We start from the raw sequence: 72,089 nt of genomic DNA on the forward strand, positions 1-72,089 counted from the left end.
GGAGTACGCCCAGCGTACTCGTGGAAGTGTCCCGGAGTTAGTCAAGCCTATTATATCATCCTAGATTCGTAAGCAAGACCCAGAGAGCCCAAAGATCCTGAGAAAAAGAGTTTTCGAGCCGAAACTCCGCCCGCGTGAAGCCCGGTTTTTGGTAAAACATCCCGGTTTTATCGGAAACGATCGTTTTAAGAAACGAAGTGCTGCCCGATTATCGTTAAATCAAGTGAGTGTGTAGTCACTTTCATCTTACACATAGATATGAAGTATTTTCTATAAAATACGTGCTATGTGTAATTATATTGTTTGTTTATTTGAGATGGGTGTTGAATAAATGTTTTTATACAAGTTTTAAACTGTATATGTATTTTTATCTACAAATATGTTGGGTAAAACATGAGTAGATGAAATAGTTGATATGTGTTAAAAAGATGAGAGGCCTCGATGTTGTTGTTGTTGTTGTTGTTGTTGTTGTTGTTGTTGTCATCTAGCTGAGTATTGATGACGACCACATACCTTTCTAGACAGTCAAGTGGAACGCTATCAGGTTCGCAACCTGTAGGTGTTGGTGAACTATATGTTCATTGGTGTACTCCATCCCCCTCATGGTTGCCTTATTTGACATAAATTACTGATGAATCCCTAAAACAGTGTTGTCACCCCGATGAAAATCCTTAGACTAGGTCCCTTATGATAGGTGTTTAGGGACGTAAAGTGAGGATAACGGGAATGGGTAATCAGGGTTATTGTTGGTTGATGAAATTAATAAATTTATTTTTGGTTGATGAGTTTAATAAATTTATTATTATTTGTGGGTTGAAAACCTTATATTCTCACCAGGCTTCCAAGCTTGACCCACTCAGCTTTTTATATTACATGTAGTGGACCCAGAGCATAGTTTGGATGATGAAGAGGGATTTTTGGATTATAGGTCAGTAGTTGTAAATAACTGTTGTAAGGCTTTTAATATACTGTTTATGCTTTTGGTCTGTATCGGAACATGACCTCCCGAGGTTTTGATATATAATGAAAATATATATTTCTTTAAGAAATGTTTTGATAAATTTTTATCATGTTTTATTTTGGGGACAAATTCCGCAACATCTTTTAAAAAGATTACTCTGATTTTATTTTAAAAGCATAAACTAAATCGGTCTTTTCTGACCGAGAAATTAGGGGATGTCACAGTTGGTATCAGAGCATTAGTTTAAGCGAACTAGGAATTTGTAGGATTTCTAGACTTAAACTTAGAATGATAAGTGATGATCGTGAGATGAGTGTCTACTATATTTTAGACACGAGCACTAGTATATTTTAGGAAAGATGCCTAAAATACTTTTATGTGCTAAATGCTATATGTTTGCCATATATGCCATTATTTGTTCGGATCTATGGTTTGTTGCTGACCGGATCTGGAAACCTTATGTGTTTAGGATTCTAAGTGTATTACTACGATATTAGAACTAGCATGTAACGTTTCGGAGTGATAATGAAGATTTAAACGCCTATCGTTAATAAAGATCTAAATTCGCCTAATTTGGTGTATAGATCAAAATGGCAAGAACTTGAAGTGGAGATGGAAATGCAAATAGAAATCAGTAAACTCAACCCCAAGTGATGGAACAAGTTCCAATAGTAGAAGCTGAACCAGAACCGATCACAATGGCTGGAGTACAAGCCATGATTCAGACAATGATGGCTGAACAAAGGGAGGAATGAGACAACTATTACACAACAATAGGAATGAACCTTCAATGCCTGTTGAACAACCTGAATTAAATGACAGTCAGTATGGGGAAGGAAATTACAGTAGATCTGTTGATCAAATTGAGCCGATTGTGGCTAGGAGGAATAACCACAAGGATGGAGTGGAGAGAAATGGATGCAAGTATAAAGACTTTATGACTTGCAAGCCGTCAACTTTCACTGGAAAAGAAGATCCCGTCGGAGTAATGGATCCACGATCTCGGAAATGGAATTGGCTTTCATGACATGTGGTTACCAAGGAAAGTTACAAACCATATTTGCAGTGCGTCAGTTCAGAAGTGGTGTTGTTCGTTGGTGGAACACTTTGGGGAAAACACTAAGCCCTAATGAGCCACTGCAACTGACTTGGGCAGAGTTCTTGGTGCAATTCAAGCGCAAGTACTGCTCGGCCCAAAATGTGCTTGAGCTAGAAAACCAATTTCTGACGTTGAAGAAGGGAAGTATGTCCATAGATGAATACACCAATAACTTCACAGACAAAATGGAGTTTGCTTTGCGTATTTTCCCAGATGAGCTGACAAAAATTGACAAGTACGCAAAGGGACTTCCATGGGAGTATGCGGTGCCAGTGCGTCAGACACTTACTTTGGAGGTAGCTATCTGGGCTGCCAAGTCTGTTGAAGATATGATTAAGGGGAGAGCCGCCAGCAAGGTTGAAGTTGGCGAAAATAGAAAGTTTGAAGGAACTTCAGGTTCCAACAAGAAGAACAAGTTCTCGAAGTTTGATTCGAGAGGAAGAAGAGGCGAAGCGAAGTGGTGTGAAAAGTGTAGAAGAAACATGTTGGAAAATATGGCGAGGAGGTCACTTGTTTTAAATTTGGAAAGCCAGGGCACTATGCCAATGAATGCACCTTCAATAAGAAAGTCTGTTATGGGTGCAATGAAGAGGGGCACATTTTGAGGGACTGCCTGAAAAAGAAAGAGGCAACAAAGCCCAATCTTCCACCAAAGCCAAAAGGCAGGGCTTTCCAAATGACATTGGAAGCCGTAAAGGATACATGGGATGTCGCTTCAGGTACGTTTATTGTAAATGGATTGTCTGCCAATTTATTGTTTGATTCTGGAGCGAATTACTCCTTTATATCACATAAATTTGGTGAAAGACTAGCATTGCCTATAGAAAAACTTGATGATGCCTTAATTGTAGAAGTTGCTAGTGGCAAATTCATACATGTTAGCGACTGTATTAGGAATATTTTCATTGACTTGAATGGGAATAAGTTCCACGAGGAGCTATTGCCTATTGAGTTAAACAGCTTCGACATAGTATTGGGAATGAAATGGCTTAGCGCCAATGATGCAGAGATATTGTGAAAGAAAAAGATAGTGAGGGTAAACCCGCCTGGAAAAGAGTCATTTATGGTATACGAAGACAAGCGCAGAGTGAATTCTGGAATCATTTCCTTAATGAAAGCCAAAAAAAATTTGTCTAAAGGATGCACCTCATACTTGGCATTCATGATCGATGCTAAGAAGGAGAAAAAGGATGTGCAAAGTATACCAGTGGTGTGTGAATATCCGGAAGTTTTTCCCGAAAATCTTCCTGGATTGCCTCCTGATAGACAAGTGGAGTTTAGAATAGACTTGTTACCAGGAACAAAACCGATAACAAAGGCATCATATCGATTAGCACCAACGGAGATGAAGGAGCTCATGACGCAACTTCAGGAGTTGTTGGACAACGGTTTCATTAGACCTATTTCATCACCCTGGGGAACTCCGGTGTTATTCGTGAAGAAGAAAGATGGGAGCATGAGAATGTGTATAGATTACAGAGAGCTGAACAAGGCAACAATAAAGAACAAGTACCTGTTGCCAAGGATTGATGACCTGTTCGATCAGCTGCAAGGTTCGAGCTATTTCTCAAAGATCGATCTTAGGTCAAATATCATCATCTAAAGGTAAGAGAGCATGATATTGAAAAGACTGCATTCAGAACTAGATATGGACACTACGAGTTCTTGGTTATGTCGTTTGGACTAACCAATGCTACAACAACATTCATGGATTTGATGAACAGGGTTTGTAAACCATTCCTCGATAAATCCGTGATAGTGTTCATAGATGATATTTTGATTTATTCAAAAATCAAGCAGGAGCATGACAAGCATCTACGTGAAGTGCTAGAAGTTCTGAAAAAGGAGAAGTTGTATGCAAAGTTCTCCAAATGTGAGTTTTGGATACAAGAAGTCCAATTTTTGGGTCATGTGGTTAACCAAGAAGGGATAATGGTTGACCCATCGAAGATTGAAGCTGTGATGAAGTGGGAACAGCCGAAAAGTCCTACAGAGATCCAAAGCTTTCTAGGATTAGCTGGATATTACCGAAGGTTTATCCAAGGCTTTTCTTCGATAGCTGCTCTATTGACAGCTTTGACCCACAAAGGAGCTACTTATACTTGGAGTGAGAAGCATAAAGAAGCATTCGAGAAGCTAAAGAAGAAATTATGTGAAGCACCGATTCTTTCTCTACCCGATGGAGTTGAAGACTTCGCAGTGTATAGCGATGCGTCGGGAGTTGGGTTGGGATGTGTTCTAACTCAAAGAGAAAAGGTGATAGCATATGCGTCTCGACAATTGAAAGAGCATGAAAAGAAATACCCCACTCATGATCTGGAGTTGGCAATGGTAGTATTTTCCCTAAAGATATGGAGACATTATCTTTATGGCACAAAGTGCAAACTTTTCACTGATCATAAGATTCTTCAATATCTCTTTAATCAGAAGGAATTGAACATGAGGCAACGACGCTGGCTAGAGTTACTCAAGGACTACGACTGTAAGATACTTTACCACCCTAGTAAAGCAAATGTTGTCGCTGATGCTCTCAGTCGGAAGGTAAACCTTGAAAAGAAAAGGCCAAGAGCGTTGAGAATTGAAGTTGTCTCGACAATTGTGGAAAGCATAAAGAAAGCTCAGGAGGAAGCTTTAGAGAAAAATGACCGAAAGAAGAACATTTGGGCAAAATGTTAGTGTTCGATATAAACGGTAAAGGACTGAAGGTATTCCAAGATAGAATTTGGGTACCTAAGACGGGAGGAATAAGAGATCTTTTGATGGAAGAAGCTCACCAGACCATGTACTCGATTCATCCCGGCAGCACAAAGATGTATAGGGATCTAAAACCCTACAACTGGTGGCCGACGATGAAGCTCGATGTTGCAAAGTATGTGGCCGAATGTGTGACATGTGCGAGGGTTAAGGCATAACATCAGAAACCGTATGGGAGTTTAGAACATTTACCTGTACCCATGGGTAAATGGGAAGACATCACTATGGATTTCGTGACTAAACTGCCCAGAACGAAGAGCGGTCACGACATGATTTGGGTGGTCGTTGATCGATTCACAAAAATTTCACATTTCATAGCAGCCACTGAGAAGTGGTCTATGGAAAAGCTTGCAAAGGTTTACGTGAAAGAGATAGTGAAAGCTCATGGTGTTCCCCTGACAATTGTGTCAGATCGTGATAGTCGTTTCACGTCGAGGTTTTGGAGAAGTATACAAGAGGAATTGGGTACGAAACTATGTCTAAGTACAACCTACCATCCGACTGATGGTCAGAGCGAACGATCGATTCAAACATTAGAGGATATGATATGAGCATGTACCCTGGAATTCCAAGGTAACCGGGATGAACATTTACCTTTGGTAGAATTTTCCTACAATAATAGTTTCCACTCGAGCATCAAGATGGCACCTTATCAAGTTTTGTATGGACAAAAGTGTCGAACACCGTCATGTTGGCTTGAAGCTGGAGAAAAGCAGTTTATGGGACCCGAGATAGTTCATCAAACTGCTGAAAAGTTGGAAGTGATTAGGGAAAGGATGATAACAGCTCAGGATCGTCAAAAGAGCTATGCTGACAAGAAAAGAAAACCGATAACATTCGAAGTTGGAGATTCGGTTTTACTTAAAGTCTCGCCGTGGAAGGGCCTTATAAGATTTGGTAAAAGAGGAAAGTTGAGTCCAAGGTTTATTGGACCGTTTAAAGTTCTTCAGAGGATTGGGAACCAAGCTTACAAGCTAGAACTACCAGAAGAACTAGATGGTATTCATAACACTTTCCATGTGTGTTATTTGAGGAAGTTCACGGGAGATGTTCCCGACATAATTCCAATTACTGAATTAAAGTTGGATGAAAGCAAGAGGTTAATTAAAGAACCAGAGGCAATCGTTGACTGTAAGACTAAGAAGTTGCGACGCAAGATGGTCGATTTAGTGCTTGTGCGATGGAAACATACGAATGGGTCAAATCTCACCTGGGAAACGGAGAGTGACATGATGAGTCGCTATTCACATTTGTTTGCTGATGTGTGATTCTGGGGACAGAATCATCCTAAGGGGGAGAGAATTGTAACGTCCATGTTTCTAGGCTAGGCATTAAAGATGATGTAATAGTCTAGGCCAACCTTTGTAATTTATTTTGAAATAATACGATGTATTATTTGAGTATTATATGTTTTGTGCTTAATTATTATAATTTAATGAATTAAAGATAAAAATAAGCGTCGAAAATAAATGTTAGATAAACCCGGTATCTAAGAAGAAAGTTGTAGTGATTGAAACAAGGATTCCTAAGATAGAAAGAATACTGAAATCCGAGTTATAACGAAGAAGTTATGACATGTCGAAGTTTCACGACAGAACCGACACGACGCTGTATGACGTAAAAAGTGAATTTACGATAAAGTGCTTTTTAGCAATAGTAATCTTAACGAAAGTCGTAGTGTTCGTTAAACCGAGAGCGTGCATAAAAAGAACGCCCAAATCTGACTTCGTATGAGGAAGTTATGATTTTTCTAAGTTTCAGCTTAGCAGTATGCAGTCCGAAACTCGAATTTTAGATCGAGTGATTTTTAGCCGAAACAACCTAAACGAGAATCGAAGATCTTGTTGATAGTAGTTTAACGGTAAAAAGACAGACGAAAACGGACGTCGGATGAAGAAGTTATGAATTTTTAACGGATTTTTCCTGTCTCGGCCTGTTAAAAATATAACTTTAAAAATAAAGTCAAAATTAGCCAACGGAGTCTAAACGAAAGTTGTAGAGCACAGTCTCACCTACGCGTGGATATAAAGAATGTCAAAAACGGAGCTAGTATGCAAAAGTTACGAATTTTTGAAGTTTGAAAATCCGGAGTACGCCCAGCGTACTCGTGGAAGTGTCCTGGAGTTAGTCAAGCCTATTATATCATCCTAGATTCGTAAGCAAGCCCCGGGGAGCGCAAAGATCCCGCGAAAAAGATTTTTCTAGCCGAAACTCTGCCCGCGTGAAGCTTGTTTTTTGGAAAAACATCCCGGTTTTATCGGAAACGATCGTTTTAAGAAACGAAGTGCTGCCCAATTATCGTTAAATCAAGTGAGTGTGTAGTCACTTTCATCTTACACATAGATATGAAGTATTTTCTATAAAATACGTGTTATGTGTAATTATATTGTTTGTTTATTTGAGATGGGTGTTGAATAAATGTTTTTATACAAGTTTTAAACTGTATATGTATTTTTATCTACAAATATGTTGGGTAAAACATGGGTAAATGAAATAGTTGATGTGTGTTAAAAAGATGAGAGGCCTCGATGTTGTTGTTGTTGTCATCTAGCGGAGTATAAATGACGACCACGGACCTTTCTAGACAGTCAAGTGGAACGCTATCAGGTTCGCACCCTGTAGGTGTTGGTGAACTATATGTTCATTGGTGTACTCCATTCCCCTCATGGTTGCCTTATTTGACATAAATTGCCGAGGAATCCCTAAAGCAGTGTTGTCACCCCAATGAAAATCCTTAGACTAGGTCCCTTATGATAGGTGTTTAGGGACGTAAAGTGAGGATAACGAGAATGGGTAATCAGGGTTATTGTTGGTTGATGAAATTAATAAATTTATTTTCAGTTGATGAATTTAATAATTTTGTTATTATTTGTGGGTTGAAAACCATATATGCTCACTAGGCTCCCAAGTCTGACCCACTCAGCTTTTTATATTACAGGTAGTGGACCCAGAGCATAGTTTGGATGATGAAGAGGGATTTTTGGATTATAGGCCAGTAGTTGTAAATAATTGTTGTAAGGCTTATAATATACTCTTTATGCTTTTGGTTTGTATCGGAACATGACATCCCGAGGTTTTGATATATAATGAAAATATATATTTCTTTAAGAAATGTTTTGATAAATTTTTATCATGTTTTATTTTGGGGACAAATTCTGCAACATCTTTTAAAAAGATTACTCTGATTTTATTTTAAAAGCATAAACTAAACCGGTCTTTTCTGACCGAGAAATTAGGTGATGTCACATGTCAAATTTGTCATTTCATACGGGAGTTAACTGAAAAAGTTAATATGTTAGCCAAAAGGACTTCCTGTGCTTTCAAAACGTGAAAAAGGACCCCTTATGTGTAAAATTCCTCAAAAGGTTTACATTGGTCTTTTGTGCAAACCATAGGGACCAAATATATAATCTTGTCTAAAATATATTTATATTTAAGACAAAATTTCACAATTGTCCCTGTGGTTTACAGAATATCGCGCTTTGAGGACTTCCTAGCAAAAAGTCGCGCAACTGGTCCCTGTGGTTTGTAAAATTACATGAAAGGTCCTCCTGCCGTTAAATCTAACTTTTCAGCTAAGATTTTAATGAAAAAGCCTATTTTGCCCTTGTACCAATATTGCAATACACTACAAACCTCAAGGACCATTCGTGTAATTTTATAAATTTGAAATTTTATGTATATATAAATTATAAATATAAATTCCGTATATATATAAATTATAAATATAAATTATATATATATGTATATATATATATATTTTCAACAACTTGATAATTTTTTTTTTATCTTTTTGACATTTTATTTTTTATTTTTATTTTATAATTTTAGTTATTTATGGTTTTTTTATGTTTTTATTTATTTTGATTCAAGTAAATAAACTTAAGTTCGATAAACCATATCGAAACCTTTTTTTTTTAATTATGAAATGAAACGTTAATGTTTTTTTTTAATTTTTTGTTGTTACGGTTTATTTTATTTATTTATTTATTTATTTTTACTTTGATGTTCTATAGTTAATATCGTTAGCAACTTTATGTTTGCATTTATCACTATCATTATTTCACCTTATATATATATATATATATATATATATATATATATATATATATATATATATATATATTGTTTCAAGTAATGAAAAATAGAAAAACAAAAAAACAAAAACTCAAACCCCAAAGTTGTAAAATACTCTAATATATTAATACATTTTACACTTTTCATATTTTTTGGTTTTTTTCGCATTTTTTTTATTAATTTTGGTTATTAATGGTTTTCGTAACTTTTTTTATTTTGATTTGTGTAAATAAAAAAGTTATGTTTATTTTCTTTATTTATATTTGTAAATATAACTATTTTATTTACGCGAATCAAAATAAAAAAAAGTTACATAAACCATAAATAACCAAAATTATAAAAAAACCAAAAAAAACTCAAACACCAAAATTGTAATATACTCTAATATATTCATACATTTTACACTTTTTCGAAAAGGTCAAAAAAAAAGTTATCACGTTGATGAAAAACAAAACGAAACAACGAAAAAAATAAAAATAGGAAATAATTAAAAAAATAAAAATAGGAAATAGTTAAAAAAAAACATTAACGCTTCAATTCACAAATAAGAAAAATTAAAGAAAGAATAATTTCGACATGGTTTATCGAATTTAAGTTTATTTACTTGATTCAAAATAAATAAAAATGTAACAAAAAATCATAAATAACTAAAACTATAAAATAAAAATAGAAAACAAAATGTCAAAAAGAAAAAAAAATTATCAGATTGTTGAAATTATATATATATATATATATATATATATATATAATTTATATTTATAATTTATATAAATCCAAAATGCGAAATTTAAAATTTATATATATATATATATATATATATATATATATATATATACATAAAATAATGATATTTAGACGTTGTTTCTTTCATTGTAGTATGGACTACATATCTCCAACAATACATAATTTACCAACCTTTACTATCACCTTCTCTATCAGTCTTCTCTATCAGCCTTCTCTATTGGCATTCTCTATCACAAATGCTACATCATCTTATTCGATATTTCTGATGAAGAACACTCTTTTCTTCGTGCCAAATGAATTATGTTACGAATTATTATTACAATGATCATGAAATATTTAGTAAATATAAACAAACAAAAAGTTCTCAATAATATATTTAAACACAATGTAAGCATACAAAATGTAATATATATATATATATATATATATATATATATATATATATATATATATATATATAACAATAATAAATAAATATATAAAATTACATAGATGGTCTTTATGGTAAAAATGTCAAATATGTCATTGCATACGGGAATTAACTGAAAAAGTTAATATTGTTGTGACTAAGAACATGGTTTGGCATGCGGAATTAAAGATTGCACAATAAACATGGTGATTTGGGTGTTCAAGAGATGTATTGATTATGTATTGTGTTACAAAAAAGGACATAGATCTAGTCTACATAAATAACACACACTTACACACTCAACTTTTACACCTCTCAAGCACACCTCTACAAATGGACTAAACCCACCTTATATAGAGGTGTTTACATGTCTCTCTCTCACTCTCTATCTCACATGTGTCATAAGGCTAATACACCACATGCAAGTGGGTTTTACGAAAGTCAAACATTACAAAGTCATTCATGGAAAACTTTGTACCCCAACATTCTCCCCCTCAAAGTTAGGAATGAATGACCTACTTCAAATCTTCCAAAACCGAGCAACTACGTGATCCGAGCCTCAAGGGTGACACATGTCGAAACGAACTTCAATCTTCAATTCTTCCATGATTCTTCAATTTGGGCTCTAGGATGTGAGACCGTACAAACCGAGCATCAACGAATGATCACAAGCTTCTCAAACTCTAAATTGATCACCAAAAGTTGAGCATAAAGCACACCCCAAAAATCTTCAATAAAACCAAACCCATTTCGAATACATCACTTCCGAACTTCCAATTGCATCATTTCGTAAGCTTCAAAAATTCAAGGTCACTTCGGTCGTCAAATCCGCGTAATATGAAAAATTCAAGTTCGAATTTCCATATAAATTTCTCCCCCTTTTTATAATCGAAATTTGAATATAAAACCTTCAAGGAAAGAGAACGTGCTCTATTCGGAATTTTTCGTGTCAAAACTCCCCCTTAATATGTGACATAAACTTTGTGCTTCAATCCAGAAAATCCAAAAAATATTCAATTTTTAGCTTCGTTCACGGACCGCCTTTGACACAATTTCTCAAAAATGAGTAGAAATTGTCAATTTCAAAATTCTACAGTGACCCGGTGCGTCCAAAACAGCAAAATATGCAAAACTCTCCTCATTTTCCAAAGCTGGGTAGAAAGCGTCAATTTGTACAAATGCAGGGGCTTGAAATGCATTTTATTCAATTTTCAGCAAAAACAGTCCTTTTTTGAATTTGGGTATGAACCGCCAAACATTCGAAGCCTCAGGGACTATTTTCAAAAATTCTGCCATTTGTGGTCCAAATAAGAGTTGTCTCAAACATACGAAGCTTCAGACAATTTTCAAAATTGGGTGAAAAGTGTCAAACATTCGAAACTTCAGTTAATTTTCAAATTGCCAAATATTCGAAGGTTCAGGGGCTGTATTCAAAATTTTGCTTTTCTTCTTGAATTCATACGAAGAATTGTGCCAATTCATACGAAGGATTGAAGTTTTATCAAACTATCGAAACTTCAGGGACCATAAATGAAACTTCATCTTCAAATCATACGAAAAAAAATTATTACCCTTTGTAAAAAATTATTACCCTTTGTATGAAATTTTGTTACCCCTTCGTTAATAAAAACCCAAACACACCCTTCGTACACTATCAGTTTCTTTCCCAAACACCCTTCGTATGAAATCCAACCGCCTATTTTCTCTCTCCTCTTCGTATGATTCTATTTTTCCCAATCAAACGAAAATTCATACCAAGCATACCAAACCTCACTTATAAACAGTAACCTCTTAACCATTCATCATTTTAATCGACTGTAGAACCAACATACCACTATCAACAATCGATCCATCGTATCTTCAAAATCCAAACACAGGCCCTTCGTACATTCAACCCCAAATTCTTTCCAAATCAAAATTATCGATCATACAATAACCCTTCGTACATCAACGATTTCTTCAAACAATTTCACACCCTTCGATTCTCCAAGCATCGATATCAACAGCAAAATTTCCAGTTCTTCTTCCCTTCATACACAAACAACTATACCCTTCGTATGATTCGTTGTTAACCCTTCGAACAAAATCCTCACTTCATCCTTCGTCTTTTTACATACACAGAACCATTCGAACAAATTCTTAAGTTGTTCATCCTCCATTTTTCAAATCAAACCAAATACGATAGTAGTATCCCAACTTTGATTTCGATTTCAATGACTTTAAAATCGACATCATCAAAAGTGAAATCGAACAAGAACATTATTTTAAAGTCGATTTTGATCCAAAACAAATACTTTCGTTTTCAATCGATCCAAAAACCACCGGTCAAAAATCGGAAATCAAACAGCGAACATGAAAACAAATTCAAGAACACATAAAGTCAAGAAATCGATCCGATGAATCATGAATGAGAAAATCGATTGGGTTTAACAGGTAATAAATTCGATTCATAAATTGACTTGTGATAAAGAATCAAACAATATAAGAACAACGATCGATGCTTAAGAACAAGAAATCGATGACGATTTTCAGTCAATTAACCAAAGAATTGGAAAATAGACGATTTTCAGTCAATTAACCAAAGAATTGGAAAATAGAATTAACACGAACCACAATTAAAGTGTCGATTTCAAGATTTTCAGTCAATTAACCAAAGAATTGGAAAATAGAATCAACACGAACCACAATTAAAGTGTCGATTTCAAGACTTTTATGGATGAAAAATAAATCTGATGCGAACCAAAAAGTATATCGTAACACGGATCAACTAAATTGGGCTTAAAATTGGTCAATGAATAGTAACATCAAGATTTAGATCTGGGCTTAGAAAGGATTAAACGAACAGTGTAGCATCGGAAATTTGGGCTTTTTTAAAAAAAAACTCAGTTATATGAACAGTAAACAAACACAAGATTTTGATTTGATTTTGGGTCAAATTTTGATTTAGAAGAATGATTGCAATTTGAAAATCAAATCGAACGAATGGATATTAGATTGGATGGAACCTTGATCAACCAAAAAAAATTATTGGCTCACAACAAATGAGTTTTTTTCAAAGAAAATTTAATCCAACGAGTCAAATGATCACAAATCGAAAACGGAACATACGAATTCAAAGAAATTAAGAGAGATCATAGAGAGAGACTCACCAAAAATTGCTTCAATTGTGACAAATGTTGCCAAATCGAGAATCGTTCTTCAAAAATCACGTTGATCTTGAAGACCCGCTCTGATACCAATTGTTGTGACTAAGAACATGGTTTGGCATGCGGAATTAAAGATTGCACAATGAACATGGTGATTTGGGTGTTCAAGAGATGTATTGATTATGTATTATGCTACAAAAAAGGACATAGATCTAGTCTACATAAATAACACACACTTACACACTCAACTTTTACACCTCTCAAGCACACATCTACAAGTGGACTAAACCCACTTTATATAGATGTGTTTACATGTCTCTCTCTCACTCTCTATCTCACATGTGTCATAAGGCTAATACACCAACAAATATGTTAGCCAAAAGGACTTCCTGTGTTTTCAAAACGTGAATTATGACCCCTTATGTGTAAAATTCCTCAAAAGGATTGTATTGGTCTTTTGTGCAAACCATGGGGACCAAATATATAATCTTGTCTAAAATAAATTTATATTTAATTATATAAGATAATTACCAAATGTATGAATATGATTTATTTATTTAAAATGGTATTTAAGTTAATTTGTTATAATCTAAAAGAGTTTTTTTTTATTAAATGCTAGTTGAAATAGTTTTTAGATTTGAAACTTTTTGTTCAACCTAAAAGTTAAAAGCTCAAGCTATCGACCAAAATTTATTTTTTTCGCGTTTTTTCTTGAAAGCTAGAAGCTAGAAATATAAAAAACTACGCACCAAACACGCCTATAGTAAGTTGGATTGATGATGTGAGTATCCCAAAATGAAGAGGGTTGTCTTGGAGTCAATTATTATGACTAAATGGAGGATTCTTTGGAATTGATGCAATGATATTTTGTTCGAAAATCACATTGTTCGAAGGAGTTCATTAGTCGATAGATTGATCGACTATTTTTCAATTTGGTTTGTGTATGGTAATAGAAAAAAAAAGTATTTGTTGCAATGTTCCTAACAATTTTAGTAAGAGTATCGACTATTTTTTCAATTTGGTTTGTTAGCTTTTTTCTGACTTCTTTCATATGTAAATTTCAATTGTAAAATAAAGACATTATTACTTTCTTTTCAATCTTTAACTATATTAGTTAATTATATATAGTAAAAATTAAAAAAATAATAATAATGAGATACTGTAAACTTTTTTAAGTTGGTGTTTTTAAATTCATTCTTTAATTAGTAAAAATGAAAAATGGAAATTAGTTTAGTAACAAAATAATATTTGTTTTATGGTTATAATAAAGTTGAATAATGTTTTTTTTAATCCAATTTATTTGTAGTATATATTTTTAAGATGCAATATTTTCAGATACCCAATTTAATATCTGAATTTGTATCCGAAAATTCATATATCGAAAACTTCAGATATCAATATTCACTATCTAAAATTTTGTGCTATCCAATTTTGAACAACCTAATTACTAGCCATTTTTTGTCGTCTTATCATGGCAGTCGTAGTGAAAGTAATCGTAGTGAAAGTAAGAAACAATTATTAGTTAGTCTTTAATTTCTTGGTTATTTCTAATTATTCTTTTGGCAAATACACTTAAACATACAAAATAGCACAACAAACAAAATTATTTATGTAAGTAGATAATTAATTTGGTTATCATGCTTTGCCAAAGTTTGCAAGTTCAGCCAATTTTTTTTAATTTGACCTAATGTCACCCTTAAGTTTCCATTTTGTTGCAATATCATCTCAGGCCCATATAAAATGACAAAGGGGTGTTTGGGATTGCTTTTGAGCATCAAAAGTTCTTTTTGTAGAAGAATGGAAGGACTTTTGCAAAAGATGCTATTTAAAAAGTGTTTGGATTAAGCAAAATGACTTTTGATTAACTTTTATATGTAAAGCCACAAAAAGTCATGTTTTTGTGACTTTTTGAAACTCCTTTTTTTTACTCTTTGCAAAAAGTCATTTCAAAAGAACTTTTCAATTATCCAAAAATCTTTTGGCTTTTTTTAACTTTTTGAAAAAGTTAAAAGTTAAAAAGTCAATCTAAAAGCAATGTCAAACACCCTCAAATGAAAAACAAACAGTGCACTAAGCCTTTTAGGCTTATGCATATACATTTTCCCTAAACATCTCAAGAACTTGCCCAATATGTATGTCTAATAGGAAAAAGAAAGTTAGATCTTGAAACGAACAATCTGATTATGGTTTCACATATTAAGTTTAGTTATGCATTCTACTTTGGATTGTATATATACCTTAACGTATAACATGTTTTTAAAAAAAATTGACATCAAGAGATAAACAACAAATACTTTATTTCATTTATTGTATTTATTGATGGCATCTCATCACTTACACTTCGTTGTATTAATTTGCTCAGTAGCGCACACTTGGTGGCGATGGAAATGGCCACGGACATTTCTTTGTGGAGCATTTTTCTGTACAATCTTGAAGTGATGTATATTTATATCTTTTGCAAACTGCTCCTTGCCCACGTCTAAGGCTTTTAAGAACACAACACTTATTCTTCCAATAATCAGGATGTTCTGCAATGCAACAATGTGTTGCCTCGTTTGGTGGCAGTTCCATTTTGCTTGTGCTACCTATATTCACATAAAAATATGTTATTGACTTATTGTAATTTAATATACATGATGTCAGATCTGAATTTAATTTTGTTCATAGTAAAATATCCAGCCACATGTCATTGTTTATGAGTAAGAATAAATCATAAAGTATGAAGGTGCTTTTTATAGATGTACAACAACATAATACATACTTGGGGGGAGGGAGGGAGGGAGGGAGGAGGAGGAGGGGGTGTTATTGATGTACATCAACATAATACATATTGGGGTTTCTTTAAGCATTATTGGGTTAGGCAACATCATTATTTTGTATTTTTTTTTTTTTGGAAACGGCAACTATATTATAAAAGGCCAAGATACATAAGCAGACCCTAGATTTCCTGTGACTTGCTGATCTTTTTAAAGTTATCAAATTTCAATAATTCCAGTCCCTATTAGTCCAAACGCTTGTTTCTTTTGGAATTGGAAATTGATGTTATATAAATGGTTCCTCAAACTGTTAATAACCTGGCCATTTCATTTTCTTTTAAATTTGATGTTCTTTAAGATCGGAAATAAATATCAGAAAAATGGTCCTTACTGATTTAATAACTTGGTAGGTATTATTATTATTTTTAAAACCATAATACTTGTATTTTAAAGGTTTAATTGTTTTACCTTTTGAGTATTATTTTTAAGGGTGAAACATTATTAATAAAAAAATATTGAGATGAGAAAAAACCGATATAATACTCTTACTAAAATTGTTAAGAACATTGCAACAAACATAAGTTGATTAATATTACTGGTCGGTCGAGACATTTGGATTGTTGAGCCAATTAGCCAAAATGAACACCTATAACGTTTTTCTAGGAATATGGTTGTTGGCGAGAGCTGAAGAATAGGAGTGGTTGTTGTATTCCTTGTTAATAGGCTATAGATAAAGAGTTAGTTGTGTTAGTACCTGTATAAATGTATGTACTCGTTTCCAAAATCAATACAGAAAACACAGGAATTATTCCTCCATACGAATTTGCTAGGTCTCTACATGGTGTCAGAGCAAAGTAAAATCTGATCTATTGAAATACTGAAGCGATATGGGGTCCGGTGACACCGATACAGGATCGCCTACCCCTGTTATCGTCCAGAATGTTCAGGACTCCCCGTTCCCCACCGGAGTCATCCTCGATGACACAAACTTCCCACTGTGGTCCCAATTAATGGAGATGCGAATTGGTGCTCGCAACAAATTAGGGTTCCTCACAGGTACAACTGAGAAACCCACAACGAACGAAAAGGCTATTGAAGTATGGACGACAGATAACAATCGAGTGAAGAGTTGGTTGATTGACTCCATGAGTCCAACCCTAATGCGCGGGTTTATTAGATTAAAGACAGCAGCAGAGATTTGGAATGCAGTTTCGAAAACATTTTATGATGGAACCGATGAAACTCAACTCTTTGAGTTGAACCGAAAATCGTTCAACACCCGCCAGAACGGACGTCCTCTTCCAGCTTACTACAACGAATCAGTGAGCCTTTTTTAGGAAATTGATACACGATTGGAGGGAGATGCAGAAACAGTTGATGAAACTGTTGTGGCTAACAAGATGTTGTCAAGGTTCTGTGTCCACATCTTCTTAGCTGGATTGGATTCTGAATTCAATCAGGCAAGAAGCGAATGCTTAAGGAAAGACCCATCACTCAGTCTTAAAGCATGTTATGCTTACATCAGGAAAGACTCCAGTCAGCGACAAGCCATGGGAGACTCACCTGTTGAACCAGATAGTGTGGTTCATGTTGCAACACGAAACCGAACTGCGAAAGGAAAGGGCTTTAATGGAAAAGGAGGAGGAGGAAACACCTTCAAATGCACTCACTGTGGAGAAGAAGGACACTCTAAAGCCAGGTGCTATGAGATAATTGGCTACCCAGATTGGTGGGATTTTTCAAAGAGACCAAGAAAGAAAGTCGGACAAGCTACAATGGCAACCTCGCCCTCTGAGACTCAGGAGGTAACCCCTCCTTTGGCAGCACACACCTCCACTAGTTTTGGTAAGTCTCAATATAAAACTACTCATAGTAATGAGTGGATAATCGATACTGGAGCCTCAGATCATATGACAAATAACCTTGAGAACGTAACTACATCGCATATTCCTAAACAAATGAACATTTACACAGCTAGTGGTGAAGTTGAAAATGTCACAGCTGAAGGCACTGTGAAAGTGTCTAGCTCTATGGAGCTTAACAAAGTCTTAGTAGTTCCCTCGTTGTCATCAAATTTATTATCAGTTAGTCAGATTACCGAAGCTCTAAACTGCTATGTTACTTTTTGGCCGAATAACTGTGTATTTCAGGACATTGTGACACACCAAATTCGTGGCTATGGTACTAGGAGGGGGAGGCTATACTATCTGGAAGAAGACTATCGAAGTCAAGAAAATCATGTAGGAGTAACTCAAGCGAATAAAGCCATGGCCATGTTATGGCATCGTAGACTTGGGCATCTATCCTTTAGTTATCTTAGAAAATTGAAACCAGAATTGTTTTTGAATGTATCAGATGATGAATTTAGTTGTGGGATATGTGAGTTATCGAAAAATAAAAGAATATCTTACTCTCCTAGTGATAATAAAAATTTGGTACCATTCATGACAATTCACTCTGATGTATGGGGTCCTACACCAATCCAGACCCTGAGTGGTGCTCGTTACTTTGTTACGTTTACAGATGAATGCACACGCATGATTTGGATATCTCTCCTCAAACACAAAGGAGAGGTGTTCAAAGCCTTTATAAAATTACATAAGTTCATAAAAACTGAGTACATGAGAGAGATCCATACTCTACAATCAGATAATGGGGGGTGAGTATGTTAGTTGGGAGATGAAAAACTTTTGTAAAGAAAATTTGATACGACATCAAACTTCTTGTTCACAAACTCCACAACAGAACGGACTTGCTAAACGTCGAAATAGATCAATTCTCGAAATTGTTCGGGCTTCCCTCTTTGATATGACAGTACCACGCAAGTACTGGGGGGAAGCAGTTCGATCTGCTACTTATATCATGAATCATACACCTTCAAGGGTCATTGAATTCAAAACTCCTCTACAAAAACTACATGACCTCATAGAAATTCCGCCAAAACAGAATCTTGAATCTCGAATTTTTGGGTGCACGGTCTATGTTCATCAAAGTATAGGTAAACTGGAACCACGAGCCATTCGATGCTTCTTTATAGGGTATGCGGACTATAAGAAGGGTTACCGATGTCTTGATCCCAAAAGTTGAAAGGTATATGTCACGCGTGATGTGTCGTTCCACGAAACTATACCATACTTGGATCATAAGGGTCCGCTTCAGGGGGAGAGATGTCATGAAGAGAACCCAAATGAACAAAGTCCCAACCAGAGTGAGTTTTTTGAAATATTTGAACGACAGCAAGATAGTAACCCCAACCCAGAAATCGCAGAGGCTGATACTAACGAACGACAGCAAGATAGTAACACCAACCCTGAAATCGAAGAGACAGATACTAACGAAATTGAAGTCACTGATGAACCAGTTATCGAATAGGAGCATAATCAAGTAATTAAAGATACTAATGAAACTGGTAATACAATACCAGATGTGTCTGTTTTGCAGGAAAATGAACAAGGAAATGATGATATCTCAAACCTTGAAGAGGAAGATGCTGATATTGAAATAGGAGGTGTACAAAGATACCCCATAAGAAGCAATCGGGGGAAACCAAAGAAACAATATCAACCAGACGTGAAGGCAAGATGAAAATACGCAATCATTAACTATGTTTCGCAACATAGGTTGGCAAACTCACATGCACTTCTGGTAGAAAATTTAACCACTATCTCAATTCCGAATAATGTACAAGAAGCCTTGAGTGATGAAAGGTGTAAGGATTCAATGAATGAGGAAATGAAGGCACTTCAAAAGAATCAGACATGGGAACTGGTGAGACTTCCTAGTGGAAAGAAGACTGCGGGGTGTAGGTGGATTTACACTATCAAATTGGACTCAAATGGGAACATTGACAGATATAAGGCCAGATTAGTAGCAAAGGGGTATACACAAAAGTATGGAATAGATTATGGTGACACATTTGCTCCGGTGGCAAAAATCAATACCATTAGAATTCTTGTTTTAATTGCTGCAAACGAAGACTGGCCCCTTAAGCAATTTGATGTAAAGAATGCGTTCCTTAACGGATATCTTGAAGAAGAAGTCTATATGGATCCTCCACCGGGTATTAAATGTGAAGGGAAGGTGTGCAAGCTGAAGAAAGCCCTGTATGGACTGAAACAATCCCCACGTGCATGGTTTGGAAGGTTTTCAACATTTATGAGGAAAATTGGATATAGGCAAAGTGATGCTGATCACACTTTGTTTGTGAAGGCGAAAAATGGGAAGGTGACTGCCCTAATTGTTTATGTTGATGACATGATAGTGACAGGAAATGATAATGTTGAAATGAAGAATCTCCAAAGAGTATTGGCCACTAAATTCGAGTTGAAGGATCTAGGAAGTTTGAAATACTTCTTAGGGATTGAGGTGGCAAGATCAAAGGCAGGAATATCAATGAATCAAAGGAAATATGTGCTAGAGACTGGGATGTTGAATTGTAAACCGACAGATACCCCTATCGAAGCAAATCACCATTTGGAGATACTTCCCAATCAAATTCCAGCAAATAAAGATCGATATCAGAAGTTAGTAGGAAAATTGATCTACCTATCTCACACGAGACCAAACATAGCTTATGCTGTGTCTGTGGTCAACCGATTCATGCATGCACCAACTGAAACTCATTTGAATGCAGTATACCGGATCTTGAGATATCTTAAATCATTTCCAGGAAAGGGTATATTTTTTGGAAAAAATCAAAACCACCATGTTAGTGGTTTTACAGATGCGGATTGGGGTGGAGATCGAAGTGATGGGAAGTACACTTCAGGTTATTTCACCTTTGTTGGTGGTAACTTAGGCACATGGAGAAGCAAGAAACAAAAGGTGGTCTCAAGGTCAAGTGCGGAAGCTGAGTATAGAGGAATGGTTCATGGCATTTGTGAACTGTTATGGATAAAGCGGATTCTAAGAGATCTAGGGGTCTCCTTGAGCTCACCCATGAAGCTATATTGTGATAATGAATCAGCAGTGAAGATTGCCAATAATCCTATACAACATGACAAGACAAAGCACGTGGATATTGACCGACATTTTATTAAAGATCACCTAGAAAGAAATAATGTGGAGCTTCCACATGTAAGCTCTGAGGATCAACTTGCAGATATGCTAACGAAGGCAGTGTGTGGGAGAGTATTTCATAGCTCTCTTGACAAGCTGGGAATGAAGGATATACATTCTCCACCTTGAGGGGGAGTGTTGGCGAGAGCTGAAGAATAGGAGTGGTTGTTGTATTCCTTGTTAATAGGCTATAGATAAAGAGTTAGTTGTGTTAGTACCTATATAAATGTATGTACTTGTTTCCAAAATCAATACAGAAAACACAAGAATTATTCCTCCATACGAATTTGCTAAGTCTCTACAATGGCCTTAGAGAAACTTGTCGTTAAAATGTAGGGTGCAAATCGCGTGACAATATCCGGTTAAGATCTAAAGAATACGAAGTGAGTTTTCGTGTGAATTCTGTGGTTGTTGCATGAAAAGTTGTTTCTAAAATTATTTGCAATAGCGTGTTTTTGATATTGTTAGAAAGATTTAAATGTTGAATATATTATCTATTTCATATAAAAATGGTGGAAAGGTGGGTGACACATGTATAAGGAACGGGTGTAACAGTTACACAGTCTTATTATTAGTCGTCATACAGGGTGTGAGTACGCGGCGAAGAGCATGTGCTCTGATTAATTAACCGTAAGCTTATTTGTTGTGCATGGTAGAGAGACTCGTTCTCTGAAAATAACATAACAGTAGTTCCCTAAGTGTGTCACCAAGGGTGGAAAGAAAAATGACAAGGATCTTATTTGATTAATTGTTGCAATGATTTTATATTGACGACAATATGCATGAAAAGCACAAACTCACAAGGCCCTACCCGATTAGAACTTTTTTTTCTTAAATGTGCGCAACCCATGAAACTTTTTAGCAAATGACTGTAGGAATTGTAAGGAGAAGGCTTAATCGTAAAGTCGCCCAAGAAGTTCCGCAAAGACGTAGGACTCCAACGATTTTGCTTTGTTTATTTACTTTTTTTGCTGTAGTTGAAGAAAGAATGAAGAATTTGAATTGATCTTGAGAGATATTGGAATTACTTTGATTATCATCATATTTTGAAAATTAGGATGTTACACTAAATCAAATGTTGATATAATGTATTGTTATTATCTTGAACTATATCATAAGGAAAATTGTCAGAAAAGTCCAAATATTTTCGAAAAAGTTTCAATTTAATATCAAAATTTTTTAATAGAAAAGTCCCGATTATTTCATTTTACACGATAATATGTCATTTCCTATTAAAAGATTAAAAAAAAAGACTTTTTTGTTAATTTGAACCAAAATGAAATAAACAAGACTTTTCTCTTCAAAAAACAATTTGGATTAAAGTAAAACTTTTCCGAAAATATTAAGATTTTTCTGACAATTTCTCATATCATAACATAGACATTAGTTATAATATTGAAAATTATAAATTTATAATAATTGGATGCATTTATTAAAAAAAAACCTCAAATTCATATTTTTCTTAAAAAAATACATGTATCTCGAACTACAAGACTATAATAGTCTCTACCTGCATGTTGTGTGTTAATATAACTATGTATAATCTTTGTTTCAATATAATTTTCAACGTTTGTTATAGTTTAGTAATATAAAAAGTATTAGTTTAATCATTTTAAATTTAGGTCATGATTTTATATTTAGATATAAATCATTATTAAAGTTAAATATTTATCTTGAAATTCAAAGACAAAAATTTATTATAACAAATGAGGAAATCATTTATATTAACAAATAATCTCTATTCTAATAAATGAATATTTTTAATCTTCTTTAGCTAAGTGTGACTCTAATACAACTCCTCATTAATATTATGTCATGTGTAATGTAGATATATTAGGCAACTCATTTCAAAGTTCAAATTTATTTTTTCTAATTATATGTTAAATGTGAAGTTATAATAACTTTAAAATTTTGATATATCTCTTAATTAATAATTTATTTAAAATGACTTATTTAAAATAATTGATTAATAATTATAAAATTTTATTATAAAAGTTTAATTAATTTTATAACCGTGGTTCTCACGGGTTATAAACTAGTACAAAATATAAATATCATGATGTTTTGTTATATAGATTTTTAAACACACGACGTGGTTATATAATAACGTTTAAGACCATATATCATAATACTCATAAATTTGTGCCAGGTTTCAACATTAAATGTTAAAAGTAATATATATATATATATATATATATATATATATATATATATATATATATATATATATAAAAGATCAACAATGAATCATTTTAAACCATAGAACCAATGAACCATTATTTTTTCAAGTTTTAGATCTTATTATTTATCGAAAAAAAATTCTAAAAATATAGAAATTCATTAACTTTTTATTTTCTTTCCATTGATATCAAATTTGATTAAAAAAATATATTTTTTTTTACTTTTTTATGTGTTCAGATTCACATTGTGAATCTACACTATAAATCATTAATTTTGCATAAATTCACTGTTTGAATCTGCACAAATTCACAGTGTGAATCTGCACAAATTTCACAGCATAGAATTCACAGTGTGAATATGCACAGATTCACAGTGTGAATATGCACAGATTCACAGTGTGAATTTGAACAAATTCACAGTGTGAATCTGAACAAATCAAATTTTTTTATCAAATTTGATATCAATGGATGGAGAATAAAAAGTTATGAATTTCTATATTTTTAGTTTTTTTTTGATGAAAAATTTGTTTTAAAAGTTGAGAAAAAAATTGGTTCCTTGGTTCTAAGGTTAAAATGGTTCCTTGTTGAACCCAACCCTATATATATATATATATATATATATATATATATATATATATATATATATATATATATATATATATATATATATATATATATGGGTTATGATTAAATATGAATTGTAAAAAATATGTGATTGTATGACCTATTCCTGTCCATTAGATTAAAAAATTAGTGGTTAAGATGACAATGGCATGATGATAATTAATAAGAAAAAAATAATTATTTTACATTTTAACATAATTGATATGGGTAAATATGACAATTTGTTCAACAACAATTTAAGAAATTACTAATAATAAGGGATTTCGTTTCATAACCTCCATTTTTATTAAATCTTTTTTTGCCGTTACCACAATTAATAAAGATTTTTCATAAACGAAAAGTTCGAGTAGTTGTAGAAACATAACAAAAAATGGTTTGTTAATTTGTATTTTTTATGAATGCGACAATTATTATTTAAGAACGAAAAGGTTAAAAATGTTTCTCTAGTTTATATTCTTAAAGAATTATGTATTTATGATCAACGTTTTGGTTATCAGTGACCATAATTAATCGTCACACAAAAAAAGGGATTTTGTTTATATTCTTTAAGAATACAACGAATATCTTGTCAGTAGTCATATTCTTTAAGAATGTAATAGTTAAAAGTGGGTTTTAATATGTGTTCTTAAAGAATTACATGTGAATTATGCAATTAATTGAAAGAATTTTAAGAGAATGACTAAGTATAAATAGATGAAAATGAGAATACGATGATCATATTTTTACTTTGAATTCTTTAAGAATAACTAAGATTTATATATATATATATATATATATATATATATATATATATATATATATATATATATATATATATATATATATATATATATATAAAAGCATGTTCTTGAAAACAAAATGGTTGAAAATAACTTTAAATATGCATTCTTAAGGAATTGGGTTATTAAATAAGGATTAACTGATTGAAATAATTGGTCCAGAATAATTAACCCAATCATATATAACCGTATTCTTCAAAATTAATTATATATGTATTTAAAATATATAATAATTAATTTACTTAACTAAATTACTGTAACACCCTTATCAAATGATTTGTCCAGAATTTGACATACATTCACACAATAATTATACGTTATATATGAACCTAACTCATATATATATATATATATATATATATATATATATATATATATATATATATATATATGGTCCGGTTCCGTTGACGACTCTTTTTTCGGTGAGCACTCGTAAGGACACCTTAAAATTTTGAATTTTTTTTTTTAAAAATACGAATCATAAAATCGAAAATAGTACTATATTGGAGAGAAAAAAATTGAAAAAAAATTGTATCATTAAAATTGAAACATTGATCATTTTTATGATCCATTCTTCACTTTTTATAATCCATGATTCATATTTAATGATCTAAAAAAAATTTCCAATTTTTTTCTCTAAAATATAGTATTATGCTCGATTTTATGATTTGTATTTTTTTTTATTTTTTTTTTAATTTTTTTAAGATTTCATCACCGAAAAAAAAAGTCCTCACATGTTCATGTTTCTATATATATATATATATATATATATATATATATATATATATATATATATATATATATATATATAACTTTCAGAGTAACATATGTAATAAAACAAAAAATAAGCAAAACACACACACAGATGTGTATATATATATATATATATATATATATATATATATATATAAACTCTCAGTGTAACATATGTAATAAAACAAAAAATAAGCAAAACACACACACAGATGTGTGTGTGTATATATATATATATATATATATATATATATATATATATATATATAGGTTTAGGTTCTATTGAAAAAATAACCTTAAAAAAAACCATAAAAATCATAAAAATGTAAAAAGAAAAAAATACTTAGATATCACAATTCTTTTTTTTATTTTATATTTTGAAAATTCGCAACTTTTTTTACATTTATGCAGAAATTTTTTTTGAAAAAAAATTCATTTTTATTTTTTTTCAATGGAAATGAAAAAAAATTGCAATTTTTACATATAAAAATTCAAAAAAAAAATTGTAATCTCTAAGTATTTTTTTATGCATTTTTATGATTTTTAGTGTTTTTTTTCTAGATAACCCTTCCTTATATATATATATATATATATATATATATATATATATATATATATATATATATATATATATATATATATATATATATATATATATATATCATACATACTTATAAAGCTAGCATTTTTTTTCTTGAATCTCATGCATTTGAAACCCCCTTTTTTAACTAATGCAACTCAAAAGTTTTCTTAATTATGATTTAACACTCAAAAGTTGTATAACTTATATTATGTTTAATTAGCATTTAGTGAAAAATTTACTATAAAAATGTCAGTCGTTTGGGAAGGCATGTATACAAATCATATACAAATTTCAGAAAGAAAACAAACTTAAAGGTTTTTGTGTTGGTTGAGGTCGTATAACCACTTTTGAAGATATGTTATTATATTAGAGCTTTTAATTTGTAAGTTTGTTATACTAATTCGTTTTTATATTTTCTTCGTTTTTGGATTATTGTAATACAGTCGTTGTATATTGTGGTTTAATCGGTAATATATTGATCATATGTTATATAAGGTGATGTCGAAAATATTTAATTAAATATTTTAAATATGTTTTTTTTGTTTTGTAATTGTACCGTTTCAAAAACATAATTAATTAAAACTCATACATATGTTATACTTTCCATCTCTCTTTCTCTCTCTCTCTCTCTGTATATATATATATATATATATATATATATATATATATATATATATATATATATATATATATAGAGGTCAAAACACTTCAACCAAAATTCATTTAAAATCTAATAGTTCAAATGCTTTTTAATAATGATTGTAAAAATTTCAACATGTGTTAATTAATTGATTGATTAATGAAAAGATTAATGTTTTGAAACTCCTAACTTTTAAACTTATATTATTTAATTTGTTAGTTAACTAAAATATTTTTCCTACATAAAGATAACATTTTTATGTTTGGTTACTCATATTTGTTTATGTAATTAGAAAACAAGGTGTACATAGAATGACTACTTCAATTTCACATAGAAATCGATACTACTAGAGATGTATGTTGTCTTTAACCGGTGGTAGGAGATTCACATACCCTTTTTAATTATTATATATATATATATATATATATATATATATATATATATATATATATATATTAAATCCAAAGGAGCTTATGAATAGTACCTTTTTAGGCTTTAGGTTTTTGCCACAAAAGTTTACTGAATTTGACACTTTTAGTCCCTAAAGTCAAAAATTTTACATTTTTGCCTTTTAATAAAGTTTTCCTGCCTTAAGGTTTTTGCCACAAATCTTTAATGACTTTGACACTTTTAGTCCTTGCAGTCAAAGGTTTTATATTTTCGTGTTTTTGCCACAAATCTTTAATGAATTTGACACTTTTCGTCCTTGTAGTCAAAACATTTACATTTTGACATAAAAAACACAGAAAACTTCCTTTAAAATTTTGCCACCATATTTTCCCAACTTTGACAACTTTAACATTATTGCCACAACATTTTTGGATTTTCTCCACCAATGTCCCTTCTTTTCGTTGTACACTTTTGACATCTAATTTTAGGGGTTGTCGACTTTCTCCCCTATTTATGGTGATTTACAATTTCAGCACATATTTTTTAAAGTTGGCCGATTTTTTCCATATTACCCCAAAAGCGGCGTAGCCGTGGGTTCTTTACTAGTTTATATTAATGCTTAGTAATATCTATTTGATATTCCTATTCACCTTAATTTTTTATGTACAAATTAAGGAAGAGGATTCTCGGCGCACCAACATAAAGTCAAACATACCCTTGCAAAATATGTAATTAAAATTAAATATCGAATTTACTAATCGACTTATTTTAAAACTCTTGATGACATTTATGTATAATGATATATTTTGTATGACTTCATTCTTAATTTCAATGTTTAATATTTGAAAGTTCATATATGAAACTTTGGATGTTTTGGTGCAATATAAATAGTGTAATACAAAGTTTATTAGTTCAATATTGTTTATTAGTAGCTCATTCAAAACAACTTATTTCTTATTTTATCCAAAAACTATTATCAGACATAAGAAAAGTATATTATATTAATGTTATACAAAAACTTATAATATATATTGGATATTATAAAAGTAAAAGTAAAGTTTATAAGGTATGAACTATATTAGATAGTATCAAAATATAAGTTGATGAATTTTTTTGTTATTTGATAATTCAGTTAATGCCCAAAACATGACTAAAAACGTAAATTTCAACATATTTCTATTTTTTCCATAATTATTTTAACCACTTAAATGCATTGTTGCGCAACGCGCGAGGTTACGCCTAGTATACTTATAAAATAAGCATTTTTCCTTTCACCACATTCATTTGAAACTCCCATGACTTTTCAGTTTCTTTCTAATTATGATTATAAGTTGGTTAATAAGGTTAAATAAATATAAAACCTAATGTGTAATCATATATAAACTAAATTTCATTATTAAAAGGATATATTTTATTCTACTTATAAAGTTATGTTTTTAACTTTTAACTTATTATACTTAATTTATTAGGTCTAATATATTGTTGTATGTAAACCATTATCATTTTAAAGCTACAACTTTTGAACAATTTGTATAAAATACTTAAATTGTTAATTTAAATTTAACCTTACAGGATCAACTTAAATATAAATTTTAGTTCAACTTAAACAACCTAAAGAATATTTTGCAAATAGTTAAAAGTGATAAATTGTAGTGTCTTTCTAATAATGATTATAAGTTGGTTAATAAGGTTAAATAAGTATCAAACCTAAAGTGTAATCATAAATAAACTGAATTTCAATATTAAAATAATATTTTTACTTTTATTTATAAAATTATGTCTTTAACTTTTAACATATTATATTTAATTTATTAGATTTAATATGTTGTTGTATGTAAATCATTATCAATTTAAAGCTACAACTTTTGAACAGTTTGGACAAAATACTTAAATTGTTAATTTAAATATAACATTATAGGGTCAACTTCAATATAAATTTCAGTTCTACTTAAAAAACCCAGTGAATATTTTGCGAATAGTTACAAGTGATAAATTGTAGTGCTAAATGCAAAAACTAAATTGTAATATCAATTTAACTAAAATATTTCCTAAATATATTTTTATAATCGTTAAAAGTTTTCAAATAAGTAGCTTAAAATAACTTACAATAACAATAGTTAAAAATAACTCTATATAAATGATTATATTGTTACATTTAAAATAGGGAAATCTTTGGAAAAGTCCTAATATTTCACCCTAATTTACGAAAAAGTCCCGAACTAAAATTGGTTTATGAAAAAGTCCCGATTACCGGAAAAAATGACGATTTGACCATTTTTTCCAGTTTATCGGTTTTAATACTTACCCGGTTTCATTAAAGTCACATTATTTTACCATAACTTTCATTAAAATCCCATTATTTTACGATAATTTGGGACTTATTCGTAAATTATGGTAAAATAATGGGACTTTATTAAAACCGGGTAAGTAATGGAACCGGTAAACCGGGAAAATAGGGTCAAGTCGTCGTTTTTACCAGTAATTGGGACTTTTTCGTAAACAAATTTTAGTTTGGGACTTTTTCGTAAATTAGGGTAAAATAATGGGACTTTTCCGGAGATTTCCCTTTAAAATAAAAGAAAAAAGTGTTTGATGTTTTAAAAAACTTATAATGATAGAAATTAAAACGTTAAACAAATAAATTTTAAAAAATTAATTAACAATAATAACAACTATAAATAACATTAAACCATATATTATATTTAATTTTATTCATGAGTAACAAACGGGTAGAGATCATTCAAAAGATTGAGATTATGCAATTTCAATAGATGTATATATTATCATATAATTCAAAATAACCAATATAGTATATCAACTTAGTATACGAATTACTATATCAAATTTAACAACAACATTATTGTTATACTTAAAAAAACATATATTTGTAAAGATTTCAGCTATATAGATACTTCAGTGCAACGCAGGCATTTGCCTAGTATATATATATATATATATATATATATATATATATATATATAAAGAGAGAAAAAGAGAGAGAGAGAGTCAAGATCAAATAAGAAGGAAAAATTCGGTAGGAAGGTATGAAGTTTTTTTTCTACATATTTTGTTAGTAAACAAACAAAATGAATCATTAGATGATTCAAAAAAAAAAATCCCAAAAAAAATATATTCATGATTCATTTTTAAGTAAATTAAGAAAAAATTCACTTTTATGACAATTTTAGTGGATAGCAACAAAATCATTGTAGAAATGAATTATCGAAATGTTTTTTTGAATTTTTTTTTGTGAATCATGTTATTTTTGATTCATCTAGTGATTCATTTGTCTTGTTCGTCAAAAACATATGTAGAAAAACAAAACTTTTTAACTTCCTACCAAAAAAAATTTCCTACCGGATAAAGACTTCGAAATTTTCTTTTATTATATATGATTATCATATATTTAGATAATCATATATGAATAATAAAAAAATAATTAACATATTTAAATAATCATATATGATTTAATGAGAATAGAATTTTCTATTTTGATATTCATATATATATATATATATATATATATATATATATATATATATATATATATATATATATATATATATATATATATATAGAAAAGTTGATGTTAAAGGATTTACCTGTAACGAGAAATGTCAGAAGAATAATAAGAGTGACGACAAAATTGTTTTTCATGTCTAATAGTATCATCCAATAAATGTGTAACTAAAAAAACAAAACCTAGTTTTTAAAACAAAAACCTTAGGAGCTTCATGAACATTGTGTGAATAATATATGCGGATTATGTGAACAGCAACATATCTCTCTTTCTCTCTCCCTCTCTCTCTCTCTCTCTCTCTATATATATATATATATATATATATATATATATATATATATATATATATATATATATATATATATATTTATTGTATCAATGTATAACTCAATTCTAGTCATTAGATGAATGAAAATAAAATCATTTTGGAAAAACACGATTGCATTTATTATTATTATTATTATTATTATTATTATTATTATTATTACTATTATTATTATTATGTTTTAGAATTTGAATCCCAAATCTATTTTGAGAAGTAATATGGACATTTTATGTATCCTTAATTTATTCAACAAAATAATTAAATCTGGCTTTTATGTATTTATTTAGTTTATTTTCTCTTTGTAAAAACACAAACATTGTAGAAAAATCTTTTTAAAAAAAATACATATTTATGATAGGAGCTAGGATCATATATAACCAAACAAATGTTGTGTAAATATAAGGGTCCTACTTTGTGCACGGCAATCTACAACACCAACCTATATCTTAGGTTTACTTTTTAGGTGAATGATGGTAAATTATTATCATATAATTATTATATTAACCTTACTTTTTAAATCATAATCACAATATAATTGTTATTTGACCAACTTTTATTATTAGTTCATTATTACCTAATCAATAAATTATTATTATTTAATAAATACATTTTTATTACTAAATTTATTAATACTAATAAATTTATATTTATTTTTTATTAAGATAAAAAAACAACCATAACATAGTTTTCATCATTTTTTACCTTAAAATACAACTCAATTTTACTAAACTTTTTTTAGCCTAGTTTTCTTTTCGTAACAGGCTACTTAGATTTCCCACATCTCGATTACATTTTCGGATTTACAATTAATAAGAGGCACACGAGCTTGTATTGTACAACTCGAGTAAGCCAATATGTCTTTTGCTTCTTGAATAATTGGAAAATACATTTACTTTGATTTATGTGATGTCATGTGTTATTAAGTTATATATATATATATATATATATATATATATATATATATATATATATATATATATATATATATATATATATATATATATATATCTTTTTTTTTGCAGATAGTATCAATTTAACTATCTTTTTATTCACCTTTGAAAAAAATCTATTGCTAGTTTTGTTTCTCAGTATTTATGATATATTGGTTGTAATTTAAGAGTGGTAGCATTATTATTTAAAATTAACCATATAAACAATATACGTCCTTTAGTTAAATTGAAAAATAAAATTAGATATAATAAAAGATAATAAAAAAAATTGATAATAATTAATAAGCAAAAATCTTTTAAACGGTTTTTTACTTTTTTTATTAAATTAATAAAATTTAGTGAAAGAAAGATAATAGATAAAGCTAACAGCGGATATTTAATAAGAGAGAGAAAAGGCTTTAATGAGAAAAGGGACATAATACAACATATTAACCACCAATAAGAAATTGTCAATATTTAGAGTGGTGTGTATGATTGAAAATAAATAGGTGTGTAGTAGGCTGTAATAGATTGGTGTGTAAAAAGAAATCTCCAATAACTTATTCTCAAACAATAATTAGATAAGGGTATATAGGTAAATTAACATAATAATCATGTAATTTATATCTAAATATAAATATTTTAAATTAGGTATGTGATAATTAAGAGACTATATTTAGGTAACCAAGCCATTGTCTTCTTGAATTTACCACAATCCAAGACCACATCAATCATCGTTTGAATTTGTTACGGATCACTACCTCCGTCATCTTGCAACACCATCCTCATCGTTTATCACCATTATCATGACCGCATTCCTATTGCCGCATCTGCAAGGATGGTGTCGACTTTGCCCTAGAAAATGTTGACGATAGATGGTTGACGTCTCTCTCTCTCTCTCTCTCTCTCTCTCTCTCTCTCTCTCTCTCTCCATAACCTTCAAAAGGGATATGAGTGATCTTTTAAGTTCATCTAATTTTCCGTTATGATTTTTTTTATAGGAAAACGCTATCGTCGCCATAGAGTAATCGCTAAGCTTTCAATGCCTTATTTAATTCTTCTAATGTCGAACACTCCATTCAATTTGGGTGAAATCTGAATTTTGCGATTGATTTGTAAATCCCTTATAGCAAAGTTTAGTATGATCTCAATATCATGTTTATTTGAAGTTACAATTGACAAGATTCGATATTTGCAAGATATAAAGCTAAGTATTTTTACATTTGATATTCATGAGATACAAAGCTAGGTATTTTAATTGTTCTTCTTGGCGTTTCTATTTGTACTATTACAGAGTGTTGATGATAAAGGTTTCGTTGTTTCTTTCATTGTAGTATGGACTACATATCTCCAACAATACATAATTTACCAACTTTCTCTATTAGTCTTCTCTATCAGCCTTCTCTATTAGCATTCTCTATCACAAATGCTACATCATCTTATTCGATATTTCTGATGAAGAACACTCTTTTCTTCGTGCCAAATGAATTATGTTACGAATTATTATTACAATGATCATGAAATATTTAATAAATATAAACAAACAAAAAGTTCTTAAAAATATATTAAAAAATATATTTAAACACAATATAAGCATACAAAATGTAATATACATATATATATATATATATATATATATATATATATATATATATATATATATATATATATATATATATATAGAGAGAGAGAGAGAGAGAGAGGTGGGTTCAATTGAGAAAATAAAAAAGGTTGAGAATGGGGGAATCATTCTCAGCCACTCATTTAATTAGCCTCTAAACATAAAGGACACGGTGGCAAACTTGTAAATATGATATAATAGCCTTCAATCACAAATAGGTAAGTGTAGAGAATTAGATAACAGTTGAAATTCATTCGTTTTTTGCTCTTTCAATCCAACCTTCAATTCTGCTTGAATACGAACATATCTTCAACATCTACGATTAATTATACTCCCAACATCATTAGAACAACATCATCGATAATCAACAAAAAATTCAATTCGTATCATTCATTCAACATCGTTCATCAAATAAAACATCGAAATTAAGGTTAGAAAAAGATCAAATCATTTTTTGTTTGAAAATTTTCATATATTTCTCTACCAATCTACTATTTTGTAAGATTTAAATAGTCAAAGTATCATATTTATCACATTTTTAAAAAAGTTAACTTGTATGCACTCCAACTGTTTGATGAAATGCATAAACTAAATTACCACGTTATATTCACATATGAATATGTTTTCTCACCTGAATCAATATGTGATTATTAAAACACAAAACAAATATGCAAGTCTGTATGTTATTCATATGTAAATAACATATAAAAATTATATATATTTCTGAAAACACCTTGTAATATTCATATATGAATATACTGTGCAATATTCACATATGAATATACCAACTATTATTCATAAGTGAATATACGATCTAATATTCACAAGTGAATATACTATGTACTATTCTCATGTGATATACCATGTAATACTATATAATATTCACATATGAAAATACCATCTAATATTCATAAGTGAATATACCATCTAACATTCACAAGTGAATATACTATGTAATATTCACAAGTGAATGCATCGTCTAATATTTAAATATGAATATACTATGTTTAGTATATGCTATATTCATATATGAATGATACTTAAATTGTAAAAAAAATTAATCATAGTTTTTATTCATAGGTGAATAACGAATGTACTGTAGTAAAAACCTGATTCATTTTTATTCAGTTATGAATAACGATAGCTGAAAATATAAAAAAAATAAATTTTTTATTTTATCTTAAAACTATATCAATATGGATGTCTATTTGTAGAGAATAAAAAATCATGAATTTTGGTATATTTAAAATCATTTTTCGATAAAAATAGCTTCTTAAAAATTAAAAAAAAAAACGAAAAAACTATGTTTTTGTATATATTAAGGTAATGCTTAGCATAGTTTAAGGAAATATGTTTTGTTGGAAAACACATGTGCATTCCTTTCCCATTTCTGCCGGTACGTTGGAGGCTTTTGCGGCAAAAATAAATGATTGGCTGAGAATGATTCCTCCATTCTCAACCTTTTTTTTTTCTCAATTGAACCCTCCTATATATATATATATATATATATATATATATATATATATATATATATATATATATATATATATATAACAATAATAAAAAAATATATAAAATTACATAAATGGTCTTTATGGTAAAAATGTCAAATATGTCCTTGCATACGGGAATTAACTAAAAAAGTTAATATGTTATCCAAAAGGACTTCCTGTGTTTTCAAAACGTGAAATATGACCCCTTATGTGTAAAATTACTCAAAAGGATTGTATTGGTCTTTTGTGCAAACCATAGGGACCAAATATATAATCTTGTCTAAAATAAATTTATATTTAATTATATAAGATAATTACAAAATGTATGAATATGATTTATTTATTTAAAAGGGTATTTAAGTTAATTTGTTATAATCTAAAAGAGTTTTTTTTATTAAATGCTAGTTGAAATAGTTTTTAGATTTGAAGGTTTTTGTTCAACCCAAAAGTTAAAAGCTCAAGCTGTCGACCAAAATTTATTTTTTTCACGTTTTTTCTTAAAAGCTAAAAGCTATAAGATATCAAAAACTACGCACCAAACACGCCTATAGTAAGTTGGATTGATGATGTGAGAATCCCAAAATGAAGATGTCTTGGAGTCAATTATTATGACTAAATGGTGGATTCTTTGGAATTGATGCAATGATATTTTGTTTGAAAATCACATTGTTCGAAGGAGTTCATTAGTCAGATAGATTGATTGACTATTTTTTCTATTTGGTTTGTTAGCTGTTTTCTGACTTCTTTTAATATCTGAATTTGTATCCGAAAATTCATATATCGGAAACTTCAGATATCAATATTCACTATCTAAAATTTTGTGCTATCACATTTTGAACAACCTAAATTACTAGCCATTTTTTTGTCGTCTTATCATGCTCCTCGTAGTGAAAGTAAGAAACAATTATTGGTTAGTCTTTAATTTTTTGGTTATTTCTAATTATTCTTTTCGCAAATACACTTAAACATACAAAATAGCACAACAAAAAAATTATTTATGTAAGTAAATAATTAATTTGGTTATCATGTTTTGCCAAAGTTTGCATGTTCAGTCAATTTTCTTTTTTAATTTGACCGAATGTCACTCTTAAGTTTCTATTTTGTTGCAATATCATCTCAGACCCATATAAAATGACTAAGATGTGGACTAAACTTGCGACTTTGTGTAAAGCACAGTGAGTATATCTGCAATAAAATGCAAACTTAAAGATGACATGTATACAATTTGAAAATATTTAAGACTTTGTGTAAAACACAAAGACATCATTTATATGTATATCATCATTGTATGTCATATTTTATATGAAAAACAAACAATTCACTAAGCCTTTTAGGCTTATGCATATTCATTTTCCCTACAGACATCTCAAGAACTTGCCCAATATGTATGTCTAATAGGAAAAAGAAAGTTAGATCTTGAAACGAACAATCTGATTATGGTTTCACATATTAAGTTTAGTTATACATTCTACTTTGGATTGTATATATACCTTAACGTATAAAATGTTGTTTAAAAAAAATTGACATCAAGAGATAAACAACAAATACTTTATTTCATTTATTATATTTATTGATGGCATCTCATCACTTACACTTCGTTGTATTAATTTGCTCAGTAGCGCACACTTGGTGGCGATGGAAATGGCCACATACATTTCTTTGTGGAGCATTTTTCTGTACAATCTTGAAGTGATGTATATTTATATCTTTTGCAAACTGCTCCTTGCCCATTTCTAAGGCTTCTAAGAGCACAACACTTATTCTTCCAATAATCAGGATGTTCTGCAATGCAATAATGTGTTGCATCGTTTGGTGGCAGTTCCATTTTGCTTGTGCTACCTATATTCACATAAAAACATGTTATAAAAGGCCAAGATAATACATATTGGGGGGGAGGAGGAGGAGGGGGTGTTATTGATGTACATCCACATAATACATATTGGGGTTTCTTTAAGCATTATTGGTTTAGGCAACATCATTATTATTATTTTTTTTTGGAAACTACAACTATATTATAAAAGGCCAAGATACAGACGCAGCCCCTAGATTTCCTGTGACTTGCTGATCATTTTAAAGCTATCAAATTTCAATAATTTCAGTCCCTATTAATCCAAACGCTTGTTTCTTTTGGAATTGGAAACTGAAGTTACATAAATGGTTCCTCAAACTGTTAATAACATGGCCATTTCATTTTCTTTTAAATTTGATGTTTTTTAACATCGGAAATGAGTATCAGAAAAATGGTCCTTACAGATTTAATAACTTGGTAGGTATTATTATTATTTTTAGAACCATAATACTTGTATTTTAAAGGTTTAATTGTTTTACCTTTTGAGTATTATTTTTAAGGGTGAAACCTTATTAATAAAAAAAATATTCAGATGAGAAAAAACAGATATAATACTCTTACTAAAATTGTTAGGAACATTGCAACAAACATAAGTTACTAGTCGGTCGAGACATTTGGATTGTTGAGCCAATTAGCCAAAATGAACACCTATGGCGTTTTTCTAGGAATATGAACTTAGAGAAACTTGTCGCTAAAATGTAGGGTGCAAGTCGCATGACAATATCCGGTTAAGATCTAAAGAATACGAAGTGGGTTTTCGTATGAATTTTGTGGTTGTTGCATGAAAAGTTGTTTCTAAAATTATTTGCAATAACATGTTTTTGTTATTGTTAGAAAGATTTAAATGTTGAATATATTATCTATTTCATATAAAAATGGTGGAAAGGTGGGTGACACATGTATGAGGAACGGGTGTAACAATTACACGGTCTTATTATTAGTCGTCGTACAGTGTGTGAGTACGCGGAGAAGAGCATGTGCTCTAATTAATTAACCGTAAGCTTATTTGTTGTGCATGGTAGAGAGACTTGTTCTCTGAAAATAATAATAGTTTCCTAAGTGTGTCACCAAGGGTGGAAAGAAAAATGACAAGGATCTTATTTGATGAATTGTTGCAATGTTTTTATATTGATGTCAATATGCATGAAAAGCACAAACTAACTAGGGCCTACTCGGTTATAATTTTTTTTTCTTAAATGTGCGCAACCCATGAAACTTTTTAGCAAATGACAGTGGGAATTGTAGGGAGAAGGCTTAATCGTAAAGTCGCCCAAGAAGTTCCGCAAAGACGTAGGACTCCAAGCATTTTGCTTTGTTTATTTATTTATTTTTGCTGTAGTTGAGGAAAGAATAAAGAATTTGAATTGATCTTGGGAGATATTGGAATCAGTTTGATTATCATTAAATTTTGAAAATTAGGGTGTTACACTAAATAAGAATGTTGATATAATGTATTGTTATTATCTTGAACTATATCATAAGGAAAATTGTCAGAAAAGTTCTAATATTTTCGAAAAAGTTTAATTTTTTAATAGAAAAGTCCCGATTATTTCATTTTACACGATAATATGTCATTTCCAATTAAAAGACAAAAAAAAGACTTTTTTTTTAATTTGAGCCAAAATGAAATAAACAAGACTTTTCTCTTCAAAAATAAAATTGGGATTAAAGTAAAACTTTTCCGAAAATATTGAGATTTTTCTGACAATTTCTCATATCATAACATAGACATTAGTTAAAATATTGAAAATTATAAATTTATAATAATTGGATGCAATTATTAAAAAAACAAAAACTTATATTCATATTTTTCTTAAAAAAATACATGTATCTCGAACTACAAGACTATAAAAGTCTCTACCCGCATGTTGTGTGTTAATATAACTATGTACAATCTTTGTTTCAATATAATTTTCAACATTTGTTATAGTTGAGTAATATAAAAAGTATTAATTTCATCATTTTAAATTTAGGTCATGATTTTATATTTAAATATAAATTATTATTAAAATTAAATATTTATCTTGAAATACAAAGACAAAAATTTATTACTCGTATAACAAATGAGGAAATCATTTATATTAACAAATAATACAAAATATAAATATCATGATGTTTTGTTATATAGATTTTTAAACACACGACGTGGTTATATAATAACGTTTAAGACCGTATATCATAATACTCATAAGTTTGTGCCAGGTTTCAACATTAAATGTTTAAACTAATTTATATATATATATATATATATATATATATATATATATATATATATATATATATATATATATATATATATATGCAAAAGTTCAACAAATAACCATTTTAAACCATAGAACCAAGGAACCATTATTTTTTCAAGATTTTTAGATCTTATTATTTATCAAAAAAAATTCTAAAAATATAAAAATTCATAACTTTTTATCTTTTTTTCATTGATATCAAATTTGATAATTTTTTTTTTACTTTTTTATGTGTTCAGATTCATAGATTCACAATGTGAATTTGGGTGACGACTCTTTTTTGGGTGAGGACTCGTAAGGACACCATAAAAAATTGAGAAAAAAAAATACAAATCATAAAATCGAAGATAGAACTATATTGGAGAGAAAGAAAATTGGAAAAAAAATGGATCATTAAAATTGAAACATTGATCATTTTTATGATCCATGCTTCACTTTTTATAATTCATGATTAAATTTTAATGATCTAAAAAAAATTTCTAATTTTTTTTCTTTTAAATATAGTATTATGCTCGATTTTATAATTTGTATTTTTTTTTAATTTTTTTTAATTTTTTTTAATTTTTTTTAATTTTTTTAAGGTTTCCTCACCGAAAAAAAGTCCTCACATGTTCATGTTTCTATATATATAATAGAACAAAAAATAAAGACTTTGATATATATATATATATATATATATATATATATATATATATATATATATATATATATATATATATATATATATAAACTCTCAAAGTAACATATATAATAGAATTAAAAATAAGCAAAACACACACACACACACATATATATATATATATATATATATATATATATATATATATATATATATATATATATATATATATATTAAAAATGCATAAAAAATACTTATAGATCACAAATCGTTTTTAGATTTTATATTTTGAAAATTCGCAACTTTTTTTACATTTTTGCTGAAATTTTTTTTGAAAAAAAAATCGATTTTTTATTTTCTTTTTTCCAGCATTTTATATTTTGAAAATTCGCAACTTTTTTTACATTTTTGCTAAAAAAAATTTTGAAAAAAAAATCGATTTTTTATTTTCTTTTTTCCAGCGAAAATTTTTTTTAAAAAAATTGCGCTCTTTATATATAAAATGTCAAAAAAAAAAAAAAAGATTTGTAATCTCTAAGTATTTTTTTATGCATTTTTATGATTTTTAGGGTTTTTTTGTTTTCCATATAACCTTCCTTATATATATATATATATATATATATATATATATATATATATATATATATATATATATATATATATATAGAGAGAGAGAGAGAGAGAGAGAAGTCAAGATCAAATAAGAAGGAAAAATTTTGTAGGAGGTAAAAAGTTTTTTTTTTTGTACATATTTTTTTAACGAACAAACAAAATAAATTATTACATGATTTAAAAGTAAGATGATTCACAAAAAAAAAATTCCAAAAAAAAAACATTTTCATGATACATTTTTAAATAAATTAAGAAAAAAATTACTTTTATGACAATTTTAGTGAATAACAACAAAATCATTTTATAAATGAATCATCGAGATGTTTTTTTAAGAATTTTTTTTGTGAATCATGTTATTTTTGATTCATCTAGTGATACATTTGTTTTATTCGTCAAAAATATATGTAGAAAAAAACTTCTTGACTTCCAACCAAAAAAATTTCTTACCGGATAAAGACTTTGAAATTTTCTTTTATTATATATGATTATCATATATTTAGATAATAATAAAAGAATAATTAACATATTTAAATAATCATATATGATTTAATCAGAATAGAATTTTCTATGTTGATATTCATATATGATTACCGAGTATATATATATATATATATATATATATATATATATATATATATATATATATATATATATATATATATATATATATATAGCGAGAGAGATTTAAGTTCAATTGAGATAAAAAAAGGTTGATAATGAAGGCATCAATCTCAGCCAATCATTTATTTTTGCTGCAAAACGTTTCATCGTACTTGCGCAACGGTGATAGGTAATATTCATATGTGAATATAAATGTAAGTATATTTATATATGAGTCCACCACCTTCCTTCCGCCACCACCAACCACCACCGCGACCATTAACCACCAGTACCACCACGTGCTACCACCGCCAATTCTGCCACCAACCACCGTCGCAGCCACCACCACCTCAGTCACTATCATCGTCAACAACACTTATGCCATCCACCAACACCACCACCGCCACTGCCACCACCATCCCACCACCGTAACTACCACGACCAGTGCCACCGACACCGCTATCCCTACCACCGCCATACTTATATATAAGTATTCACTTGTAATATGTAAGTATATGTATTGAATACATTTATTCATATATATTCATATATGAATAAGTATGTATATATATATATATATATACTTATTCATATATTAATATATCGTACATAATAATTTTTGGTCATACACAACAATTTGTACTTTAAGGTGTTGTACAGTACAAACATATAAAACACAAATTGTTCTTTATGACTAAAAACTGTTGTGTACAGATCAACACTCATTCATAAATGAATATGATATGTTCCGTTTTTCCAGTACGCTGAAGCGTTTAAGCGGCATATTCCAAATGAATGACTCAGATTCATTCTAGCATTCTCAACTTTTTTTCTCAATTGAACATCTATCTCTCTCTCCCTCTCTCTCTCTCTCTCTCTCTCTCTATATATATATATATATATATATATATATATATATATATATATATATATATATATATAGAAAAGTTGATGTTAAAAGATATGCTTATAACTAGAAATGTCAGAAGAATAAGAGTGAGCACACAAATGTTCTTCATATCTAATTCTTTCATTTATTAATCCAATAAATGTATAACTAAATAAACAAAACTACAATTTATATAGTTTTTAAAAACAAAAAACTTTTGGAGCTTCACGAACATTGTGTGAATAATATATGCGGGTTATGTGAACACCAACGTCTCTCTCTCTCTCTCTCTCTCTCTCTCTCTCTCTCTCTCTCTCTCTCTCTCTCTCTCTCTCTCTCTCTCTCTCTCTCTCTCTCTCTCTCTCTCTCTCTCTCTCTCTCTCTCTCTCTCTCTCTGTGTGTGTGTGTGTGTGTGTTTGTGTGTATATATTTATATATATAGGTTTAGGTTCTATGGAAAACAAAAAACCCTAAAAATCATAAAAATGCATAAAAAAATATTTAGAGATCACAAATCTTTTTTTTTTTTTGACTTTATATTCTTTAAAACCGCACATTTTCGTATAAATTCGTTGAAATGTCTTTTGAAAAAAAACCGAAAAACTAAAATAAATAAATAAATAATCGATTTTAAAAAAAATTTTCAACGAATTTATAAAAAAAAAAGCTGCGATTTTTAAGAATATAAAGTCAAAAAAAAAAAAAAAAGATTTGAGATCTCTAAGTATTTTTTTATGTATTTTTATGATTTTTATGATTTTTTTTGTTTTCCATATAACTCTTCACTATGTCTATACTACATTATAATGCATGGGTAGTTGTGGGTCCTACAAATTTTAAGACACAAGTCTTAAGAACAAGGAAATATTTTTATAGCCATTAGATCTAATATAAATGGCTTAGATTGTTATCATTGTCAATAGATTTAGACCAATAGAAAATAAGCAATACCACTAAACCATTAATATAAATACTAAACATTTACTTTTCCATCTAACATATCTCTCGGCAACTAATAACTCAAAAAACCCTAGAAGCTTACCAGCCACACCCTTCATAACTTTCCTTCCTCTCTATAAAAACCATGAAAAACAATAAAATCACCGGTAGCCAGCATATGCACCGCCGTCGCCTTTTTAAAACAACCACCTCCGCTACCAACAAAATACTTACATAAGTTCAACGCCGACAATGCTCTTCAGAAAAAAAAAATTACTTTCATTTAGCTAAACAACAAGGCGACATCATCACCATAACTCGCCGCCACATACGCAATGTTGCTCAACACACGACCGCCATCTCTTCTACTGCCTTTTGAACTCCTTTTACATATCACTCCACTGCTATATGGGTTTTGTTTATTTTTTATTTATGGTTTTTAACTAATATGGGCTTTTAGTGATTTGTTCTTTGATTTCTATCTATTTGCTGAATGCTAGAAGATGGAAAGCATATCGTTTGATTTTACTTGACCGATTTTTGTTCTCGAATCCAGATCTGAATCTTGAACTGATTTTTGTTTTTGTTTTTATATTTTCATGGTTTAATGTTTCTGGCAAGATAAGTATGTGTACATTTTGTATGTTGTTTAACTGAAAGATTTGTGTTTTCATTATAGATCTTTAGAAAAATAATTCAATTATGTTACATTTTGTATGGTCTTTGAGGAAAATTACAATATAAAATTTTTAATTTTTGGGGTAGATTTAACGGTTTGATTACTCTATATGAAACAATGGATACTTTTCGTATAAAAAGTGCCAAATTTCCATCTTCTAATAGTTATGAAGATGAGTGTTGTACCTTGTGGTATTTGCAATTATGAATATGTATGCGTATAGTCAATAACTAAGGGTATGACCTCAGCCTAGAAACTCAGCTTTTTGCTACCTATCTATAATAGGAAAACATACAGTCAAATTCGGTTTAATTATAATATGAATGTATTCTTTTTTGTTTTGAATGTATAAAACACATAGTGAACATCAAATTTGGTATAAGTATTATATAAATGTGTTTTTTTCGAATATATGTAACTTAAATGAAAGAAATGAAAATCAAATTTGTAAAAAAAATAAATTGTAAAAATAAAACGAAAAGCTTAGAAGTAAAAAAAAATGCAAAATCTATTTTTGAAAAACCTTCATAATCTCACTAAATATTTGGATTTATCTATAATGTTTAGATTTTTCAAATAAATTGTAACTCTTCACTCATCGTCCACATCAATCACCTTTTAACCAAATGTTAGTTAAAAGAATTTAGGAAAAGCGATTTTTTAGCATAATTTTTTTTACCACATTCATGTCATATGTTATAATATTTATCTATTTAATGCATTATATCCTTCATACATTTCGAAATATGTTTTATAAAACATCCATCATTTTTATTTCTTACATTGCTCATATTTTTATAATAATATAACCTAAACTATAATTTGTTTCGTATATGATTTAAGATATCTTTCTTGTTATTTCATTTGCAAAATAAGAGTGTATATGTATAGTAGTTGTATTGTATAAAGTAACTATAGGAATGAGAGTCTATGATAAACTTAAATTCAAACCCTTAAATTCAAATTATGATTTCTTGGAAATGATAAACTTAAGAGAAAATGACAAAAATAGCCAAAAATACTAATCACTTTGTGGAAAATAGCCAAAAAAAATTGAAATTGAAAAAATGGCCACAAAAATCGCAGATGGGAATGGTCCATCTGCGATTTGCACATTCCATCTGCGAATGTACAAGTGGCTAAAGCACAAGTGTGCTTTAGCCACTTGTACATTCGCGGGTGGATTAATTTTTCTAATTTTTTTTTCTATATATATAGGGCAGGGCAGACTTAAATCGCAGATGGACACAATCCATCTGCGATTTCCTCTGTATTCCATCTGCGATTTTACGATTTTTTTTTAATTTTTTTTATTTTGACTATGAAATCAATTGGTTTGACTATGAAATAATGTTACTATATATAAAATTTTGTAGAAAATTATCAGTTTAGTTGTTATTTGTTTAGGAAATTTCTCTAAAATATCTCTAAAAAAATGATTGAATATTTGGTTTGTCTTGTAACCGGTGGGAGATGGCAAGTTATTGAAACAAATATGAAATACGTATGTCCACATGGAGGTATTTCTGAATTCGCTTTGATATTTTCTGAGTATATTAGTTATAGTGATTTTGTATCTTTGGTGAGAAGCAAAATTGGTTTGTTAGACAAATATAGAATTAGTCTTCGTTTTCATCATCCTGAATTGAATTATTATATAGCTATAGTTAAAGACATGGATGTTAGAATGTTGATAAATGTAATCAAATGTAGTGGATGAAGGGCTGTCAAAGTGTTTGTGGTGGTTGATGAAGGAGATGAGGTTAATGAGGCTGGTCACAGTGGAAATCAGCCGGTTGGTAATTTATGCAGCTATAAAGGGAGCAACGATCCGATAGGTACTTTCAATACTCCTAGTGTACCTCAGTTTCACAGTGTTGCTGAAAATGTTAATGTTAGTTATTCACCTATTAACTATGTGGATCCTGAGAATTACAAGTATGTTGGTGATGATGATGTTGGTACATATCTTAAAGATGTGGGTGGTCGTTGTGATGATGTTGCCGAACAAGAAGTTAAAGTTATGAATAGGCGTGTAGTAGATAAAAGTAAAAAGAAAAAAAATCCGAGTCAAAAAAATGAAAAAAAACATGTTTACGGGGATTATGTTGATGTTGCTGATGTACGTTTAGATATAACCGACTTACAAAGCAATTCAGATAGAGATGAGTTGGGTGATGAAGTTAAAGTTAAGTTTCCCGATAACCTTTTTTACGGTATGCCCCCTGTACCAGCATGCCCAGTTGATATTAATGATGCCCAGTTGATATTAATGAAGATATCCCAACATAGATGGTAGACATGAATCTTCAAAAGATTGAATGTGAGAGTATATTTAAGAACAAAGAAATTTTAAAGCGGTGTATTGGTAAAAAATATCTTCGAGAAGGTTTTCAGACGAGGAGAAGTAGATCCACCAAATCAAGGTATGAGGCTGTGTGTGTTTCGAAAAATTGTTCTTGGTTACTAAGAGCAAAAGCAATTAAAAATTCTGATGGACTTTTCCAAGTGAATAAATTTGTTGATGTACACACATGTTCTTCAACAATTTTGCAACCTAATCATCGACAAGCAAACAAATATGTTTTGGGTGAATATCTTGCTGATGTTTTGGCTGAAGATTATAGTAGAGTTTATCGGGGAAAAGATATTATTAATGATATGAATGCTCAATTGAATATCAATATCTCATACCATCAGGCATGGCGTGCGAAGCAATATGCATTGTTGTTGTTAAGGGGTACGAAAGAGGATTCTTTTACCAAACTTCCGGCTTATTGTCACAATTTGGTCAAACATAATCCGGGTACGGTGACACATATTAAAACAGATGGTGATGATTGCTTTGAGTTTTTGTACGTCGCACTTGGTTGCTCGGTTAGTATTATAATATTTTATTAATTTTTTCATTTTTATTTTGGTGTATTTGAATAGATATACAATGTATTGTAGGTACGCGTTTTTGTCAAATTTTGTAAACCGACCCTAGTAGTAGATGGAGCCCACCTAAAGGGTGAGTTCAAAGGTACCATGTTACTTGCAGTTACTAAGGACGGACAAAACCAAATATTACCGGTTGCATATGGTATATGCAAAAATGAGTGTACCGATTTCATGGACATGGTTTTTTCAAAAACTACGTGATTGCATAGGAAATATGCAGGAGCTTACAATTATATCTGATAGGTCTCCATCTATAGCAACATCCGTTGCCAACATTTTTCCTCACGCTCATCACGGAATATGTGGTGTCCATTTGTATTTCAACATAGTATCTAGATTCGGGAAGAATAACACAGTTAAAGGAATTTTTTGGGAGGCTTGTAGGGCGTACACAGTTGATGCTTTTGACGCTGCCATGGATGTTATGAAAAAGACAAAAGAACCGGTATGAGAGTACTTAAAAAGTATAAATTCAGAAACTTGGTCAAGGGCATATACATACTCTTGAAATGACATATAATAACAAGATGTCATCTCATCATCACTCGGTGACATTTTATTTCTTGGTGGTTGTCCCTCCTAAAAAATTGAACATATTAAAAATGCATATAAAAGTATAATAATGAATTTTATTAATAATAAAAAAATATTTATAAACCTGTATCTTTGAAAAAATCTTGTTCACATCAACCAATTTCAATTTTTTTTGTCCCACTCCATCGTTTCATCCGAGGCATGTCTCTATTTTTTCTCAATACAAATCCACAGGCACGAACAGCCGGAAGCATCTCATATATCCATATCTACAATTTTTACAATTATAGTAATAAAAGTTAAAATTAAAATAACTAACATAACAATAAAATCATTTAGATATAAGTAAATTTTTATACCCTAATTGGAGCCGTAAATCCTGAGACGATGTATTTTAAAGTTTGACGATGCTCAGGAAGTGATAAATATTTATTTATCTTGTTCCATGTATCCTCAAGGTCATCATACGTAAAATCCTATAAATAGCTACCCCAAGCGAAACTAACAAAACAAAAAAAATTTAGTTATAATATAAATTAACATTAATAATATAAAACTTTCAAAGTAAACAAAAAATACCTGTTCCAGACATCCAAATTCTCAGCCAGAAAAAACCAATCTTGTGGCACGCAATCATTTATTTCTTTTCCCAAAAAACCTTCACATAAAATGTAAATCAAACATACTCTAACTGCATCGGCGTCGTCAACTTCTAAGAATGGTTGGGTTAAAATAAAACTTTTCAGATCACCGATTTTCACCGAACTATTTGTATGGTTCGGAAATAGCCGCTCACGCAATAAACATCTTTTTTTACTACTAACTATTTTTTCTGACACTTTTTTCCCGATGTTTTTTTGTATACTCCGCAAATTTCAACCCGGTTATCAAACAAAACTCTTCCGGTCCATATACCATTTCCGTATCGCCTACTCTAAAATATAACCGTTTTATTCCATCTGGAGATAAAACAGCGTCCGGCCGTATCTGATGAAGGAACATTTTGTGGAACAACAATCCGTCCCCTTGTAAACGAGGGACGTCCAACAAGTAACCAAATATTGTATCTCTAAATATCTCACGTCTCACATCATCTAACACTTCAAATACTTTCCACATGTTACACTCTGATCCCTTTAAGTTTACAATAGCTTTCACATCGAAATTATTATAATTATGCTGCAAAAAACACAATAACATATTAGAAAACTAAACAACTATTTCATTTTAAAATATATGATTATTAAATGCAATAATAACATAAACAATAATAACAATGCAAATACAAATATTTAATAAATAATTTATATATTTACGCTAAAAAACAATAACATACTATAACAATTTTCAACTTAAACGGCAACTATATAAACAATTTTCCAAGTTATACGACAAATATACAAACGCTTTTTATCTTTCTAATTATATAAAATAACATTTTCTAACCATATAAACAAACAATTTTTCAACTAAAACGACAACTAAATTAACAATTTTTCAACTTATACGACAAATATACAAACAATTTTTAACTTTCAAATTATATAAAATAACATATTCTAACCATGCTATATCAATTTATCAACTTAAACCACTAACCAAACATATTGTAAACATTATTCTAACAATTTATTTAACTAATAACTTAAAAAAATAAGCATATTCTAACCATTTTACTAAATGTACAACTACCCGATGCACACTCTACACAGTCTCTACTTGTACATTCATACAACCACTAACAAAATAACATTTAAACTTCAAGTTTACTAATAACAAATATTAAAACTATCAAATACAACAAAATTACCCTATCACAAACAATATAATTTCTTTTTTTTTTACACTAACTAATACAATAAATAATAAAATAATAAAGACATATACTAAATAAATGTTAATTAAAACATAAAAAAAGTTAAAATCTAACCATATTTTCGGGATTGTTGAAATAATCGTTCATTTTCTTGAAGAAATCGTCAAAAAGAATCCCCGAGAGAGAGAGAGTTTTTCTATATTGAAAGAGTGAAAAATGAAGAAAAAAAATCGTTTTATAGATTTTCAGAAGGAAAATCGCAGATGAACAGTACAAATCGCAGATGGACTTTTCCACATGCGAATGTACAAGTGCCTAAAGCACAACTATGCTTTAGGCACTTGTACATTCGCAGATGGAAAGCCAAAATCGCAGATGGGGCATTTCCATCTGCGAATTTAGTGGTTATTTTTGCAATTTCTATTTTTTTGGCTAAATTTGTAAGGTAATTAGTGTATTTGGCTAATTTTGTAATTTTCTCTAAACTTAAATTCAAACCCTTGAAAAACATTAAAAAACCAAAATTTCTATAATGAATTTTGATTTCTGTTTGTAATATATATATATATATATATATATATATATATATATATATATATATATATATATATATATATATATATTTGGCATTTAGATAAAATATTTATATTTTTCTTTTAGGTGAGATTTATTGTATTTTTTTTTTCATATTGTTACTTTCTAAATGCCTAATAAAAAGTGAAACACCGAGTATTCAATTTAATTTTGTTATGATATCAAAAGGATGAGGTTGTATATCAAAAAAATGACGTCGTATATCTTCATCTCATACCCTATATGTTTTTTTTAATAAAATAAAACTAATATGTATTGTATGTAACTAATTATAATATCAATGTTTCTATAATGAATTTTGATTTCTGTTTGTGTTTTAGATTTTGATGATAAAGGATTATAAAGTCTAAAAATAAAAAAATTGCAAATGATTTTTTGATTTCTTTAAATAATTTTGATTGTGTTTGAGCGTGTGCAAATATGTTATCTTATGCATAGGAAATACAAACATAGCTGACATATTTAAAATGACTAAATTAACTACTATTTTTTTTAAATAATAATATAAAATATTATCTTTAAAAATTAACTGTTTTCAAAGATTGTTGAAAGTAAAGAGAATTAATTTTATATTTATGTTTTAAGGTATATAAACTGATTAATTTATTATGTAACTTTCCAACGTTTGGCCTATTTTGCATTCAATAATAAATTATATGTTATTTTAAAAAAATTGATTAATTTTTGGATGTACACTTTTATTCTAATATTTTATTTTATAGTAGACTGACTAATTTTAATTGTAGAGTTTTTAATGATATAATTCAAATAACAACTTATTTGTGTATTTTGAATATTCATTAATTGTATTCGTAAAGACATTATCAAATGCAATTTATCTCAGATACATCGTCAAGATTAATCCCCAGAAAAATGACAGTTTTTCATTTTAAACTTCAAAAGTTCCTTATGTCCAAATTTTTTCAAAAGGACATGCATCAATTTAAATTTTAATTACATTTGCATTCATTTCAGATATTTTTTGTTGATTGGATTTTTTAAAGTTATATTTGTATTTTATTACTTTTTTAAGTATAATTTAAATTAATAAGTTTATTCTTTATTTGTTGGTATAATATCAAATGGAGTAGGGGATGATGATGTAGACTACCCATCACATTTAATAGGGGATTGTAATGGAGACTACTTTTAAAGTGGTAGAAAAGAATGTAAAAAAATAAATAATTGTAGAAACTAGAAAGCATGGTCATGCTAATTTTATGATATTTAATATTTATGATAATTTTAAAAATAATGTTTAGAAACACTATATATACGTCTTATATTTTTTAAACCTAACTGAAAAAGAAAATAAAAGAAAGTGAGGGGTTCTAAAGCAAAGCAATATTCATAACTACAAGTTACATTGTCCATGTTAAAAATACAAAATTAGGGGATTTAATATTTTACAAGTTATATTTGCCACCGCAACATCGTGCGGTTACAAAATGCAAAAGAATGAAAAAAAGAAGAAAAATCGATACATAATTTAATATTGAACTTTTCACATGTTCATGTAATGTATAGTTTCGCAAAAAAGTTAACATCTTTTATTTTAAACGTAGTTCAATATTTTTATATTTAATATAACATATTTGTACCTTTTTCAATTCGAAATGAAACAAATAAAATGGAATTTTATCATAATCTTAACATTATTTGTTAAATAAAAATAATTGTTGTCCGCTGTCAGATAAAGATAAAGGGTAACAGACGAAAATTATTATTTGCAACCCGTCTAGAGACAATTGATCGTCGAAAGGAACAAATCGTCGGAATGAAACAAATCTAAAGGAAAGAATTTGGCAACCAATTGTCTCTAGAAGCAAGTCATTAGCCTTGATTTGTCCCTCGAAAACAATTAATTGACATCGAGGACTTGAACTTAATGCAAGAAAACCAATTTTCCTTTCATGTTCAATCCTAGATTTTAGGATACTGAAAATGAATCACATAGTGAATTATTTCTTATTTAGATCACACTACACATGAAATATTAGCACAAATTAGACTGCTTTTTTCATGGCAGACAGTTAAATAACTTTCGTTAAGTTTAAACTTAAACAATGAAACAGAGAAAAATAAGCAACTTACAAGGAATGATGAAGTAGCCGTCATTGGTATATACACCAATCAGATTGTGAATCTACTGAACTGCCAAAGAAGAATTATTTGTCCGGGGAGCATTAAAATATATACTTTTGTGAATATTTTTTTAACTATCCCGATAAAAAAAATGTGTCCCTCTCCCCAATTTTTGATCATTCTACATCCATTCTATCTACTTCCATACCATTTTAAACCCTAGGAACTTGATTATAAATCTGAAAAAAAAAAGGAAACTTGGCAAAAGAACGATACAATGGAATTAAAAAAACCAAATTAGGGATTATTGGCATATCAATAATTATATTGTTATCATTTTATAATTATATATTCAAAATTTATTATTGAACCAATAATTTGATAAGGGGTATTTGGTAAAAGATATATAAGTGTGTAAAAAACCAAAAATAACACCTTTTTTATTATTATTTTTTCATTGGTGCTGATGTGGGTTTGGTAAAAGCAAAAGGAGAAGTAGAATTGTCATTAATATCAAATTATGGAATGTCAGAAATCTATCTATTCATATTGTTTTTCTAGAAGGCACAATCTAATCGAAGAAACCTACATAGAGTTTAAAACCACAGTTCATGAAACTCAATAAGAATATATTGATTGAATCTTAATCTGTAGAGGTTGAAACAAATCTAGCTACTTGAAGCAACAACAACCATTTCACATACTGTAGCACAAATTGCAAATCAGAAAAGTGCAATCCTAGAAGAAAATCAATGGAGTTGCTACCACTATGGATTAGCAAATGAAATCGCATGCATTTTTTATAACACAAGTAGAAATTCTATAACGAAACAGATGTCGCATCATTAAGACTGTACATTCCAAATACATTTGCTATGAAGTTCTTCATAAGACCAAAAAACATAGAAATAGAGATGAAGGGTTCTTTCCACATCCACAAATAAACAAATTACTTACACATCGGTTGATTGAGAATATGGGTACATCCTCTCGTGTCTCGTGTAGTGAATATTTTGAAAGAAACTTCATGTACTTGACAGTCCTCTCTGATTGAAAATATACCCAACAAAAAAAATAAAAAAGGTATACATTATACAGATGAAGAAATAAGGATATCTGTCATTTTATAAGATCATAAAGCAACGTAACTTCAATTACAGAATATGTAAGAACCTAATGATCTAACCATATAACTTCAACAACCTTTATAGCAAAAGTAAACAAAAGTAAATCGTTTACTACTTCTATAAACATAGCCTCAATCACAAATTTAACCTAACCATTAATAGATCCAGGTAATCGACTTAAACATTACTCAAGAGGGTCAAAAGATATTTATCTTATTCTAATCACTCTCTGATTCCTTAACCGATTTATGAATCCAGTTAATCAGTAGAAGTAAACATTATCCTTGTCAAAGACCTCCTTTTTATCATCCCGTCTTTGTAGTGGTGGTGGTTTTGTAAAGTTTAAAGATAAAGACTCATCCATACAAAATCAGGAAAGCAGAAGTAGAAAGAAGTTCAAAAGGTGGGAAGCGGTGGTGTGTTTGATTGTATGCCTGGGAAGGTAACCGCCGTCGGCAAACCCTAATCCCTTTTTGAGGAATTGAAAATCGAAAAGAAGATGTGATTAAAGAAAATTAAATCGATAACTTGCCACTCATTCATAGATAATATATGATAGAATCATGAGTATGAAGTACACCGACCATACATCTGGAGGAGTGAAAGAGCGTGTGAAAAAGAAGTATATGGAAGGTCAAGTGGATACGACGTAGGAAACAGGAAATCACGATTGAGCAGAGGGTGTTGAAGAAGAAAGGAGCGAGAGAGAATGACGATATGAAGATTTCCAATTTCAGTGAATGAAAGAAGTGTATGAAATAAATAAAAGTTAAGGATGTCGAGGTATGAAGTCAAGCGGAGCACTTGGAAGAAGCATTTGGAGCACATGAAACTCAATGCAGCATTTGGGGTTCATGGAGAAAAGAACGGATCATCTGAGAAAGGAATGGATCGCCTGACAAATGAACGCATCAAGTGCCAAAGGAATAGATCGTACTGAAGGGGGTTTGGAGCAACTGGAAGAGGTTTTGAGCACTTGGAAGTGATATGGAGCAACAAGGGAACCTTGTTGCACCATATGATAAAGGGATGGGCCAAGAGTGATGCTCTTGCGCCATGACATTCCCTCTTGCACCATGGGGTACCTCTCTTGCGCCATGAGGTACTCCTGTTGCGCCATGCATGGCCTTATTGCTCCATGCATGTGTCTGTTGCGCCATGGTGATGTTGTTGCTCAAATCTTGATGTTCTTGCGCCACACTTGAAGCCTCTTGTGCCATATATATTCCTTGTTACGCCATCTGGAGATGTTTTTGTGCTAGGGAGTTGCTGTGGCGCCATGGTGATGCATGTTGGACCATCTTGGTCCTTGATGAGCCAAGTATGCTATGAAGTCTTATATGATGCTCAAGATCGTTCAAGGATGCTCGGAATTTAGTATTGCTCAAGAAATACACCTTGTTGTGCCACCATGATGGATGTTGGACCATTAGTGTTCATGATGCGCCACTTGTGCATCATGATGCTCCATTATGGCCAAGTTGGTCCGTCATGTGTGCTGCTAATGCTCATGGGTTGTATGACATGAAAGAATGTTCCAGAAGATGTTGCATGGCGGGATATGATTGGTTGTCACCATTCATGGGCCAATAGGCTTGGCCCATTAGGGTTTTAGGCCTGATCCATCAAGTATAAATAGACTCATATCTCCATCATTATATGTGTGTAGAAATTTCAAGAGAGTAATCATTGTGAGGTTGAGAGCACTCCTTTGGAGCAGTTAGTAAGTAAGAGAGATTCATTTGTTTTGAAAGCTCAAGTGAGGTGTAACCTTTGTGTGTGATTGTACTTGTTATTGGAAGTTAATAAAATTATCTCTCTCATGTTCGCCCGTGGATGTAGGTCACCTTGACCGAACCACATTAAATATTGTGTTCACTTGATTTATATTTTCAAAAATTTTATTTCTGCAAGTTCACCGAAGTTTGTTTTGATATTTATCTGAAGTGTTTAACTTGTTTTGTTGTCACCCAACAAACTGGTATCATAGTTATGGCTAAAGACGGGAAAGTTAAGATTGACAAATTCAATGGGCACGATTTCAGTTTCTAGAAAATGCAAATCGAAGACTACCTCTACCAGAAAACTTACATGAACCATTGTCCCAAAGTAAACCGGAAGAAATGAAGCAGGAGTATTGGGAATTGTTAGATTGGGAGGCACTTGGTGTGGTGAGATTATCCTTGACAAAGAATGTTGCATACAACATTGCCAATGTGAAGACTACTCATGAGTTGATCAATGCACTATCTAACATGTATGAAAAACCTTCAGCAGCGAACAAGGTTCACTTGATTCGAGAATTTGTAAATTTGAAGATAAAGGAGTGTGGCTCAACGACTAATCATGTTAATGAATTTAATTCAATCCTATCAAGGTTGATGTCGGTTGATATTAAATTTAAAGATCAAGTCATGGCATTGCTACTATTATCATCTTTGTCTGATAGTTGGTCCGGTACAGTGACAATAGTTAGCAGCTCAACTAGGGGCACTAAGCTGACATTCGAAGGCATTCGCGATTTAATCCGTGGTGAGGATGTACGCGGATGGAGTGATGGAGAAGCTTCTAATAGTCTTCTAAGTACTGAAGATAGAGGAAGGGGTCCAACAGAGGATGTGGGGGCAGTGGAAGATCGAAGTCGAGAAGGAGAGGTGGACAGAACAACAAGAGGGACGTGACCTGTTGGAACTGCAAAGAGAGTGGTCATGTCAAAAGTCATTGCCCAATGCTCATGACAGATAAATGCCAAAATGGGGTGAATACGACAGAAGATTTTGAAGGTGACGCGCTCATTTGCTCAGTTGAAAATTCAATTGAATCACAGGTCTTGGATTCTGGTGCGTCATTTCACGCTAGCTATTCCAAAGATGTGATGGAGAACTTCAGGCATTACCAACGGAAGGTCAGGCTGGCATATAACAAGTGTCTGAATATCATGGGTGTTGGAGATGTGGTTCTCAAGATGATTGTGGGTACGGATTGGACTTTGAAGAATGTCAAGTTCATTCCAGATCTAAAGAAGATGTCGATATCAGTTGGATGACTTGATAATGAAGGTCATCATGTTACATTTGGTGATCACAAGTGGAAAGTGAAGAAGGGAAACTTGATCATTGCTAAGGGTCGGAAACTGTTGGATTAGGTGTCTAAGCCCATAACTATAATTGGTATGTACTTGACCCGAGAGTAGCATGGTCCATTTCGGGTTGCATATCACAAGGACAATTTGATAGGATGGACTTTTGAGAAGAGGTTAGTTATGATTTATTAATATATTATAAGTTCTAATATATTAATATGAAATTATATGATTTAATTAGTATTGATCAAGAATTAATTTGGAATTAATTTAGTGATCAAAAGAGACTAATTAAATTAATGGGGACTAATTGTGTAAATTAGTTTTATATATATATATATATATATATATATATATATATATATGTATGTTTTGGGCTTATGATACATGATGGACTAAGTTTATGGATGAATCCATAAAGAGTTAGCCCACTTAAATCATGGATCATGGATAAGAAGCCCAAGGGAGCACTTGGATAAAGCATTTGAAGCACTTGAAACTCGATAGAGCACTTGGGGTTCATGGAGCATGTTACAAAGGAACGGATCATCTGAGAAAGGAATGGATCGCCTAACAAATGAACGAATCAAGTTCCAAAGGAATGGATCATACAGAAAGGGGTTTAGAGCAACTGGAAGAGGTTTGGAGCATTTGGGAGTGATATGGAGCAACAAGGGAACCTTGTTGCACCATATGATAAAGGGATGGGCCAAGAGTGATGCTCTTGCACCATGACATTCCCTCTTACGCCATGGGGTACCTCTCTTGTGCCATGAGGTACTCCTGTCGCGCCATGCATGTGTCTGTTGTGCCATGGTGATGATATTGCTCAAATCTTGATGTTCTTGCGCCACCATTGAAGCTTCTTGTGCCATCTATATTCCTTGTTGTGCCATCTGGAGATGTTGCGCCATGGATTTGTTATTGCGCCATGATGATGCATATTGGACCATCTTAGTCCTTGATGAGCCAAGTATGTTATGAAGTCATCTATGATGCTTAAGATCATTCAAAGATGTTCAGAAGTTGGTATTGCTCAAGAAATACACCTTATTGTGCCACCATGATGGATGTTGGACCATTAGTGTTCATGATGTGCCGCATGTGCATCATGATGCTCCATTATGGTCAAGGTGGTTCGTTATGTGTGCTGCTGGTGTTCATGGGTTGTATGACATGGAAGAATGTTCCAGAAGATGTTGCATGGTAGGATATGATTGGTTGTCACCATTCATGGGCCTATGGGCCAATGGGCTTGGCCCATTAGGGTTTTAGGTCTGATTCCTCAAGTATAAATAGACTCATATTTCCATCATTATATGTGTGCATAAATTTCAAGAGAGTAATCATTGTGAGGTTGAGAGAACTCTTTTGGAGCAGTTAGTAAGCAAGAGAGATTCTTTTGTTTTGAGAGCTCAAGTGAGGTGTAACCTTTATGTGTGATTGTACTTGTACTTAGAAGTTAAAAAAATCCTCTCTCTCTCTCTCTCTCTCTCTCTCCCATTCGCCTGTGGATGTAGGTCACCTTGACCGAACCACGTTAAATATTGTGTTCGCTTGATTTATATTTTTAGAAGTTTTATTTTTGCAAGGTCACCGAAGTTTGTTTTGATATTTGTCTGAAGTGTTTAACTTGTTTTGTTGTCACCCAACAATCTGGTATCATAGCTATGGCTAAAGATGGGAAAGTTAAGATTGACAAATTCAATGGGCACAATTTCGGTTTCTAGAAAATGAAAATCAAAGACTACCTCTACCAGAAAAACTTACATGAACCATTGTCCCAAAGTAAACCAGAAGAAATAAAGCAGGAGGATTGGGAATTGTTAGATCAGGAGGCACTTGGTGTGGTGAGATTATCCTTGGCAAAGAATGTTGCATACAACATTGTCAATGTGAAGACTACTCATGAGTTGATCAATTCACTATCTAACATGTATGAAAAGCCTCCAGCAGCGAACAAGGTTCACTTGATTCGAGAATTGGTAAATTTGAAGATGAAGGAGGGTGGCTCGGTGACTGATGATGTTAATGAATTTAATTCAATCCTATCAAGGTTGATGTCGTTTGATATTAAACTTAAAGATCAATTCATGGCATTGCTACTATTATCATCTTTGCCTGATATTTAGTCTGGTACAGTGACAGCAGTTAGCAGCTCAACTGGGGGCACTAAGCTGACATTCGAAGGCATTCGCGATTTAATCTGTGGTGAGGATGTATGCAGACGGAGTGCTGGAGAAGCTTCTAATAGTCTTCTGAGTACTAAAGATAGAGGAAGGGGGTCCAACAAAGGATGTGGGGGCAGTGGAAGATCGAGGTCGAGAAGGAGAAGTGGACAAAACAACAAGAGGGACGTGACATGTTGGAACTGCAAAGAGAGTGGTTATGTCAAAATTCATTGCCCAATGCCCATGGTAGATAAAGGCCAAAATGGGGTGAATATGGCAGAAGATTTTGAAGGTGACGCGCTCATTTGCTCAGTTGAAAATTCAATTGAATCTTGGGTCTTGGATTCTGGTGCGTCATTTTATGCTAGTCATTCCAAAGATGTGATGCAGAACTTCAGGCATTACCAAGGGAAGGTCAGGCTGGCAGATAACAAGTGTCTGGATATCATAGGTGTTGGAGATGTGGTTCTCAAGATGACTCTGGGTACGAATTGGACTTTGAAGAATGTCAAGTTCATTCCATATCTAAAGAGGATGTTGATATCAGTTGGAAAACTTGATAATGAAGGTCATCGTGTTACATTTGGTGATCACAAGTGGAAAGTGAAGAAGGGAAACTTGATCATTGCTAAGGGTCAGAAACATGGTACGCTATACATGGTGGATGTTTCTGATGATGAGGCACATGTTGTTGAAGAAGTTGGGGCATCCATTCTATGCCACAAAAGATTTGTTCATCAGAGTGAGGAGAGAATGAGGAAGCCTATATCCAGTGGGATGATACCAGGTTCGAAGAGTGTGACTGATGCTTCTAAGCCATGTTCTATTGACAAACAAAAGAAAGTCAGTTTTGCGAAGATAGGAAATCCGCCTAAGTTTGGGAAGTCGGGTTCAGTTTATTCTGGTTTTTACAGTCCAAATTCAAATTCTTCAGTGAGAGGATCCCAGAATCATGCAAAATGTCACACCCCCGAACGAGGACGGCGGAAACGTCCGGGGGCGGATGACAATTTATGTACAATATCATAACGATTGAATATGAATGAAACATAGCAACCAAACATCATACATTACAATATACCAACATTCATTGTTTTACAATTTGTACTTGGTTAACCATTACACAAAAATAACATAAAGTAGGATTGCTCAAAAGGTAGTAAAATAATCCCGATCCAAGGCTCGAGTACCTGTTCACTGAGTCCCTGAGAATACAAGACGTTTTGAAAAGCGTCAAATAGAATGTTGGTGAGTTCATAAGCATGTTTGTAGGAAAAACTTTGTAATATCGTTGCTTATAATAAGTTTTAAAACTCCAGAAAATCCAATATTTTCTATAAAAAGTAATTTGTGAGTCTCGTTCTAAAACCGTGTATAATTGCATGCATGTCCTTTATTATCCTTTGTTTATATTTGAAAAGAGTGTATCCCTAGAAAATCCTATATTTTCAGTATATAAAGGTGTTGTGGTCTTAAAACCCTAAGACCCGAGTGGTGAAATCAGTTTACAAAGTATACGAAACATAGTTTGGTATTTTGTAAAAAAAAAAAAAAACTAGTAGAGTGTAAATTCTTTGTAAATCCAAATAATGTTGTTACTCTCTATGTGTCTTTTCCTTGTAGAGTAAAAATGAATGTATCCAGAAAATCCAATATTTTCTTAATAGCGAACTGTAGTCTTAAACCCTAAGACCATGATGAAAATGAATAGTGTACAGACATTTGCATATATAGTTTCATTTCTTTTAATAAAACTAACGAAGTAAAGCTTCCTGTAAACCAAAATGGTGTTGTTATTCCCTCTATGAGTCGTTATAACCATACTAATATGACAGAGTGCCTGTCTTGACGCTCTTCAGGGGTCGGTTTCAGAGAAGATATTTGTCACCCTAGACTGGCCTAGTTTAGATGTAGCGAACAGCTCAGGTGTGGGATGTCAACCCCATATAGATCTATACACAAACTCATGTTCTCCCTCCAGGAGACTCTGGTTATATCTAACAAGACTTACCACGTACGCTAGGTAGGTACGACTAAATGAGAGTCTCACAAGAGCCTTAACAAATTTACGTAAACTATTACTTCTCTTTCTTGTAAAACGACTTGAGTATATCTAGTGTAATTGAAAATATTCATATGATCAAAGTGTATACGCACATGAAAGTAATCATTTCTAGGTGTTTTCAAAAGGTTACAACCTTTAAAACTTACATCTAAACATAAGTATAAGCACCTTTAGTAAGTTAAAACAATTTTCTGGTTTTTGGCTTTTCTGCCCCTATTTTTATAAAAAATTTAGAAAAATCATCGTAAGTCGAAATTTGGATCCATAAACTCTGGGAGTTTGGAAATTGAGTCTACTTTGTTCACAATTTTTCTCATAATTTTTAATGGCCTCAAACCAGTGTGAAATTGTTCATCTTCACAGACTGGTCCGATATTATTCCTGAAATGATAGACAGTTTTGTAAAAATCTCCAAAAATTGTATAAAAATCGTATGAACGCGTGAGGGTAGTCATTTGAAAGGCATAAACCTGAAATTTTTTCATGTAAAACAGTTTTGAAAAATATTACATTCAAGGTGGTCAAAACAGTTCGTGAATGACACATAACGTTTCTGTTGAAAGCTGTTGGTTAAGTTTAGGTTATGCATGTTTGAATACAACACTTAATTTTGCTATATTTGAGTATATATCCCACATTTACAGGTTTACATGTAACATATATAATAACACATACTTTTCTCATGATTTTTATGAAGATCTATGTGATAAACTTCATGTTCAAGTAATAACCCAAAAGTTAAACACATAACACAACAGTACATGCAATTATCCAATGGTTAACCGAAACTTTGAGTTGTATCCCCCCCCCCCCCCCAAATAGTATGAAAACATAAAAAATAGTGGGGTATGAAGCTCACCTTGGGGTTTTCAATATGTAGATGAAGAAGAAGATGAAACTTTGAACATAGCTTGAGTTCTTGGAGAGATCTTTGAACCCAAGATGGTTTCTAGGAGCATAAACACGAAAAGAGTGTGGTTTTGAGGATTGATCTTAGCATAAAATGGAATAAAACAACTTGCGTGTGAAGTAAATTTACCAAGTTATGATCTTTGATGAGGAACTCTTGAACACACACACACACTCACGATTTCTAGAGGAAGATGGGAGGAATTTTCTTTGAGTTCTAGAGAGAGAGATGAGAGGATTTTGGGTTGTTTGAAATAAAAAGTGAAGTGGGATAAGGGGGGTCGGCCGATCTTGGAGAAGAGAGAGAGAAGAGAGTAGGGTGTATAGAAACTTGTGTAATACTAGCTTGCATGGAAGTATGAAAAACAATTGCTTAGTTACATGATGAATAATATAGAGGTGGCACCACCAAGTCAACTCTCCATTTTATTTCTTTTATTTCTTTTTTTTTAAAAGGGGCCGATCGGATTTTAGAGAGGGGAGAAAAGAAAGAATTTGGGATTGGATTTGAAGTGTAGCCGAGAACATATTGGCCCAAAAAGATTTTCGGCCCATGAAGGCCCATATACGGGTTTGCAGCCCAATGAGGCTAAATGGTAAGGTTCTTGGCCCAAAAAGCTTGAAATAATTCTTCATGGCCCATTTATGGCCCAAAAGTGGGTTTTTGGCCCAAAAAAATCAAGTCGGGAGGTTATCAGCCCATTAGGATCCAATAAGAGAGTCTAGGCCCAAGTAAGGGTTTTGGGCCGAGAAAACTTGGACTAAGGCCCAAAGTTGAGTAATTTTAGCTTATCGGGTTAAGTTATTGGATAGACGAGGAAGTTTCGACTTGAATTATGATTCTTGGATGTATAACTTATATAGTATTGAAATTTGATTTATGTCACAGGTAGGGTTACAAGGTTACACTAAGAAATTATCTTGTACAAGGATACAAAATATAACCCTAATTTGCTGGTTGTGACACAAAACCTATCTCTGGTCAAAGGATAGGCAGATGTTCAAGAAGCAGTGGGAGCTCTAATAAACCTGGAAATAGTGGGAGCTCTGGTGATAATGGTTATAAGGGTTGAGTTATAGGTGTTTCAAATATCAAACCACATATTAACCAGAGGACCATGAAGCAAAGTACTCCAGTGAGGTATTCTCCATCAACCAATGACACGTTGATGTGTGAGAATGGGTCAAAACCAGAGGCCTTGAGGATGAACTCCATACATTGGGAAAAGGTTATGGATGACAAGTTGAGTGGACTGCAACATAGAAAGATGTTTCAAGTTAAGGATGAGATGGATGGCGATAAAACTTGCAAAGGAAGATTGGCGGTCAAGGGAATACAACAGAAGGGAGAGGACGATTCTCCAGTTGCGAAGATGACTACAATTACTTATATGTTAAATGCAGTGGCCTCTGAAAATCTCTATCTGAAGCACCTAAATGTGAATACATGTAACATCCATAAAAATCATGCCCAATTTAAACTTTTTCAACACATTTAAACATTTAACATTTACAAAATTTGTTTTCAAAATAATAAATATCAGAGTATCCCAGTATCAAATCATGAAATCATAATGACAGGAGGAGCGGTACGATCATGCATTCGCTGTCCCGCAGTCACCAGAATTACCTGAAACAATAATCGATAAATGTAAGCTCGAAGTCTTAGTGAGTTACCCCCAAAATACCAACCTCATAACCTTAATTATATCATATAAGCAAACACAGAACAACATGCATAATGGGCCTTCAGCCTGACTGGACCGCCTCGCAGGCCTTCAGTCTATCTGGACCGCCTCGCAGGGCCTTCAGCCTATCCAGACCACTCGTCGGGCCTTCGGTCTGACTATCATACCCTCCTGGGTCTGTAGTCTATCCGGACCGCCCTGGGTATATTGGCCTTCAACACAAAGCAGGACCGCCTCAACCCAAACCCCCAATCAAACAAACATGTGCACATACATATCATACGCTAGCATACATAATGGTCAACCGATCTAACAGGTCACATAGCATAGCAACATCCTATAACCAGGATACTAACCTAACCAGGTCACTAACATATGTACAGATAATCATACAGATCTAACGGATCTCATAGCATAGCAACATCCTAAAACCAGAATGCAATCATAAAGGGCCGGCCTTGGTGCCGTAGACCCTGTTGATATAGTGAGGAGAACTCACCTCGCAACTGTCGACTGAAACTAGAAAGCTCAGCTCCCGGATCACCACCACAAACTCCACCACCTGTATCCGACACATCATAAGGTTCATAAATTCCCAAGATACCCCCTTCAGAAGTCAACTGGTCAACCCTTGGTCAAAGTCAAAGTCAACTGTCTAGGTCAACAGTCCATGTTGACCTGAACTCGTCAAGTGTATCCAACCATTCGCCGAGTTTCCGGCATAACCATCCGCTCGCCGAGTCACCGAAGTGACTCGTCGAGTTCCTAAGGCTCGCGATCGAAACTCCTTGACCACTCGTCGAGTTTTTCCCTTGCAACTCGACAAGTTCACACACACCCAACGGTTGGTAAGATCCTTAACCGACTCGCCGAGTCATTCTACTGACTCGCCGAGTCTATGACAATCTTCATCAGACTCGCCGAGTTGTTCATCCAACTCATCGAGTTCATGACCATCTCCTTATGACTCGTCGAGTCGACTTTGCGGCTCGCCGAGTCCCTTCAATCCTTCATCCATACAGATGCTTTTTAAGCCATGCAAAGGTTCCAGATTACAGATCCAACCTTCCAAGGACTGCTTATCACGTAAAGTTGCAAACTTTACATGCATGCAAAGCTTTAAGGCCCTTAAATGACAAATCTAAGCTTGCAATGAAGTCTCACACTTGAGGGAAGGCTTATTCTAGGCAGTAAAGGGGAGGCTGGGGAGGCCAGTGATCCTTTAAATAGGGTGAAATGCCCTGAAATCTAGGGTTTCATCTGCCAGCTCCTACTCGTCGAGTCCGCTCTTGGACTCGGCGAGTAGATCACTAAAACACGTGGACCAACCCGCTACTACTCGACGAGTAGGGCGGCCAACTCCTTGAATAGACCCAAAAACCAAAAAGGATTCATACATAAATCAATACCTGGGAATCGGGGCGTTACAACACAACTAATCTCCTTTATGATAACTTGGAAGGAGACATCTTGAAGGCACATCCAAAAAGTGCTCTTACAGCTAGTAAGAAAAATTTGGTGTTCAAGAAGAAAGAAAACATGTATGATATGAAGCAAACTTCTAAGCAGTGGTACATAAAGTTTGATAACTTCATGAGGAGGAGTGGGTTTAGAAGATGTGAGGTTGATCACGGTTGTTACTTGAAGAAGTTAAGCTCCTCGTACATCATCCTCGTATTAAATGTTGATGACATGTTAATTGCTGGTTCCAACACGCAAAAGATCGATGAGCTTAAGATGCGGCTGGCCAGAGAGTTCAAGACAATGAACCAAGGGGCTACTTGTAACATCCCAACATTTAGAACCAAAAATTTCATTTTTAATTAGGTAAATTATAAAAACGGTAGTCTGAAAACATCATCCAAATCATACTCAAAACCGAGTGTCAAAAACCATATCATGTCATAGTAAAAAAAATATCATAGTACAATCCCCTAAGATCTCATAATGCATAAAATCATAGTATGATGCATTGCGATCATGCCGGCTCCTTTCCTCTCGAAGAAGAAGTACCTGAAACCAAAACTAAAAACCGTAAGCACGAAGCTTAGTGAGTTCCCCGATCATACCACATAACAACATATTGTCAGGCATATCTGGGTGCCCGACCTACCCTGTTAGGCATAGTTGGGTGCCTGACATACCCTGCCGAGCATATATGGGTGCTCGACCTACCCTGTTAGGCATATATGGGTGCCCGACCTACCCTCTGGTTTATTTCAACCAGTTATGGGGTCTATTTCACCCCTACCACTACCTCATAATAACATAGCATAAACATACTTTCAGGCATATCTGGGTGTCTGACCTACCCTATCAGTCATATCTGGATGCCCGACCTACCCTTCGATTTATTTCAACCGGTTATGAGGTCTATTTCACCCTCCTACCACTATCGTGTAGTAACATAGCATACAAGCACACAAAGCTCGACAGATAGTGGCATACCAAAAAATTATCACAAAGACAATAATCTCTACTATAAACAACTACTAGTGAGCCGACATTGGTGTCTTAGACCCACTGCTACCGGGAAGGTAACTCACCTCGAATACTGGAAAGTAGTTGAACAGTCCCCAGCTCCAAATATCGACAAATCTTAATCCCCTAAACACAAAAGATTTCCTTTAATATTGTTTCATATTCATAAGCCCTTAAGGACCCCCTTTGGTCAAAGTCAAAGTCCAAGTCAACACCCAGGTCAAAGTCAATAGTCAACACCCAGGTCAAAGTCAATAGTCAACACCCAGGTCAAAGTCAAAGTTAACACCCAGGTCAATGTCAACACTCCGAGTTGACTCAACTCGTCGAGTTACTCTTCAACTCGGCGAGTTCCCATAAATCTCTGAATCGTGATACTACGAACCAACTCGTCGAGTTCCCCTTTAACTCGCTGAGTTTCTTTTTTTCACAGAATTGGGACACCCCCAAACCAACTCGTCGAGTTCTTCATATTTCTTAATCTATTAAGCCCTTTCCTCATATCTAAGGTTCCAAAACATAGATCTATGTTGTTTCCAGCGTATACATCTGTAAAGTCGACATCTTGATGGCTTTGCATGCCTCAAATAGATCTAAACTCAAGATATAGCAACCTACTTCCATGGACATGGTCTCTTCTTAAGCATGAAAGGATTTATGACCACTTTTTATGAATCAAGGGACCAATTAACACTGAGAACGGCAATTTCCAGCATCACAACTATGAGGGTTTATCATATTCCAACAATGGGATCTAAAAGATCCATAAAACAAAACCAAGAGAGATCTAAGCTATTAAGCACCAAGTTTGAGACTTTATACCTCAGAAAGTTGCCAAAGATGGGTGAGATTCCAGATCTAGTGTTTTCCCCTCAAGCTCTTCCAAGTCCTTCACCAAGCATAAAAACACACAAAAATCCACTCAAAACCTCAAGTTTCCCAACAAGCAGCTCACAATATGATTTAGGGTTTAGAGAGGATGATAAGGGGCTGGTTAAGGGAGTTTATGGTCTTTAAATAGGGTGCAAAACCTCGAAATTAGGGTTTCCTCCTGAGCGACCAACTCATCGAGTTGAGGCTCTTCAACTCGTCGAGTTGCCACATAAATCCCGTGGCCAAAAATGACTTCAACACGTCGAGTTGGAGCTTCCAACTCGTCAAGTTTCCTTAGGAAAATGTAATATTTTGAGAATAAATTCATACCAGAAACCAGGCGTTACACTACTAAGCTGAAGAAATTCCTTAGTATGGAGAACTCAACAAATGAATGTACTAAGGTGTTTACCACTAAAAAGTTGAAGTCAGGCATGGCTTCAGCTGCCCTTCCAAGATTTTGAGGATGAGGGTTGGCGTAGAGAGGGAGAGAGATTGAGAGAATGATGAAGACTTTGAATGGCACATGAAGTTGTTCAAGCCTTCATGTGGGAGATTGTTGAGGTATGAAGTCTTTCTAACATGGACCACTTAGAATCAAGTGGAGCACTTAGATGAAGCATTTGGAGCACTTGAAACTCAATGGAGCACTTGGGGTTCATGGAGCGTGTTACAAAGGAACGAATCATCTGAGAAAGGAATGGATCGCCTGACAAAGGAACGGATCAAGTGCTAAAGGAACAGATCGTACAGAAGGGGGTTTGGAGCAACTAGTAGAGGTTTGGAGTACTTGGGAGTGATATGGAGCAAAAAGGGAACCTTGTTGCGCCATATGATAAAGGGATGGGCCTAGAGTGATGCTCTTGCGCCATGACATTCCCTCTTGCACCATGGGGTACCTCTCTTGCGCCATGAGGTACTCTTGTTGCGCCATGCATGGCCTTGTTGCTCCATGGTGTGCCTGTTGTGCCATAGTGATGTTGTTGCTCAAATCTTGATGTTCTTGCGCCATACTTGAAGCCTCTTGCACCATATATATTCCTTGTTGCGCCATCTGGAGATGTTGTTGTGCTAGGGAGTTGCTTTGGTGCCATGATGATGCATGTTGGACCATCTTGAACCTTGATGATCCAAGTATGCTATGAGGTCATGTATGATGCTCAAGATCGTTCAAGGATGCTCGGAAGTTGGTATTTCTCAAGAAATACACCTTTTTGTGCCACAATGGTGGATATTGTACCATTAGTGTTCATGATGTGCCACATGTGCATCATGATGCTCCACTATGGTCAAGTTGGTCCGCCATGTGTACTGCTAATGCTCATGGGTTGTATGACATGGAAGAATGTTACAGAAGATGCTGCATGGCGAGATATGATTGGTTGTCACCATTCATGGGCCTATGGGCCAATAGGCTTGGCTCATTAGGGTTTTAGGTCTGATCCATCAAGTATAAATAGACTCATATCTCCATCATTATATGCGTGTAGAAATTTCAAAAGAGTAATCATTGTGAGGTTAAGAGCACTCCTTTGGAGCAGTTAGTAAGTAAGAGAGATTCGTTTGTTTTGAGAGCTCAAGTGAGGTGTAACCTTTGTGTGTGGTTATACTTATTCTTGGAAGTTAATAAAATCCTATCTCTCTTGTTCACCCGTGGATGTAGGTCACCTTGACCTAACCACGTTAAATATTGTGTTCACTTTATTTACATTTTCAGAAGTTTTATTTTCAATTCGTAAGTCACCGAAGTTTGTTTTGATATTTGTCTGAAGTGCTTAACTTGTTTTGTTGTCACCCAACAAAGGAGTGGTTGTATTCTGGGTTCAAAACAGGTGTGACGGTGTAGGTGTGAGGATGGAAGAAACATGTTCAGTGAAGGGATTCTTTTGAGGGGAAACGAGAGCCTGAAAGAAAGCAATGCTTCAGGACATATGTAACTCTTTGTTTGAAACGTCTCATATAGTGACGATTAACCATCTTCAACCGTTGTCATACGCTCTTCGTTAATACGTGCTCACGCATTGTATGCGCTCCAAGAAAAATAAGGTTTATATATATATATATATATATATATATATATATATATATATATATATATATATATATATATATATACTAGAAAAGTTTGAGGCTCGTGCTAAGCATGACCCATGGAAGGTTATTTTGGTAATTCTTTTTATTGTAACCTAATGTTACGCAATGTAGCTTTGTTGATATAGTTAAAAATACTCGTTATGTTGAAGATAACTAAGAAAGGTAAATATCAATACAAGGGTTTTTTTAACATAAAAATTAAATAAGGATTTTCTAAATAACAATATACATTTTAATCGGAAACGTTGAAAATACAGTACTATAGTTGGATGCGGATTTTTCATCATACAATGTATTAATAAAAAATGACGTAGGATGTTATAATAGAAATAATAAAATGGAAGTAGAATGCTATAATGCACGAAGAAATAAAAGTACATTACTACTTCTTGGCAACAACTTCTTATTTCTATTCTGAAACACATCGATAGGTAGCTACAAAAACCATGAAAGCCACTCTTACACATATACCTCCATATGTAAAGATAAAATTCGGATGTAAAATAAATTCAAATATATATTTCAAAATTGCAATGTATGTCATTATATTAGCCACATTACATGATGATATAACAAAAACTCAAGACGTTTTAGAAAAGTGATCTTGTTGTCTTTTATGTAAAGTTCAACTGTTCTGATGATATAACAAAAACTCAAGATGTAAAGTTCAACACACTTTTTTAGGAAGTTTGATGCAGTAGAAACTACATGCTTCAATGGCCTGTTGTTGGACCTGTATTTTTCAATCCCAAACCCAATATATACTTAGCAAAATCAGAGATATAGCAACCTATTCTATACATATCTTGCTAGATGCACCCTGCATGCTTTTCTCACTCCATCCATAAACATCACAGAGTAGATGGGCTAAAATCTCAACAGACTGGTCAAGTTCCAAGTGCGCTTCAACTTGTTCCTTTAATGAAATAATTGCTGCAGAATAATATCATAAATATTACTATGTGTGAATTGGACAAAAACATATTGGTACCATTAAATACATCTAAATCTGCTTTACCGTATTCGGTAATTAAAAAGGGGCCAAGTGCAATGAGTAATAACAATGTGGAAGACAGAAGGTTGTTTCTACAAAAAAAAATAAAAAAATAAAAAAATAAAAATAATTGACACTTATTATAGTATACTTGATTCTAATATTCAAAGAATATAATAGAAAGTTATTAGTTATTTTACCTAATAATTTAGTTGCTTATACCAAATCGGTTTTAATTTGAAATTGTGGTTAAGCAAATATGCCAAGAATGCTCGAAGATTAATGAAAAAAAAATGTTTTTTTATCTTTATATTTGCAACCAAAATGATTTTTTAAAAGCTAAGATAAGTTGGTTATAAATGAAACCAATAAAATAAAATAAGACTCGATTGATCAAAATTTAGTTACTATATTTATGCATTTAACCTTGCCTTTAAACTAACAATATATTTAAGGACATTATTTGTAGGGACAAAAAAAAAAAGACGGAATGCGTAGACTTTCTCAATCTTTTGAAACGACTTTGTCCTTCTGGATCCTTTAATTGCCTCCCAAGCCACAACCCACAACCTACAGGTACATACCATTGGTTTTCCATTATATGTAGTTGTATTAAGATCACACACAACTCTTTTAGCATCGAGATTCTATAACAAGGCATAACTATATTTTAGATTACCATATCCTTATAAACTATCAAATAGACCATCAATTGAAAATTTCATTATCAAGGAGACAAAAATGTTTAAACCCGCAAATAACAAGCTATGATAAGATCTTACATGCACCACAAACAGGAATGGTGAGATGACTATGTTTAAACCCCACTCTATGAGTACACTAGTTAAGATTTTTTTCTAAAATTAGAAAATTAATTGCGAATTCTAACCAAAACAACAAATCAATTTGATGTATCTTCTCGGAAATCATCTGCTTCAATACGATTATATTCAATTATCCTATTGTAATGGAGAGTCTATTACGGGTTCTCAGAAGTTGGATGCAAAGAGCTCAATGTCATTGTTCATGGTATCAATATCCATATATCATCGGAATAGGTAGAACATGCTCTCCCTTTCATTTCTCTACCAATTTGATGTTTCATGGTTTTTTCTATTTTAAGAGTTGCAGTTCAAATTTCTAATCACAATATCTACTTCTGAATATTTATTAAAATGCAATAAAGCTACATAAAGATAAAGTTCGCCCTATTCACTAAGTTCATTTGCAACTACACTCAAATACTGCACTCTTTTCATACATTTCATCCTTATCTTTCATTTGGTGCTCCAATTGCCTCATGAAGCATCTATGAAGATTATACAACAAAGAAGCCCATTTTCTATTTGGGATACGAATCAAACCGGAGTGAAATTGTAGTTTTCAGCAACGAGAGAGACAGACATGCAATAAAATTGTTACATCTCCAAGCCCTTATAATTAGTTGTTTTATATAAAATGTATAACTTGATTATACAAGTAACTCACATTGATAGTTTTGTTGTGAATCTGCAAAGTACCCAAGTTCCTACATATATTGAACATTTGCATGATTAGAATCCATTTACCAATGTAAACAAAGCTTTTGGGATGAATTATTGTGGCGGTACCAGAAGCATTTAAGGATTTATGTATCAGTCGATTATGAAATTTTCTTGAGAATATTATGTAACCTCTCCACCATCAGAGAAATCGGTGAGTTTTGCCAATCGACCACCACAATGAGACTGAAAAACCTAGTCAGGGAAAATTAGAACATAAAACCTAAGCCTTTGGAATTGTTGATGGTAGATCAAAGAGAAATAATTACCCGATTGAAGCTTAGGAGAAGGATATCGGTGTTGCCTTCTGAGATGAAGCACGGAACTTGTAGAGACACGACAATGGATTTCGATTTGAAGCATAAGCAATATAAAAAATATTAGAACATAGATAGAGAGCGAAGCAGCGAGGCGGTGCATTGCATCTGCAAAACAACAATCCAACATGAAGCAGCGAGGAGAATCGGAGGAAATGTCGATGTGTTGAAGCGTTGCAGGAGAAGCAACATGTGAAGGACCGAATCGATGTTATGGTTAATTGCACCGGTCGGACGGTGGGTTATGCGGCGGTGTTTGAACCGTATGAATTTGTTGTAGACGGCACCAAAAAATTAAGGTTTATATATATCTATATATATATATATATATATATATATATATATATATATATATATATATATATATATATATATATATATATATATATACTAGAAAAGTTGGAGGCCCACGACCCATAGAGGGTAATTTAGGTATTTTTATTTATAGTCAACTAAAGGATAATGTTCGAATAACCCAAAAATAAAGATTTTCTGCTTCAAAATTTGGATTTTCAATGTAAAAGCATGAGTAAGAAATAGAAAATAGAAGTATATTCCTATAATCAACGATTAGATGGAAGTTGGATTTTATTTTTTTTCTCACGATTGTTGTAATCATTTATAGGTATGAACATCATGACATTGATAATATGCTTGCTTATGTTGTTAAGTGATATATATACTTTAAATATGACATGATTTTTTATATTTTAATATTTACAAACAGGTACCGGTACATGACAAACTGATAGTCTAGTAAGATTGGTTAAAAAACCATCAATTGTTCAAAGGCAAACAAGAAATATATCATAAACAAATTAGTAATATAACATACATTTCAACAAGCTACATTTTCAGGTTCTTGCTTATTCACCACAGAGAATGAATGAAATTGCTTAACATGTCGGTATCCACCATAATAATTTCGAGGCTACAAATAAAATTTCAAAAGTTTTAAGGAAAACATTTATGTAAAACAAATTGAGTTGCATAAATTCTTATATGAGACAAAATTTTGATTCCTTTATAAATTAAAAAATAATACTCTTATATAAACTAAAACATATATTAATCTTTAGATATTTATTTCTTTACCAAGTACACGATCTATATACAAACTTCCATGTACATCCATTTTAATATCTCAATTTTTGTATTGTTGGGTTTTAAACCCAACAAACGTATACTTTCAAGACAAAGATTGTCAGTCATCATTTCGTTGTTTTGAATCTTCTATGTTTATACATGCTTGTACAACTTCAATGAGATTTTGTCTGCAAATTTTGCATAGGTTTTATAAGTTCATTCACGAGAAAGATGTAACAAATGTAAGAAATAGCAACAATTTTTGTTCATTGTTATAACATCGTACTCACATTTGTTTGAGTAAAGTATTTTCGAAAAAATTATACAAAGTGACTTTAATACATGCATTTGTTCAATCATATAGACTGAAGAAGGTAAATTGAGTATTTTAAAAAGAAAGATAGGATGTTAAACATGG

At 31.8% G+C, this 72,089-nt stretch overlaps 1 protein-coding gene and 2 long non-coding RNA genes across 5 annotated transcripts; 1 reads left to right on the top strand and 2 right to left on the bottom strand.

Annotated features, from left to right (window-relative positions):
- Positions 1–15,321: 15,321 nt before the first annotated feature.
- LOC145103757 (uncharacterized) lies at positions 15,322–30,667 on the bottom strand. Its single transcript, XR_013706839.1, has 2 exons — positions 30,556–30,667; positions 15,322–15,775 (listed from the first exon to the last, which is right to left on the bottom strand). It is a non-coding gene; the product is annotated as an uncharacterized LOC145103757 (long non-coding RNA).
- Positions 30,668–45,572: 14,905 nt separating this feature from the next.
- On the top strand, positions 45,573–46,665 carry LOC145107167 (uncharacterized). The gene is made up of 3 exons (XM_079044019.1): positions 45,573–46,148; positions 46,206–46,214; positions 46,315–46,665. The coding sequence occupies exons 1-3, from the start codon at positions 45,573–45,575 to the stop codon at positions 46,663–46,665; spliced, it is 936 nt and encodes a 311-aa protein (XP_078900145.1).
- A 21,565-nt stretch (positions 46,666–68,230) lies between these two features.
- On the bottom strand, positions 68,231–70,864 carry LOC145103759 (uncharacterized). 3 transcript variants are annotated; one of them, XR_013706842.1, is made up of 5 exons: positions 70,538–70,864; positions 70,338–70,454; positions 70,216–70,255; positions 68,752–69,297; positions 68,231–68,666 (listed from the first exon to the last, which is right to left on the bottom strand). It is a non-coding gene; the product is annotated as an uncharacterized LOC145103759 (long non-coding RNA). The 3 variants fall into 3 exon arrangements; XR_013706840.1 differs by having other exon boundaries at positions 68,231–69,297; XR_013706841.1 differs by having other exon boundaries at positions 68,231–69,297; positions 70,338–70,463.
- Positions 70,865–72,089: the final 1,225 nt, after the last annotated feature.

The sequence above is a fragment of the Lactuca virosa genome, chromosome 4 (assembly GCF_052849685.1).
Source record: "Lactuca virosa cultivar CGN04683 chromosome 4, Lactuca_virosa_CGN04683_v6, whole genome shotgun sequence".
Classification (NCBI taxonomy): Eukaryota; Viridiplantae; Streptophyta; class Magnoliopsida; order Asterales; family Asteraceae; genus Lactuca; species Lactuca virosa.

Bases quoted from the DNA above. Each gene is read 5' to 3' on its own strand.
- LOC145107167 (XM_079044019.1), top strand. From the start codon at position 45,573: ATGAATCTTCAAAAGATTGAATGTGAGAGTATATTTAAGAACAAAGAA.